Below are 71,563 nucleotides of genomic sequence, written 5' to 3' on the forward strand. Positions count from 1 at the left end.
TTCCCGGGACACGATAATGTCGTTTACACTTAATACAACAACAAACAACAACTGACCATGCAATACCCCAAAAAACGAGCATCAGCTTATAAAAGCACTATTGAAATATATAATCTAAATTTGTGATAGAACCAGAGACTTACGTTTATTCGTCCAGGCAACCAAAACTAAAAAATATCTAATCTTTCCTAACTTACAATATAAATAAAAAATAAAAATAAAAAATCTATGTAAAAAATAAGATAAAATCTTTCTCACCTGATTCTTGAAGTAAGGTATAATGGGGCCCATGGTTGCCTGGAGAACAATCAGCTCTGAGTTCGTCTTGGAATCTAAAAGGCCTTCAAACCATCAGTCCACGCCAAGGGTCACGTGCACCAAGTTGTTATGGGTTTTTGTGTTCCGAGGAACCGACCCCTCCCCAGCCTCGTACGTGGTGGTGGAATGAAGGACAGACACATTGATGAGTTTAAGAAAAATGCTCGTTTAGTGAATTATGCAAAAGTCAGAGACAAACTTACGTGCACACGGGCGCTAGCAAGCAGAGAGATCTATCGCAGACGTCTTCGGATGCCAGAACGCAACGATCAGACAAAATGGTGGATCTTTATAGTAGAATATTCAGGTTAACACCTCTAGTCAAATGTGAATGTAGGATTGGTCAGTGACTGTAAACACTTGATTCTAAGATGGCCGTCGCACGTGATCGTAGTGGAAACTTACTGAAGGTTGTTGTTTTCCGGAGAGAGTTTATTCCCAGCGACTTGTGTCCTTCAGAGTGAATTCTCAGACAGGTGTCCAGACTTCCTGGAATCTGGGATTGTTTAATCTTTCTGTGTGTGTGAGGGTTTGTGACCTCGGCCTTTGAGTTGTGAACCTGAGTTTAGTTTAAGTGAATGCACTGCAAGACAATGATTATTTAATATGAATTAAATATGTAAGATCATCAGTTAATCAAGTGACTATTTGAAATGTGTGTTAAATCTAGATGATTGATAACAGTAAAGTTGTCATTTCCTTACACCACTAACGACCCCACTTCAACTTATATTGAAGATATTTTGGGTTATTGAAGAAATGTAACATTGATGACACAAGAACTACTTAAAAACATATATATAAAGTTATTATAAAGTTATCTACTGAAGTGAATGACACACATAATATCATAACATTTCAAAGGTCCAGTTTACTGTGCTGACATTTTATTATACCCTTGTCAGGTTAACCATAAAAAGTATGGTTAACTCTGAGGTATTTTGCCCTGCTCCCTACTGTAAGGAAATGACAACTTTACTGTAATCAATCATCTAGATTTAACACACATTTCAAATAGTCACTTGATTAACTGATAATCTTTCATATTTAATTCATATTGAATAATCCTATTCTTGCATTGTATTCACTTAAACTAAACTCAGGTTCACAACTCAAAGGCCGAGGTCACAAAGCCTCACACACACAGAAAGATTAAACAATCCCAGATTCCAGGAATTCAGTGTGAACCTGTTTGAGAACTCACACTGAAAGACACAACAGTCCAGTAAGTTGTTGGGAACAAACTCTCTCGAGAAGAAAACAACTTTGGTAAATTTTAAACGATTAAAACTATAGTCCGTTTCTGTCGCTCCAACACGACATCATACTCTCGTCTCGTCTTAATACTTTGCTTTATGGAGAAAAAAGGTCGATGCAGAGTGTACGGGTCGTTTATTCGCGGTCCAGTCCTATAGAGCATCGCTATATTTAAGGGAAAGTTTCCTGTCCAGGGGGTCGTCTCTTCCGGGGCAGTGGTTCTTTCAAGTTCGGTCATGTCTCGGGTCACCTGGAGAGTAACTTCCTTGCTTCCCTGTTGCGTGGGCGGATGCCTTTGTCTTCCAGCCCCAGTGAAATGTTGGTAGATGAAGCTAGTAATTTATACTTTATATTTTGATTATCGTTTAGCATTAATTTAAGTATGGCGTATACGTATAGTGTATAATAATTTTGAATCCAACAGTTAAGATGTGTAATCCAGAACTGAATATTTGACTGATTTTATGAATCAACAGACTGAATGCAGGAACCAAATCAAGACACTGTTGAAACGACAGGACGGCCGGATGTTAGTGTGTGGAACCAATGCTTTAAAACCACAGAGTGATTACATGGTGAGAACTGTATAGACATGTTTTTGCAAAACAACTACAAATTTTCATTATCTTTTGTCAAATGGTAACTTAAAGTAGAACCTATGTGAACATTTTGTTAACACTAAGATTACCTTATTTTTTGTTTTGCAGTCATACATAGATGAAAACCTGACTATAGAGAGAAAGAATGAAGTATCAGTTTGTCCACTTGATCCTTCTTAGAGCTCTGCCTCCCTCATGATTGGTAAGAATTATGTTTTAATAATACATCTGTGTTTTGCACTGAACTATATATTTTATTTTTTTATTTGAAGGAGACAATGTGTATTCAGCTGTTGGAAAGTTCTTCTCAAAAGGATCTGCAATCAAAACGTCCCAGAAAAGCTTCGTTGGTAAATGAATGAGATCAAACATCAGTGTTTCAGATTTTCATCACATTCTTCTATCCATGACAGATCGCACATTTGTTTCCATGGAGATGATGCCTGAAAGTGAAAACAGTGACACTGGAGATGATGACAAGATCTACTTGTTCTTCAGTGAGAAAGCTGTGGAGTATGACTATAAAACTACGCATGTTAGCCGAGTAGCTCGAGTCTGCAAGGTGATAACAAAAAACATTTGATGAGAGAGAGAGTGCCATTTTGACTTCCTCATGTTTACATAAAAGTAATGCTTGTGATTTTTAGGGAGACCATGGAGGTCCTTTTGATTTTCGGAACAGTTGGACATCATTTGTTAAAGCCAGACTAGAATGTCCAGTTCCAGGTTGCAAAGGGACTTCCATGATCCAGGACACATTCCGCTGGTGTGACCCCCAACAAGACTGGAAGTCATGTTTGTTCTTTGCTGTCTTCACATCACAGACGTGTGTATCTTTCATCCAAGTTTGAATCTGTTTCTTCTCAAAGTTAATCCATCTTTTTACATTCTTTCTACGCAGTTGCTCAGCAGTGTGTGTCTACGGTGTGACCGACATCAGCAGAAGGTTTTCAGAAGGAACATTCATGAGAAGGTCTTCTGATAGATGGGGGCCCAACAAAGATCCATTACAAGTTCTTCAACCTGGCAGAGTAGGTTTTCTATGTTAAAGTTTGTTTAAAATATATTCCACACATCTTATGAAATCCTGCTTCTGCTCATCTTCTTGCAGTGCATAGATAATGCAGCACGGAAGGCTGGAATCAATGATAGTAGAGAACTCTCTGCAAACATAGTTGAAAGAAGAATCAATTTTCCCATAATGATGGAGGCCATTGAGCCACTGGGAGGAAAAGCGTTAATGATTAAAGGAGGAGAAGAATTCACAAACATCATCATTGACCAGGTTCAGACCACAGATGGAGACAAACACCATGTGATGTTCATCGGCACAAGTGTGTATTTGTCATTGTCTCTTGATTAGAAAAAATTATGTGCAAATATAAAACAAACGATTAAAATCTGTTAGAATATGGTAATAAGTATTAACTTGATGTCAAACATAAAAACAATTCTTTGTTTTCTGACATGAAAGAGAAAGGAACCATCGTAAAAGCTGTGAACTATGATGAGAAATGTTCATCATAGAGGAAGTTCAAGTCTTTAAGACCTCAGAGCCCATCAAGATTCTCAAGTTCTCCAATGTCACGGTAATGTCATGACAGAGTGTTGAGCTTCATGTTGTAAGACTTTTTCTCTGATGTGCAGCGTCAGATCTACGCAGGCTCAGACTCTGGAGTAGTACAGGTGTCCCTGTCCTCTTGTGGAAGATCTTTGTCTTGCATGGACTGTGTTCTTGCCAGAGATCCTTACTGTGGCTGGGACCACGCTGCTGGCAAATGTTCAACTCTTTCTGCTACACAGAGGTGAGTATCTGTTCTAAAATATGAGGTGCAGTGTTCAGTAAATTGCACTGCAGTAAATTATAATTATATTTTTCTTCAGAGAACTGCTCCAGAGTTTGAAAGAAGGCAAAGCTTCTCTATGTCCAAAGAATGGTGAGTGGATCAAACTCCCGAACAAAGGTCACCTCCAACATAATGAATATAAAAACGGCTTAGCGCTAAAATGTTGACTTGTGTCTTTCATAGAACCTCAAACTGAGAATAAATCTCTTCCAGCTCCTGGATATTTAAAACTTTTCTGCTCTCTGGAATCAAAGCTGGCAACGATGAGGTGGGAGAAAGATAACTCCCCACTGGTCTCTTCACCTCATCGTCTGGAGCAACAAGATGGACTGCTCATCCTGGAGGTCTCAAAGTCTGACACTGGTCACTACCGCTGTCTGTCTGTGATGAGCTCCAAAGATGCTGAATACAAAACCACAGTTGCCCAGTACAATGTCATCATTGAAGAAAAGACAGAAGAGATTCAACCTCAACAATACGATTACGCTCTCCTGTCTCAGCAGATTGGGTTGGCCCTGGTGGTTTTTTCTTTCTGTGGACTTTTTATTTGGAACTTTTGCAAAGGCCACATTGGTTTTCCATGCAAGAACAAACAGCCAAGAGCCATCGCAGACCAAAGTTGTCAAACATGCACCAACAGCAATCAGCAAGTAGATGACAACCAAGAAAATGAAGATAACATTTCCACTCATGTGTAAAATCCAGACCTCGACCATGCATTGTCAGTTTTGGGCATGGGTGAACCTGGTAGTGTTTGGGGTGACATTTAAATTAATAACCATTGTTCATTGTTTTAGTGTTTGTGGTGGAGCTGGTTGAAGGTTGGTTGGTGTTGTCAGAGGATGTCGTTGCTGATCAGTTATTTTATGCAGCACCACCAAGAGAGACACAGGTTGACTCATGTCAATGGTCTGCTCAGTAAGAGTACTTACATCATCTGAAAAAAAAATCATAATTTTATTACACTGTCGACCTTATGATAGCAACAAAAAAAATAATTAAGTTTTATTTCTTCTACTGATATGATTTTATGCCTTTTTAGATATTTAAGTGACTAAGATTGTTTTAAATACTGTTTTGAAGAATTCATTATCGATTTGATGTTATTTTTCAGATTTTTCTGTCTTTAAAGATTCAATAAAATGTAAAATAAAATATTTCTGAAAAATATGATAATTTCATTTATTGTCTATACTTTGGTTGGTTTCTTGAAAAAACAGTGTACGTGGTTAAAACTACTTTCAAACATCTTCCTTTCTTTTTTGTTCAATAAAAGTAACTTTAATCAAAAATAGTTTTAAACCACTTTCTTTGAAGTTATCTTTTTCATGGCAGGGCCATATGATGCGTAGGATGTTTTTGTCTTAATTATTCAATATAATTCAAAATAAGTTGCTTCTTTAAAGCAGAGGTGGAATTGTTTAGGTATATTGGATGGATGGATGGATGAATGGATGGATGGATTTTTTACCTGTGGACGATTAAGTTTGTGACACAGAGCAGCGGGTATGGTGTTGTCAAGAGTGCAAATGTCATACACGAGTTCTTGACCAGCCTGGTGCTTAAATCTGATAAAGTGATTATTGTTGGTGACTTTATCATCCATATGGATATGGTCCATGATAGCTTGCCTAACACGTTTAATTCTATCCTGGAGTCATTTGGTTTCTCTTGGTATGTACATGAACGACTCACTGCTTTAAGAACACATTTAGATCTTGTCCTAGCATACGGACTTGAAATTACAAATGTTATTGTCCCTCCTCAGAATTCAGCTCTTTTTTTTTACCATCAATTAATAATCTTTGATTTTATCTTGAATGACCCAAGTCTACAGAGCAGGAGCACTCTGTCAGGAAAGTGCCATAACCAAATTTAAGGAATCAATTCCCTCAGTGCTCAGTCAAATGTCTAGTCTAGTGTGTCAGGAAACTCTACCCATAAACACCATGAAATTGATGACTTTGTGGGCAGTTTCACAGACTCGCTACATAACACGCTTGACTTAATTGCACTACTAACTAAAAAGACGGTTAACAGAAGTAGTTGTGCTCCTTGGTGTAGTGTTTATATGCCTTATAAAAAGGTTTATTTTCAGAACATCTAAGTTCTGGTAGATTTAACTTTAAAATTGCCTCTAGGTAAGATTTACCTGAAGAAAGGGGACACCACCCTTGTTTTATAGTGCAAGGGAAACTATTACATTTACGTGAATAATAATTAATTAATTTGCCTAATTAATTAACTATGAAACACTAGTTTTAATCAATCTCATTTAACTGAAGTTTACTACTTTTGTCGTGATTATCTGTTCTTTCCTGAGTAAGAGGCTCTTAAATTGACCGTTATTACACCAGAATAGAGACGAGTACAACGACGTGACGTTTTATAGATTTATTTAAAAAGGAATGAATAATGAATGACAAAAATAAGTATGTTATGGTAAGTTTCTGAACCGAGAATAAAACAGAAACGGGAAAAGAATCGTGGACGAAATCTTACTAGACTACCCGCATATTAAACAACCCAGACACAAATCAATTTGTTCAAGATGAAGTGATCAGCTTCTACCTTGACGGTAGATGGTGAATGGAGGTTTAGGCAGCAGCTGGAGACCAGATGAAGGTGGCAAGCGGGTGGATGTCAACGGAGTTGGAGGATGAGGATGAAGGAGAGGATGATGAGGAAGACAGTCAGGAACGAGGGAATCAAAGTTCTTTCGACGAGGGGACCAAGCGATTGCGTTCTGTACACCGAACAGTCCGATGAGTCACAGTGTCGGCTTCCTGGTTGTAGACACCTCAGGTGAACGCGCTGGAATGTTCACTTCGCTGAGGGAAAGTCTTTTAGGTCAGGAACACTTTCTTCTTACGGGAGGTAAGGATGATTCACGGGCTGTTGCTTCTTGATGGAGATTCGCAATCTGGGAGATGTGCTGCGAATATTGGAATAATCGGACCGGTCTGGTCAAGATTATTAAGAAACTCACGAAACTTTGCGGAGTCTGGAAGGATGCTGGAAGCGGGTCCTTCAGTGTGGTCCTCAGTTTGGACTTGCAGGAGCTCGTCAGGAGGCTGGAGATCGTCTTGAAGGCAGTTGGTGATGAACCAGTTTATCACGCGGGAGGTGATAAGCTCTGATGTAACGAGGTACACTCTGATGTTAAGAGGTACGCTCTGATCATTTGGAGGAAACAACACGAATTCTCTAAGTTGAACACAGTTCTTATGTTGAAACTTAGTGATCGTAAAAAGGGGCAAACCCTTATGATTGGTTGACATTTCTTCGGCGGGAAAAGGGTCCTTCCAGACTGACACCCCCTCCTCCTCCTTCTTACCTCTCCAATTGTCTTTTCTTCTCATCACACAAGAAAAATCATATGTACATTAAAAATGCTAATGTTAAAACGATTTGTTCTTTCTAGATTATTTTCCCACGGAGCGCGGACATTCAAATAACACCAAACATGACCAATGTAGAACACGTATTACAAAATGAAGGTTTTGATAATGATTAATTAAATTCTTATATTCCATCTGTGATTACTTTCTTCATTTTGATAACTTCAAACACCTTGCACGTAGCTCCATTCACTTACAAGTATATTTCTTTAAGCAGGTAATACACATTTCAATTAATATTATCCAAGACCCACACACACACATTTTGCCTGTGAAGACATCTGTTAGCACTTTCAATGTTGGTTCGCATCTTCACAAACTCTGTGTCTGCAGGAAGCCATAAACGTTCTTATCTGATCTTGGTTGGTTGGAATCTCACATGGAGTGTTGAACTCCTCATTCATTGAAGGTTTAGCTTGACCGTTTGTCAAACTTCTAATCCTCCTTGCTTCATGAAGTCTGGCTAATGGACTTTATTGCCCTGAAATATCCCTCCTCTGCTGTGATTACTCACTCGAAGTTTGTGAAATGCCAATTCCACCCGGTGTGGGGTTTTCTTATCAACAGAAGAATGTTGACACAGATCCTGAGGAGTGGTTGAGCTTTCACAGATGATATCCAATGAAGATATGTTCATTACACCAGTGAGTCCAGCTTCATTCCAACCACAGAGCCAGCCCTCCTGATCAACCTGTCTGTGGCGTGGCTCTTCCCGTTCGAAAAAACGATCACAAATCTCACATATGGCAAGTCAACTGTGCATTTATTTTTCCAGTCCAATGGTGCTTGATATATATATAGTGAGAGGAAACCAAAGAAAATCCAAAAATATTTACAATAAGACAGAACAAAAAAAACATAACCTGATCCCAGTTCTTCCGTAGCTAGGGTTCACCAACAGGTTTGTAACGTTCTCCTCATTAAATGTGGGTTAGATCCTTGTTGCTCCACTGTGCAACTCAGGAGAAAGAGTGACCTCTTCTGCAGCCGACATGCTGCTTTTAGCTGTTGAGCCCCTCCCAGGGGTGTGGTTGAAATAATTCCCCAGTCATAAATGATTTAACAATAAATGGTAACATTGGGGTTTCATGATGATTAATTATCATTCATAAACTAAATAAAAACATGTTCCAAAACCAATTATGAAATAATTTACCCGTCAAAATAAAGCGATAAATAAACAATATGACGCCTGGCACATGACCTCAAACCCACGACCAGGTTTCCACTTAAGCCCCTGATTAGCTCCGCCCTGTCTTGCCAGTTGTGACTTCTGTGGCGTCATGCCACCAGGTAAGCTCTCTGTGTGTATGTGAATGTTTGCATGTGTATCATTGTCCATAGCTCTCCGCTTCCTGTAGACGGAGGCACTCCGTCACATTATCCCCCTCCTCTCGGAGGTTGACGATGTGCGGCAACCTAGACAAGTAGTCAGCCACCACATTGTTTTTTCCCGCTCGATGCCTGATCTGAAATCTGAAAGGCTGCAGGGAGAGGTACCACCGTGTGAGGCGACTATTATGGTCCTTCATGGTGTTCATCCAAGTCAGAGCTCGATGATCAGTCTCTAGGTCGAATTCCCGGCCAAGCAGATAGTATTTCAAACTCTCCAGTGCCCACTTAATCGCCAGGCCCTCCTTCTCCACGGCTGAGTATCTGGTCTCTCGAGGTTGGAGCTTGCGGCTTAGATACATGACTGGCCGTTCTTCTCTAGGGTCTCCTTGGGCCAATACTGCTCCCAGTCCAACCTCTGATGCATCCACCTGCACCACAAACTTCTTGCCAAAGTCTGGGCTCACGAGGACAGGGGATGAACAGAGAATGTCTTTAAGGGTCCTGAATGCTCCATCACACTCGTCCGTCCATGTGACCGGGTTCCTCTGGTCTTTACAGGTCAGTGCTGTTAGTGGTGTCGCGATGCTGGCAAAATGAGGTACAAACCTCGGGTACCAACCAGCCAAACCCAGGACGGAGCGAACCTCTTTCTTGGTGCGTGGTCGCGGGCAGTCCCGGATCGCTTCCACCTTGTCCATTTGGGGCCTCACCTCTCCCAGTCCCAGCTGGTAGCCCAAGTAACGTGCCTTCTGCCGGGCCCACTCACACTTTGACGGGTTGAGTGTCAATCCTGCCTCTCGTATTTTCCCCAGGACCAGCGTCAGGTGTTGCAGGTGCTCCTCCCATGTGCTGCTGAAAATCACCCAGCATCCAGGTAGGCCGCACTACAGTGGTCACAGCCCTGGAGAACTCTGTCCATAAGCCTCTGGAACGTCGCTGGGGCTCCGTGCAGGCCGAAGGGGATCTTAGTAAATTGGAACAATCCTGCTGTTGTCCGGAATGCCGTGTATTGCCGACTGGTTTTTGCCAGTGGTACGGACGGTCCTTCCACTCCTTCAGTAGGTTCACATGGTATGCCTGCTTCTGTCTCTTCCTCTCTGGGTGCAAAATCTCATAGGTTACTGGACCCATTTTCGGTACAACCACATCCGTTTCAGGGTTTGGTTGAACCGTTCTACCAGACCATCTGTCTGTGGATGGTAGGGTGTGGTCCTTATGGCGGAAATTCCCAACTGTTTGTGAAACAGCTGCATAAGCCTGGAGGTGAAGTTGGTACCTTGGTCGGTCAGGATCTCGTCAGGGATTCCAACCCTGGAAAACAGCTGCACCAGTGCTCTCAGAACAGCTGGGGCGGTGATTGTGCGCAGGGGAAAAGCCTCAGGGAACCGGGTCGCATAATCACAGACCACCAGGATGTACTGGTGACCTGCACTGCTTTTCACCAGTGGTCCAACAACGTCCATGGCAATCCTGCGGAATGGAGTGGAGATGACAGGGAGAGATTGCAGGTACGCTCGGTCGGACTTACGGGCAGAGCATGTTTTTTGGCATGTGGGGCATGTAGCACAATACTGTTGGGTGTCAGTGTATATGGATGGCCAATGAAACCGGGAACTGATGCGTAAGTATGTTTTGTGGCGACCCAAGTGTCCTGACCATGGAATGGTGTGTGCTAGGTGCATGATCAGTGCTCTACAGCACACAGGAACTACTAGACGTTTGTGTTTATCACCTACCACGTACAGAACATCATTGTCCAACACAACAATTTCTTTCCCCACACAGTTTTCTTTTGCCTCCCCAACCTTGGCAAACAAATGTTTTAATGTACCATCTTCCCTCTGCAGTAAAGAGATGTTCTCTGGCACATTACACAACCCATCCGGTTTTAAAGAATTAGGCTCTAACAGCTTCAACTGCTTCTCAAAGCGGCGTTGTCGACGTGACTTTTTGGGGCCCTTTGTCCCACCATTAAACAGACTACGGTCAAAGTCTGTAAACGGATGGACGGAAGGGTCAATGTCAGTGGTCTTTGGGGTGTCCTGCTCACACAGACGGCTGTTATTGTCTGTGAGTGGTGGGGCACCCACCTTAGTCATCGATCGAGTTAACACAGGACAGGATGTATCACCATTACCCTTAATATGTGTTTTCCCAAAAACATTTAGCTTATTTTCCCCCAGCAAGGGTAACAACACAGGAAAGTCTACTCCCAGGAGCGCTGCAACCGGTTGTTGTCTGGATGCTGTCCCGCTCGCCTAGGAAGCTGGTACTCTCCTGGCATTGAGGTATTGGAGAGCCAGTGTAGCAGCTGTGAGCCCATCCGGTGGTTCATGCTCCTTCACCCAGGTCCTTACATCCGGAGACAGAACACGAAGAAGCTGTTCCAGGATGATGATCTCCCCGACCTCCTCCTTGGTGTGCTGCTCAGGACGAATTCAGCATCGGTAGAGTCCCTTCAGGCGATGATAGGTCTCCGTGGGGTTTTCTCCTCCTGGCCTTGCCACCGTCCGGAACTGCTGCCGGTAAGTCTCTGGCGAGATGTCGAACTTCAACAGCAAAGCTGCCTTCAGGTCTCTGTAGCAGTGGGCCCTCTCCTCATCCATCGCGGTGTAGGCCTCCAACGCTTTCCCCGACAGAAGTGGAACAAGCCGGCGTGCCCACTCAATCTCTGGCCAATTCCAGGTTTTAGCGATGCGTTCAAAACGCAGGAGATATTTCTCAATGTCCTCCCCGGTGTTATAGGGTGGTATTTTGGGGTCACTGTATTACCTGTGGTTGGCTCTCTGCTCCTCAAGTCTGCTACTGGAATACATACTTGCCGGTGGTGCTTGGGCTGCTGACACTGGCATGTGAAAAAGGTTGGCTGGTCCCTGGAAGGCCTGCTTTGATGTTACACAGCTCTCTTAACAGTCTTTCTTCTCTCCTGGTTTGGCCTTCCAGGAAGCCTCTCATCGGAGTCACCAGCTCAGACTCTGGCTGACTCCCTGATGCGGTAGCAAACTTGGCTCTGCTGCCTCCCTCATCTTCAGACGACGAGGGTGGAGCGGTCTCCCATGCTGGACCACCACATGCTTCCTCCTCTTCTTCTTTCTCTCTCTGCTGAGACCAAAGTCCAGTGCGGCGTCTTGGCCGAGGCACACTTTTCTTTCGACTTGCCATATCCCACTTCTGACACCAACTGTGGCGTGGCTCGTCCCGTTCGAAAAAACGATCACAAATCTCACATATGGCAAGTCAACTGTGCATTTATTTTTCCAGTCCAATGGTGCTTGATATATATATAGTGAGAGGAAACCAAAGAAAATCCAAAATATTTACAATAAGACAGAACAAAAAAAACATAACCTGATCCCAGTTCTTCCGTAGCTAGGGTTCACCAACAGGTTTGTAACGTTCTCCTCATTAAATGTGGGTTAGATCCTTGTTGCTCCACTGTGCAACTCAGGAGAAAGAGTGACCTCTTCTGCAGCCGACATGCTGCTTTTAGCTGTTAAGCCCCTCCCAGGGGTGTGGTTGAAATAATTCCCCAATCATAAATTATTTAACAATAAATGGTAACATTGGGGTTTCATGATGATTAATTATAATTCATAAACTAAATAAGAACATGTTCCAAAACCAATTATGAAATCATTTACCCGTCAAAATAAAGCGATAAATAAACAATATGACGCCAGGTCACATGACCTCAAACCCACGACCAGATTTCCACTTAAGCCCCTGATTAGCTCCGCCCTGTCTTGCCAGTTGTGACTTCTGTGGCGTCATGCCACCAGGTAAGCTCTCTGTGTGTATGTGAATGTTTGCATGTGTATCATTGTCCATAGCTCTCCGCTTCCTGTAGACGGAGGCACTCCGTCACACTGTCAAACCTGTTGACAGTCCTCTTGGACACATTTCCACCCCAACACACCACAGCATAGAACAGGACATTGACCACCACAGACTGGTAGAACATGCAGAGGAGCTTCTTGCAGATGTTAAATGATCGAAGCCTCCTCAGAAAGTACAGTCTACTCTGAACTTTCTTATATACATGGTCTGTGTTGCAGGACCAGTCCAGTTTACTGTCCAGCCACACGCCGAGGTACCTATAGTTGTCAACTATCTCTACCTCGTCGCCTCTGATGGACACTGGACGTGGCTTTGTCCTCGACCTCCCGAAGTCCAAGACCAGCTCCTTAGTCTTTGAGGTGTTCAGCTGCAAGTGGTTCCTCTCACTCCAGTCCACAAATTCACGTATCAGACTCCCTACCAGTTCCTGCTTCTTCCTCTATCTTTAAACAAATGATCAAAACCCACACATTTCTATAACAATTTGTCTCCAATCTCCAATAGCCAACACAAACCCTGCCATTTTCCTGAGATAGACCCGTATCCATGCACTTGGTCATTTTTCTAACGGCGGAAGTTCTACCTTCCAATCCATCTGATCTCGTCTTTATTTTATTTTCCCCGTTTCCCTTACTTTTATCTCCATCTTTAGAGGATTTTAGTGGTGTGCTTTGGTCAACTTTATAGTTCAAATCTTTGTTTGATGGTTCATTCACTTCATCATCCAGCTGCTGTATAGTCCTTTTATCCTTATCTATTTTTACCATTTTAATCAGCATAGAAAATCTGTCTTCATCAGTTTTTTTTTTTTTTTTTGTCGTTTTTGTCTTTTCTAACAGAGCCAGTCTGCGTTTTTCACTAAACAACATGCTTGTTTTCCTCCTTCTAATGACTTCTAGCTCTGGAGTAATTTTTTTCACAGTTTCCCCAAGTATATCTTCTTCAGGCATCGGCATGCCCCAATCAGGCAGATTTCCAACCTTTCTCTGCTTCTTAGCCCATTCATACCAGTTTTTCACAACATTCTTCCGATCCAACAGACTCATTCTTTCCACATATGAACTTACAGAGCAAAACAATACAGCACCACAGTTCCACAAGGCTGCCATTTTACCCTTAGTTCAGATAAATCTTTCACGCTTGAATACTTATATTATAATACCCAAAATAATTTCTTAAAATATTTGTGGTATGAAAATCACAAGCAAAAACGCCCTTTTAATCCGATAGACGTTTAAAGAAAGTTGTTCATAAAACTACTTTCAGCTATAACTTTATTAAAATAATTAACCAAGAAAGCTGTTTTTACCCTTTTTTAAAAACTTGCAGAACTTACAAGAAAAACTTTTTTAACCCAGTAGAAATTTAAGATCGTTGTCTATACATTTCTTCACATGAAACTTGAAAAACACGCCGCATTAAGCATAAAAATGTTTGTTTTATTTAATCATAATATAGGCACTCACTGTGCAACCAACGTAAACGTGAGACGACGACAAGAGTATATTCCAACTTTGTTTTTCACTTTAAATATATCTTTTTCTAACAATTTTGCGGCACCCAACTCGCAAGAAAAGCTTTTTTAACCAAAATAGAAATTAACACGCTTCAATACTTATATTATAATATCCAAAATTCTTTAATAAAAAACTTGTGACATGAAATTTAAAACGGTTGGAACTGGAGTTCATTTCCGTCGCTCCAACACGATGTCACCTCCGGGTCTTAATACTTTGCTTTATGGAGAAAAGAGGTCAATGCAGAGTGTAACGGGTCGTTTATTCGCCGCTTCAAGTCAAACAAAGATACAAATAGCTCAGGGAAAGATGGTCCCGAACGATAGGAGTCAGTAAACTCCATCAAGCGCAGAGAGAGAGGACCCTTGAATAAAAGTTCAATGATCAGTCGATTGTTCACGTCATTGAACATTTTTCAGTCTTTCTGAAATATAAACTGCCATTTTTATTGTGTTAAGTTTTTGTACCTTCACAACACTCAGGATCCCCTGGTTGGTCTCAGCATCTGTTCTTATGCTGAAATACCCGTGAGGATCATCATAGACAGAGTACTTAGCCTCCCAGTTTCCTGTTCCAGGTTCATCTCCTTCGATCACGTTCACTTGGACGATATCACCAAGTGTGTTCTCCAGAGCAGTCATGTGGTACTGAAAGAAGAAAACAGACTTGGACTACAAAGTAAAAGTGTGTCTATGTGATTGTTCGTTCTGAAATACTTACAAATGTTGGGCTGAACCCTGGGACGTGGTTGTTGATGTCAGTTACATTAATGATGACCATAGCTTCCTTTGTGAAGCCTGTCCCACCCTTATCAGTAACTTTGATTCTCAGCTGGAACGCTTTCACCACATGAGACAAGAAATAATAATTTGGGGTAAAATTAGTCTGTTTAGGAATTTCCCCACTGTGGGACAAAAAAGGAATATTTTATCTTATTGCATCTTTAAAATATTTGGCAGTGAAGTTAAGAAGCAGGAGAGATCAATCTTAGGGTCAGTTTTTACCTCTCTGTCCAGGACACTGTCTTTCATAGTGATAATTCCTGACGCCTTGTCCATCTCAAACATGGTCTTATTCAGGTCATTAACAGGGATGCTCTCCTGGCCAATGATGGAGTACACCAAGTCAGTGTTGATGCTGTGGGGTTTGTCTGCATCATCGGCTGATACTTGCATCACAACAGTGCCTGTGAACAAAATGTATCAAGTCCAGTTTCTTCATCTATAAGAGGTCAGACTTTTGATTAATGATGCAATTTTTTAAGTGACCAATGATTACACCCAGCTTCTTTCTTTGATTCTGAATCAATTTATCGGTCTAATCAATAAGTGTGATTTATATAGACTTTATATGTATTTTTCCCAAGTTACCTGGGGGTGAGAATTCCAGGACAGAACCAGTGAACACTTGCTGAGTGAAGACTGGTTTGTTGTCATTCAAGTCTTGCACAAGAATTGTAATGGGCGCTGGCTTCTCAAGGTACTCTCCACTTAATGACACGGCAAAAACTATCAACTGCAAACACAAAGAAGGGATGTATGGCGAAACTGTGTAAAATGCTTTATTGTTCTACTACTATTAATAATAATATTTGTTTATTTTATATATACATCACGTATTATTTCATTTGCACCTTCAGTCAGAGACTTGAAGTACAGCTTACCTCAAAACTCTGGTGTGTCTCTCTATCTAGTGACTCTTTGAGCCAAATTCGTCCAGTACTTTCATCTATTTCAAACATCTCTGGTCCCTGCATCTTGTACAGCCCCTCACCTTTGGAAAACCTTTCTGACTGAACCTGAAATGACAAGAGAAACACATTTATGGTACATGTACATACCAGGTGCACATTTTGACTTTTACACAGAATCACCAGAAAAAGACAGAACTGTTTGAAACAGCTTTGAATCTAACAATAGCATTCAGTTAAACATCAAGTGTAAATTACATTTACATCTGCTACCATACATTTATTTGTATTATTATTTATTGATTTGTTTGTGAATGAACATGTGTGTGTATAAACCCAAATATAGCATTTTCCCAAACATTGAATGGAGCTTTGAGAGACTCTCTCCATGGATAAATAGTTCTCGAAACCATTTTTGGATCCTTCCCAACAATTCCCTCCACACCTGAACCAACTAAAACAAAAGCAAAAACATGTATAGGCAATTAAAACAAAGGTAAATATACATATAGACATACAGCAGCACCATTAAAACCATACCACAGTTTACATATTCATTACAACCACATGGAAGTTGATTTATTTTAGTGATTTCATATAATGCAGTCTTTGTATAAAAAAAGATAAATGCCACACTAGGGAATGACCAGTCCTTTAAAATGTTTTGAAATCCAAATGAGGACAATGTTTGATTGTAACTTTGAAGAAAATGATGTCACCTTACACATCAAACATCATGTAAAATACAGTAATATTAAAAATAAATGAGTTATAGAATATTGTTAAAAAAAAAGCCAGAGCAAAATAATATTATTATATTGCAAAGAAATAAAATGTACTCTAGAGCCAGGAGTTATTAAACACTTACGCCAAATAGTGGAGAAGTCAGCACCCAGAAGGTGAATGCAAGGGAATACATTTTTAGATCTATCACTCCATAAGGTGGAGTAGATCTAAAATGTAGCCTTCTTCTTCTTCCTGTGAGTGGAGGTGTGCGGAAGGAGCTGAGAGAGAACGGTCTGAGAAAGTGTGTTTTTTCGGGCTTTGTCTATATTTTTCTTTCGTTCATAGCTTAATAAATGTTATAGTTTCACTTGGTGAAGTGTGTTGTAAGTATCTTTTCGTTTAAAAGGTGTTTTTTGCGTGTGACGTCACTATGGTGGTAACGGGTGATTTCACCGGGTTGACTAGGAAGCACAGTGTCAATGTGGGCGCCGGCTCCGGGTTAGCCGTGGAGGAGGTAGCACTGGCGGTGGGTGAGAAGGTTGGTCACGGCAACATCAGATCGGTAGCTCGGATGAACGGTGCCGTGGTGTTGTTCGTGACCAGACTGGACCTGGCGAATCGTCTGGTGGAGGAGGGGATCGTGATCGGCGGGGTCCTGGAGCAGGTTCAACATCTGGTGCAGCCTGCGACACGGGTCCTGCTGTCAAACGTTCCACCCTTCATCAGCGACGAGCTGCTGGTCCGAGAGCTTTCCAGACACGGGTCCCCTCTGAAGAAGATCGTGTCTGGATGTAAGTCTCCTCTGTTGAAGCACGTCGTGTCGCACAGACGACAGGAGTTCATGATCCTGAACAAGAAGGACAAGGATCTGGACATCAAGTTCGTTGTCAAAGTGGACCACTTTGATTACCTGATGTTCGCCTCGTCCTTGACTATGAGGTGCTTCAGTTGTGGTGGGGAGGGTCACCTGGCCAGAGCGTGTCCGTGCCGACCAGACTCGGACCCGCCCGGTTCCGACGGACAGCGCGCCGCTGCCCCGGATCCCGGTCCATCCGGGTCCGGTGAGCGGTGAACTCCCGCGGGACGATCCGGTCCGGAGGAGTCGGGTGGGGCTGAGCGGGCTGGAGCCGCGGACGCAACTCTGACAGGTGAGAGCGGTGACGTCATCGTCGCGATGACTGAGGAGAGGGAGACAGGTGAGAGTGAGACGGGAGGAGTGGGTGAGAAACAGGTTGAGTGAGACATGTGAAGGGGGAGACAAGCAGGTGAGTGAGACAGGTAAGGTAAGGTAAGGTAAAACTTTATTGATCCCTCAGGAGGTCTCCTTCGGGAATTTTTTTTTTCCAACAGCCAGCAATTTTCCATAAACAATACAAAATAATACATAAAAATAAAATAAGAAGAAGAACATAAAGAGGAAGAACAAGATGACACAATCTAAGTCTAAAGATAAAGACAAAGAACATAGGTCAAAGAAAAACAACAAAGACAAAGGATACAAAGACTAACATAGAACAGAACATCCAGATACTCTCACTCCACTCCTGCCCCCGAACTCAGAATTGTACAATTTAATAGCCCGAGGAATGAATGAGTCCCTGAGTCTATTAGTGTTGCACCTGGGTAGGAGCATTCGTGCACTCATTCTGCTTCTCTGCTCACTGATGACAGTGTTCAGAGGATGACTGTCATCATCCATGATGGACAGTAGTTTGTTCAGTGATCTCCTCTCAGCAACTGTCACCAGTGAGTCCAGCTCCATGCCAACAACAGAGCCAGCCCTCCTGATCAACCTGTCCAACCTGTTGACACTCCTCTTGGATACATTTCCACCCCAACACACCACAGCATAGAACATGACACTGGCCACCACAGACTGGTAGAACATGCAGAGGAGCTTCTTGCAGATGTTAAATGATCGAAGCCTCCTCAGAAAGTACAGTCTACTCCTTCTTAACCTTCTTATATACATGGTCTGTGTTGCAGGACCAGTCCAGTTTACTGTCCATCCACACACCGAGGTACTTGTAGTTGTCAACTATCTCCACCTCGTCGCCTCTGATGGACACTGGACGTGGCTTTGTCCTGGACCTCCCGAAGTCCAAGACCAGCTCCTTGGTCTTTGAGGTGTTCAGCTGCAAGTGGTTCCTCTCACTCCAGTCCACAAAGTCACGTATCAGACTCCTGTACTCGTCTTCGCTGTTGTCCTTGATGCATCCAACAATGGCAGTGTCGTCAGCATACTTCTGGACGAGACTCAGCTCTGAGTTGTAGAAGAAGTCTGAAGTGTAGATGGTGAAGAGGAGAGGGGCCAGTACTGTCCCCTGAGGTGCTCCTGTACTGCACACCACAGTGTCAGACTTGATATCCTTCAGCCTGACATACTGTGGTCGATCAGTAAGATAGTCCGTAATCCAGGAGACCAAACCAGGGTCCACATGCATCTTAATCAGTTTGTCCTGGAGCAGAGTGGGTTGGATAGTGTTGAAGGCACTAGAAAAGTCTAGGAACAGGATTCTCACTGAACCGCTTCCTTTATCCAAGTGGGAGTAGGTCCGATGCAGGAGGTGAAGGATGGCATCTTCCACACCAACTGCTGGCTGGTAGGCAAACTGCAGGGGGTCTTGCGCGTGCTGGACTTGTGGCCTGAGATATTTGAGGACCAGCCGCTCCAGTGTCTTCATCAGCTGCGAAGTCAGTGCCACCGGTCTGTAATCATTCAGCTCCCTCGGTCGGATCTTTTTAGGGACTGGAACGATAAAGGAAGTCTTCCACAGAGTTGGTACTTTCCCCAGCCGTAGACTGAGGTTGAAGACATGCTGGAGCGGCTCAGCTAGTTCAGCAGCGCAGGTCTTTAGCAGTCGAGCAGACACCTTATCAGGACCAGCAGCCTTCCCTGGACGAATCCTCCGAAGTACATACCTGGAGTGAGCTGAAGCTGGGAAGTGGTTGTGTGGAGCTGGGGGGGGCACAAGAAGGTGGGGCAGGTCTTGAGGCAGGCAGCAGTGAGGGTGAGGTGACCTGCTCAAACCTGTTGAAAAAGTTGTTCAGTCCATTTGCCTCCTCCACCGTGTCAACTGCAGTCAGAGAGGCCTTGGTCTTGTGTCCAGTGATGGTTTTAACACCATCCCAGACCTTTCTTATTTCTTCTCGGCTCAGCTTCTCCTCCAACCTCCTCCTGTAGGTGTCCTTTGCCACCCTCAAGCGTCGCTTCACCTCCTGCTGAGCTGATCTCATGGCGTCCCTGTCCCTGCTCCTGAATGCCACTTTCTTCCTGTTAAGGACATCCTTGACCTCCTTTGTTACCCACGGTTTATTATTAGGGTAACAGCGGACAGTCTTAGTAGGGGCGACAACGTCCAAGCAGAAATTTAAATAATCTGTTAGACAGTGTGTCTGTCCCTCGATGTCCTCACCATGAGACTTCAGCAGCACATCCCAGTCTGTTGTTTCAAAGCAGTCTCTGATGGCGTCCTCCACAGCTGGTGTCCACTTTCTGATTGTCTTGGTAGTCACAGTCTGTCTCTGCACCAGAGGAGTGCACTGTGACTGAAGGTGGACCAGGTTATGATCGGACCTTCCAAGTGGAGGGAGAGGTTTGGCTCTGTAAGCGTCCTTCAAGTTGGAATAAAGAAGGTCAATTGTCCTGTTATTCCTGGTGGGACAATCCACAGCCTGATGGAAAGTAGGCAGAGTAGAGTCCAGGTTGGCATGATTAAAGTCTCCAGAGATGATGATAAACGCTTCAGGATGTTGATTCTGAAGTCGAGCTGTCATTGTGTGGATCTTCTCACAGGCAGATGCAGCCGCAGCGCTTGGAGGAATGTAAACGCACAGCGCGATCACGTGACTGAACTCACGCGGTAGATAATATGGACGCATGCTGACAGCCAACAGTTCTAAATCTTGACAACACAAGACTTTCTTTACAGTAACGTGTCCCGGACTACACCAGCGTTTATTCACGTACATGATCAGACCTCCTCCTCTGCGCTTCCCACACGCGCGCGCGTCTCTGTCCGCTCTGACGGTGCTGAAACCAGGCAGCTCCACGTGTGAGTCCGGAGTCAGCTGCGTGAGCCACGTCTCCGTGAAGATCAACAAGCTGCTCTCTCTGTAGATCCGCTGGTTGTTGAGGGCAGACAGCTCGTCGACCTTATTCGTCAGTGAATTGACGTTCCCCATCGTGATCGTTGGGATCGTTGGTCTGTGACGTCTCCGATTGTCCGTTAGCTTAGCGATTTGGCCGCTTCCCTGCATGACAGCCGCGATACTGGCGCTGAAGTTCTATCGGGAACTCGTGGCGATCTCCAGCCCGTGCCATTGACTTCAGCGATAGTAGATCCTCTCTTGAGTAAACAAGACGATTCTCCCCATGTTCAAAAGTATCCATTTAAAAAGTTATAGTAAAACAATTTTATAAAAACAGAAAAATTATAGAAATTGCTGCTGAGCTACTGGAGAGGCAGCCGTCCTCGTCGGCGCCTTTATGACGATCATGAGGTGCAGGCGAGTGAGACAGGTGAAGGGGGAGACAAGCAGGTGAGTGAGACAGGTGAAGGGGGAGACAAGCAAGCGAGTGAGACAGGTGAAGGGGGAGACAATCAGGCGAGTGAGACAGGTGAAGGGGGAGACAAGCAGGCAAGTGAGACAGGTGACGGGGGAGACAGGCAGGTGAGTGAGACAGGTGAAGGGGTAGAAATGAGTGAGGTGAATAAAACATTCGAAAAAGTAACGATCAAACAAACAGAGTTTGAAGCAGCAAGGACTCAAACAGCTGATAGTGAGGAAGAGATGGAGCAGGAATCCAAGAAAGTCAGGAAATTAAAAAGGAAAAAAAAACAAACACTGTAGTGAAGGAGAAAATAAACAAACCTTCAGACAGAGTGATGGACAGAATAAATAAAAAAGCAGAACAAAGGTCAGACGTGATTGACAGCAGTGATGAGGGAGACATTGTATCAGACAGTAGTGACGTGTCTGTCCCTCTCACTGTGAGTCAAGAAAAGAGAATATACAACACAACTATGTTCAAAACCTTTTTAATAGAAACGAAGAACATGAAGGGCCTAAAAATTGATAAGTATTTCCCAGACGCTAAACTGTTTTATTTATCAGCGAAAACACATGTTAGTTACAAGTACAAAGGAGCTTTTACAGACCCGGAGATATATCGGATAAAAAAAATAATGCAGAAAGTGAAAATGCAAAATGACTGGTGATTTTATTTGGCTTTTTACAAAATTAGTGTTCTTCAACTTCTTAATTTTTAATATGGGAAGTTTCAAAGTAGTTAGCTTAAACACCAACGGGGCTCGGGATTTTAAAAAGAGGGGTTATATTTTTGACACGATGAGATCCAAACATATCAACGTTTTATTCTTACAAGACACTCACAGCGACTGTAACAATGAGACTGACTGGACCAGGGAGTGGGAAGGGGAAGTGTTTCTAAGCCACGGCACAAACCTCAGTGCAGGAGTGGGCTTTTTATTCTCCAGAGCGTTCACCCCAAACTCTATTAGAGTCGAGCTGTTTTTAATTCCTTTTCTGTTGTTTTTATTAACGTCTATGCTCCGAACCGAGGTGCAGAGAGAAACGGGCTCTTCGAAAAAATTAATGAAAAATTGAATGATTGTGGCTCCACAGATTATTTATTCTTAGGTGGGGATTTTAACTGTACTGTTGATGTTTTAGATAGGAACCACATGGAGCCCCATCCAGCTTCTCAACAAGCTCTGAAACAGCTGCTCACATCCCATAGGTGGACGTTTGGAGGAGGATGCACGCTAGCTGCAGACAATACTCATGGTCCCACCTAACTGAACATTGGGTATCGTTGGCACGGCTTGACCATTTTTATTGATTTAAACACCATTTTAGCGTTTTTAAAACAAGTCATATTGTGCCTATTGCTTTTAGTGATCACTGTTTAGTTTTATGTAATGTTTTTATAAGAAATATTTTACCCAAAAGCGCCTATTGGCATTTTAACTGTGTTTTAACCAGCGACCAGAGCTTTTATGATGTTCTTAGTTATTTTTGGAATGATTTTAGACAAACAAAAAATGATTTACCTTCGCTTCAACAGTGGTGGGACCATGGTAAATTCCAGATTAAGCTTTTATGTCAGCAGCACACTCTAAATGTCCAACACATCCTCACACCCAATGCGTCATACCGTCCGACGCCGTGCAATTTCCCCCTGGCGTCACTAGGGTGACGTTACAGGGGGGACAAAAACCTCGGTTTTAGCCTACCCGGGTCACCCAGTAAAATACAGAGCACTCCATGACGTCGTATTCAAACGACCTGGGTTACATTTGACGCGTCGCCTAACTCGTCGTTGCCATGGTAACGTGACGTGACGTGTTTCTGTTGTCATTTGGCTACCGTAATTCTAAAACTATGAAGCGCACTTGAAATGTTTAGTGTCAACAGTGCGATTCTAACCCCGATTGTGATTACATTGTACAATACAACATTAATAATGCATTCTATACACTTTGTTGATTATAAGTGTTAATATATATTTAAGTTGCCCCAAGAATACAAATATGTCAACATTGCTAACTTTAGTATCATTTCCGCTTCATGAATTCCACTTAGCTTCTTGCTAAGTTAAATTAGCACATATGAACAAAGGCATTTTCACCATGCTCATAACATAGTTGTTATTGTGAGGCTTTATTTGTCATACTTAAAAGCCTTTAATGCCTTTTATTTCTACACACGTTGGGTTATAACTATAGCTACGTCCAGCATTATCTGGTACACAACCTAAAAGAAACCTGACAATTCTGAGAAGCAAGAATGAATCTACTGCTCTACTTTCTGCCCCTGCTGTCGGCCCTGGCCTCAGTACTGGACCCTGTCCCTCGCAGATTTGTGCCTTATGACAGTAAGTAACACTCAAGACTTTGATCTTGGGACATTAGTCCAGTAGTTTATTCATCATTAATGATACATTAGTCCAGCGCTTCATAATTCTAAAACTATGAAGCGCACTTGAAATGTTTAATGTCAACAATGCGATTCTACCCCCGATTGTGATTACATTGTACAATACAACATTAATAATGCATTCTATACACTTGTTGATTATAAGTGTTAATATATATTTAAGTTGCCCCAAGAATACAAATATATCAACATTCTAACTTTAGTATCATTTCCGCTTCATGAATTCCACTTAGCTTCTTGCTAAGTTAAATTAGCACATATGAACAAAGGCATTTTCACTCTGCTCATAACATAGTTGTTATTGTGAGGCTTTATTTGTCATACTTAAAAGCCTTTAATGCCTTTTATTTCTACACACGTTGGGTTATAACTATAGCTACGTCCAGCATTATCTGGTACACAACCTAAAAGAAACCTGACAATTCTGAGAAGCAAGAATGAATCTACTGCTCTACTTTCTGCCCCTGCTGTCGGCCCTGGCCTCAGTACTGGACCCTGTCCCTCGCAGATTTGTGCCTTATGACAGTAAGTAACACTCAAGACTTTGATCTTGGGACATTAGTCCAGTAGTTTATTCATCATTAATGATACATTAGTCCAGTGGTTTATTCATCATTAATGATACATTAGTCCAGTGGTTTATTCATCATTAATGATACATTAGTCCAGTGGTTTATTCATCATTCATTTTCTACAAAGGTGACAATAGTCAGACATTTCATGAGGAGGGAGTGTTGGACTACTCCACCATGTTGCTGAGGGACGACCTGGGCCTGCTGATGGTGGGTGCCAGTGGGATGGTGTACGCCCTCGACCTCAATGACATCTCCAAGAAAAATGACTCAGTAAGAAAACTTTTAATACTTTCTTCATGAAACATGGTGTGTGAAATATTAAAAAAATATACAATAAATATTACAATTATTTGATCGTTCTGCCTCTGTGCTCATCAACACTCTCACATGTGATTCAAATGTTTCAGGTGAAATGGGACGTGACACCAGAACAGGCCGCAACATGTGAACGTAAATCAACTGATGCAGCTGTAAGTTATAAAACGATTAAAACTGTAGTCCGTTTCTGTCGCTCCAACACGACGTCACGTCCGGGTCTTGATACTTTGCTTTATGGAGAAAAAAAGTCGATGCAGTGTATACGGGTCGTTTATTCGCCGCTTCAAGGCAAACAAAGATACAAACTCTTACAATCCATCGGACTCGCTCTTTTCCGGCAGCTCCGGGAAAGACGGTACTATACCATATCCAGTACTATAGAGCATCGCTATATTTAAGGGAAAGTTTCCTGTCCAGGGGGTCGTCTCTTCCGGGGCAGTGGTTCTTTCAAGTTCGGTCATGTCTCGGGTCACCTGGAGAGGTAACTTCCTTGCTTCCCTGTTGCGTGGGTGGATGCCTTTGTCTTCCAGCCCCAGTGAAATGTTGGTTGTGAATGTGTATTCAAACGTTTAAGCTCTTAGATAAAGCTAGTAATTTATATTTTATATTTTGATTATCGTTTAGCATTAATTTAAGTATGGCGTATACGTATAGTGTATAATCATTTTGAATCCAACAGTTAAGATGTGTGTTTTCATATGTGTAATCCAGAACTGAATATTTGACTGATTTAATGAATCAACAGACTGAATGCAGGAACCAAATCAAGACACTGTTGAAACGACAGGACGGCCGGATGTTAGTGTGTGGAACCAATGCTTTAAAACCACAGAGTGATTACATGGTGAGAACTGTATAGACATGTTTTTGCAAAACAACTACAAATTTTCTTTTGTCAAATGGTCACTTAAAGTAGAATCTATGTGAACATTTTGTAGACACTAAGATTACCTTTATTGTTGTTTTGCAGTCATACATGGATGAAAACCTGACTCTAGAGGGAAAGAATGAAGTATCAGTTTGTCCACTTGATCCTTCTGAGAGCTCTGCCTCCCTCATGATTGGTAAGAATTATGTTTTAATAATACATCTGTGTTTCGCACTGAACTATATATATATTTTTTTTATTTGAAGGAGACAATGTGTACTCAGCTGTTGGAAAGTTCTTCTCAAAAGGATCTGCAATCAAAACGTCCCAGAAAAGCTTTGTTGGTAAATGAATGAGATCAAACATCAGTGTTTCAGATTTTCATCACATTCTTCTATCCATGACAGATCCCACATTTGTTTCCATGGAGATGATGCCTGAAAGTGAAAACAGTGACACTGGAGATGATGACAAGATCTACTTGTTCTTCAGTGAGAAAGCTGTGGAGTATGACTATAAAACTACACATGTTAACCGAGTAGCTCGAGTCTGCAAGGTGATAACAAAAATATTTGTTGTCTTTATCAATAGATCTTTGTGTTGTTTCTTCGTCGTCTTTACTATAAAGTAATGCTGGTGACTTTTAGGGAGACCGTGGAGGTGATTTTGATTTTCGGAACAGTTGGACATCATTTGTTAAAGCCAGACTAGAATGTCCAGTTCCAGGTTGCAAAGGAACTTCCATGATCCAGGACACATTCCGCTGGTGTGACCCCCAACAAAACTGGAAGTCATGTTTGTTCTTTGCTGTCTTCACATCACAGACGTGTGTATCTTTCATCCAAGTTTGAATCTGTTTCTTCTCAAAGATAATCCATCGTTTTCAATTCTTTCTACCCAGTTGCTCAGCAGTGTGTGTCTACAGTGTGACAGACATCAGCAGAGTGTTTTCAAAAGGAACATTCATGATAAGGTATTCTCATGGATGGGTGCCCGAAAAAGATCTATTAATAGGTCTTCGACCTGGCTCAGTAGGTTTGCTATGTTGAAGTTTGTTTAAAATGTATTCCACACGTCTTATGAAATCCTGCTTCTGCTCATCTTCTTGCAGTGCATAGATAATGCAGCACGGATGGCTGGAATAAATGATAGTAAAAAACTTCCTGGAATCATAGTTAAAAGAACAATAGAATTTCCAATAATGATGGAGGTCATTGAGCCAATGGGAGGAAAAGCGTTGATGTTGAAAGGAGGAGGAGAATTCACAAACATCATCATTGACCAGGTTCAGACCACAGATGGAGACAAACATCATGTGATGTTCATCGGCACAAGTGTGTATTTGCCATTTTCTCTTTATTAGAAAAAATAATGTGCAAATATAAAACAAATGATGAAAATCTTTTCGAATATGGTAAGTATTTATTTAATGTCAAACATAAAAACAACCTTTGGTTTTCTGACATGAAAGAAAAAGGAACCATCGTAAAAGCTGTGAACTACGATGGAGAGATGTTCATCATAGAGGAAGTCCAAGTCTTTAAGACCTCAGAGCCCATCAAGATTCTCAAGTTCTCCAATGTCACGGTAATTTCATGACAGAGTGTTGAGGCTTCATGTTGAATTGAATCGCTGAAATAAGTATTTTTCTCTGATGTGCAGCGTCAGATCTACGCAGGCTCAGACTCTGGAGTAGCACAGATGTCCCTGTCCTCCTGTGGAAGATCTTTGTCTTGCATGGACTGTGTTCTTGCCAGAGACCCTTACTGTGGCTGGGACCATGCTGCTGGCAAATGTTCAGCTCTTTCTGATACACAGAGGTGAGTATTCTAAAATATGAGGTGCAGTGTTGAAGGCACACATCATGGTTATTGTGAGATAAAAACAAACTGAAACAAAATTATTTTTTTCTTTAGAGAACTGCTCCAGAGTGTGAAAGAAGGCAATGCTTCTCTGTGTCCAAAGAATGGTGAGTGAATCACACCCCTGACAAAAGTCGCCTCCAACATAATGAATATAAGAATGGCTTAGTGCTAAAATGTTGACTTGTGTCTTTCATAGAACCTCAAACTGAGAATAAATCTCTTACTGCTCCTGGAAATGTAAAGCTTCTCTGCTCTCTGGAATCAAAGCTGGCAACGATGAGGTGGGAGAAAGATAACTCCCCACTGGTCTCTTCACCTCATCGTCTGGAGCAACAAGATGGACTGCTCATCCTGAATGTCTCAAAGTCTGACACTGGTCACTACCGCTGTCTGTCTGTGATGAGCTCCAAAGAAGCTGAATACAAAGCCACAGTTGCCCAGTACAATGTCGTCATTAAAGAAAAGACAGAAGAGACTCAACCTCAGCAATACGACTTCATTCTCCTGTCTCTGCAGATTGGGTTGGTGCTGGGTGTTTGGTCTTTCTTTGCACTTCTTATTTGGAACATATACAAAGGCCACATTGGTTTTCCATGCAAGAAAAAACAGCCAAGAGCTGTCGCAGACCAAAGTTGTCAAGCATGCACAAACAGCAAGGCACAAGTGGATAACAACCAAGAAACTGGAGATAATGTTTCCACTCATGTGTAAAGATCCTGCGCAGACCTCGACCATGCATTATCAGTTTTAGGCACGGGTGAACCTGGTAGTGTGTGGGGTGACATTTAGATTTATAACATTATTCAATGCCTTAGTGTATGTGGTCGAGCTGGTTGAAGGTTGGTTGGTGTTGTGAAAGGGTGTCTTTGCTGGTCAGTAATTTAATGTAGCACCAGCAAGAGAGAGCCAGGCTCAGTGAGAGTTCTTAAACAACTATTTTCAAAAAATAAATAATTACATTAAACTCTACACTTGAATTACATTTAAAAAAGCAAAAATACTATTAACACTGTTGATCTTATGGCTGCAACAAGAAAAACAAAAAACATTCTGATGTTTTATTTCTTTTACTGATATGATTATGCATTTGTAGAAACTTAAGTGACTAAGATTGTTTTAATTACCGTTTCAATACATTCATGGTGTTTGATGTGATCTTATTTTTCTGATGTGTATAAAGATCCAATAAAATGTCAAAAAAAAATAATTGACTGTTTCATTTATTGTGTATACTTTGGTTGGCTTCCAGAAAACAACAGTCTACAGAGACAAATGTGATTATCTTCAAACATCTTTCATTCGTTATTGTTCAATCAAAACAAGAAACTTCAATCAAAAGATATAAACATATTTTGGAATCAGAATCAGAATCAGAATCAGAAAACCTTTATTAGTCCCGCGAGGGGAAATTCGGTTTAACAGCAGCAAGAGAAATAAAAACACCCAGAAATAAAAACGAGAAATAAAATCTAAATGGAATAAAAGATAAATCTGCGCTATATAATATTTACACAATCATATTTACATAAATAACAAGAGGTGCAGTTAAATAGTTATCTTGGTGTGTTTTTGTTGTGGAGTCTGATGGCAGCAGGAAGGAAAGACCTGCGGTACCTCTCCCTCACACACCGGGGATGGAGCATCCTATCACTGATGGAGCTCCTCAATGCCCTCAGTGTGTGCTGGAGAGGGTGAGACAAGTTCCTCCTCATGGAGCCCAGCTTGCTCCGCATCCTCCCTCCAGTCACTTCCTCCACAGGATCCAGGGGGCGCCCTAGGACGTAACTGGCCTTCTTAATAAGGCTGTCCAGTTTAGCCCTATCCTTTGCTGTCATGCTGCTCCCCCAGCAGACCACACCGTTGAAGATGGCAGAGGCCACTACTGAGTCATAGAATGACTTCAGGAGTGGCCCCCGGACACCAAACGACCTCAACCTCCGGAGCAGGTAGATTCTACTCCGCCCTTTTTTATAAAGAGCAGCAGTGTTATCCACCCAGTCCAAGCGGTTGTTGAGGTGAACACCCAGGAACTTGTAAGTCGTGACAATCTCAATGTCCTGTCCCTGGATGTTCAGTGGTGAGGGGGAGATGGAGGGACACCGCCGGAAATCCACGATCAACTCCTTAGTTTTGCTGGAGTTGATCTGAAGGTGGTTTTCCAGGCACCAGACAACAAAGTCCTGGACAAGTCCCCGGTACGACCCGTCATCCCCGTCCCTAATGAGGCCGACGATGGCGGAGTCGTCCGAGAACTTCTGCAGGTGACTGGTGGGAGACAGGTGTTGGAAGTCTGCAGTGTACAGTGAAAAGAGGAACGGTGCTAACACTGTTCCCTGGGGGACCCCTACACTGCACAGTACAGTCCTCGAAACACCATCCCGGGTCCTCACGAACTGTGGACGGTTGGTGAGGTAGTCCACAATCCAGTCCGTGAGGTGAGTGTCCGCTCCAGACAGCTCCAGCTTGTCCCTCAGGATGTTTGACCTGATGGTATTGAAAGCACTGCTTAGATCCAGGAAAAGGATCCTCACAGTGCTTCCAGGCAACTCCAGGTGAGAAAGTGCTCGGTGGAGAAGGAAGATGATGGCGTCCTCCACGCCGATGTCAGGTTGGTAGGCAAACTGCAACGGATCCATGGAGGAGCGCACCAGAGGACTCAGGTAACTAAGGACCAGCCGCTCCAGAGCCTTCATAAGGTGGGATGTCAAGGCCACAGGTCTGTAGCAGCTGGGATCCTTAGGGTGCTGAGTCTTCGGCACCGGTACCACACAGGACGTCTTCCACAGTAGTGGAACTCTTCCCAGGGTCAAGCTCATGTTGAACAGAAGTCCAACAATTTCACTTAACTGGTCAGAGCACGTCCTGAGTACTTTGCCACCGATGCCGTCTGGTCCAGGGGCCTTTGTTGTCTTGGTTCTCCTAAGCTGATTTCTCACCTGGAGAGGTGTGAGGGACAGGCTGGGGTGGGGGGGCATTGTCCCCCGTGGAGTCAGCGGGGGGGCTGAAACAATACAAGCTCGGGGGAGAGGAGAAGGTAAGTGTAGAGGTGTGAATGGTTGAGCAGGGGGGGGAGCCGACACCTCAAACCTTGAAAAATAACTGTTTAAGTCGTCGGCCCAATTTTTATCCCCCGCTGCTACAGAGAGCCTGGTCTGATGTCCGGATATGGATTTCAAACCTCTCCAGACATCTCTGGTGTTGTTGTTGGCCAGACTCTCTTCCATCCTCCTCCTGTACCTCCCCTTTCCGTCCCTGATCTTTCTTCTCAGCTCCTTCTGGACTGCCATCAGATCCTCTTTGTTTCCTGACCTAAAGACTCTCTTCTTCTCCTTTAGGAGAGCCTTTATATCAGGATTGATCCAGGGTTTGTTGTTGGAGAAGCATCGTACAGTTCTTGTTGGTACAATGCTCTCCACACAGAAGTTTATGTAGTCCGTGACACATGAAGTTAGTCCGTCAATATCCTCCTTGTGGGACTCACTGAAGATGCTCCAGTCCGTGGTCTCAAAGCAGACCTGCAGAGCTTCCTCAGCTTCTTCAGACCACTTCTTGACTGAGCGAGTCACTACTGGTTGCCTGCTCACAAGTGGCTTGTAAACAGGTAGCAGATGGACCAGACAGTGGTCAGCTCGTCCCAAAGGAGGAAGGGGGGATGATAAATAAGCGTCTTTAGTGTTCGCATAGAAAAGGTCCAGTGTGTTATTGTCTCTGGTGGCACAAGTGAATTTGGGCAGACAGGAAGAAAGAGATGCGTGATTAAAATCACCGGAGATGATAAAGAGGGCCTGAGGGCTCTGAGTCTGTAACCCGTTCACTACTCCAGTGATGACGTCACATGCTGCCTCCGCGCTCGCCGACGTTGGAATGTACACAAGCACCGCGACAACATGTGAAAACTCCCGTGGCAAGTAGAAAGGTCTCAGACTCAGCGCCAAAAGTTCAATGTCAGGACAGCAGTATTGAACCTTTAAAGTAACGTGCCTGGGAAGGCACCAATGTGTCTGTTGTTTAACATGTGTGATTTATTGGTATACGATAGTTTGTCAGTGTTGTTCTCTATGTTAATAAACAAATGTATGTTACATAAATCCTGATAAGGTGTCGACTGCTAAAGACCTGCGCTGCTGAACTAGCTGAGCCACTCCAGCATGTCTTCAACCTCAGTCTACGGCTAGGGAAAATACCAACTCTGTGGAAGACTTCCTGTATTGTTCCATTCCCAAAAAAGATCTGACCGAGCGTGCTGAACGATTACAGACTGGTGGCACTGACTTCGCAGCTGATGAAGACACTGGAGCGGCTGGTCCTCAAACATCTTAGGCTACAAGTCCAGCACAAGATCTAGTGCCTTCAACACTATCCAGCCAACTCTGCTGCAGGACAAATTGAAACAGATGCATGTGGACCCTGGTCTAGTCTCCTGGATTATGGATTATTTTACTGATCGACCACAGTATGTCAGGCTGAAGGATATCACGTCTGACACTGGTGTGTGCAGTACAGGAGCACCTGAGGGGACAGTACTAGCCCCTCTCCTCTTCACCATCTACACTTCCGACTTCTGCTACAACTCAGAGCTGAGTCTCATCCAGAAGTATGCTGACGACACTGCCATTCTTGGATGCATCAGGGACAACAGCGAAGATGAGCATAGGAGTCTAATAAGTGACTTTGTGGACTGGAGTGAGAGGAACCAATTGCAGCTGAACACCTCAAAGACCAAGGAGCTGGTCTTGGACTTCGGGAGGTCCAGGACAAAGCCACGTCCAGTGTCCATCAGAGGCGACGAGGTGGAGATAGTTGACAACTATAAGTACCTTGGCGTGTGGCTGGACAGTAAACTGGACTGGTCCTTCAACACAGACCATGTATATAAAAAAGTTCAGAGTAGACTGTACTTTCTGAGGAGGCTTCGATCATTTAATATCTGCAAGAAGCTCCTCTGCATGTTCTACCAGTCTGTGGTGGCCAGTGTCCTGTTCTACGCTGTGGCGTGTTGGGGTGGAAATGTGTCCAAGAGGAGTATCAACAGCTTGGACAGATTGATCAGGAGTACTGGCTCTGTGGTTGGAATGAAGCTGGACTCACTGGTGACAGTTGCTGAGAGGAGATCATTGAACAAACTACTGTCCATCATGGACGATGACAGTCATCCTCTCAACACTGTCATTAGTGAGCAGAGAAGCAGAATGAGTGCACAAATTCCCAGGTGCAAAACAAATAGACTCAAGGACTCATTCATTCCTCGGGCTAATAAATTGTACAATTCTGAGTTCGGGGGCAAGAGTGGAGTGAAAGTATCTGGATGTTCTGTTCTATGTTAGTCTTTGTATCCTTTGTCTTTGTTGTTTTTCTTTGATCTATGTTCTTTGTCTTTATCTTTAGACTTAGATTGTGTAATTGTGTTCTTTCTCTTTATTTCTCTAGTTCTTATTTTATTTTGATTGATTTATTTTTGATTTTTTATAAAAAATTGCTGTATGTATTGGCTATTGGAAAAAAACAATTTCCTGAAGGAGACCTCCTGAGGGATCAATAAAGTTTTACCTTACCTTAATATATATTGAAGTTCCCCTTATAAAATACAAATATGTCAACATTGTTAACTTTAGTTTAACTTCCGTTTCATCAATTCCAGTTAGCTTTTTGCTTTTTGTGTCAAACCCATCAGGAGAGCTGTCACTTTCCAAAAAAATGACATTTTACTTTTATATGAATTACAGTAATTTACATTTCACACCTCAACTTTTATTCATTCGTTTAAATGTAGTAATTTATTTATTCACCTCTTATATCATTTGTTTTTGTACCTTAGAATTGACAGGGCAATGTTTGGAAGTTCATTGATTAGCATAGACACATCAGTACATTTTAAACAAGTAAGGACATCTAAAATCATGACAAATGCACATAGGTTTCTAAAATCTACAATGAAAAGTATCAGTAGACACAATTTGCCACAGTTCATAGGACATAGGCTCCCTTTCATTGTCAATAGCTAATAGGACTTTCTTTTTTTTTTGCTATTTCCAAGGTCTGGGGTTGCTCCATGAAAACCCATCACCTGCTTCCACACATTCTCATTACAATTTCCAAGCTGCATCTGGTCCAAAAGTAACAACTCAAATGTGTATTACATCTATGTATATGAATGATAATAATTGGTGCCACACATCGAAGATACAGCCAATGCTGCTGCTCAAAATTACTGCACATAAATCAGCAGAGTAACTGTAAGAGATAGTCATTAAAGACTGAAAAGTAAATGCTCACAAAAAAATACTACTTCATTGTACAATACTGAAATTAAGAAAACAATTTACACATAAATCAACCTTATTTTAGTCATTTTGCAAGAGCTTACTTTTCAAAGCATTATTGCAAGAGATCAAAGTACATTTTCACCAAGTGACTATTCTAATATGAATTGAGTAGGAATTTCATCCAAAACTACAGTAACATACATGCAGTTTTCTATTTTCAGTACAAAACTAAACCAAAAGTGATTCAAATAAATATCTGGGATGTTGATAAATGTACTTACTTGAATCAAACTGTAGTGTGTTACTTGAGCATGACTTAAGGGCACTTTAAGAAGACACTCACCCTAATGATTAGGTCCGCAATGTTTACTTGATCTCCTGCTGGTCTGCATGGTTCGGAAGCTTTTTGGATCTTTTTCTCCAGTTGATGCTTCCGGGTTATTGCATACTGGGTGGATATTTTCAGACGCAGCACAACTTTGGTGGGTGAAGCCATGGTGTTGTCAGTGGCACATACTGCGTTGGTTGGGGCCAGCGCAGCATTGGCGGGAGAAACCACGTCATTGGTGGGGGCAGGTGAGGCGTTGTTGAGAGCAGGCACTGCGTTGTCAGGGATGCTCAGGGCGTTGAGATTTATCGCATTCTGGGGCATAACAAGACACCATTAGCACTGAAATCTACCTCGCACTGTAGTAGACACATACCCCTTGTCTTCTTGACCATTTTTAACGTTGCAATGTCCTCCTCTGCATAATTTCCAGGCCACTGTTAGGGGTTTTTGTGTTCCGAGGAACCGACCCCTCCCCACCCTCGTACGTGGTGGTGGAATGAAGGACAGACACATTGATGAGTTTAAGAAAAATGCTCGTTTAGTGAATTATGCAAAAGTCAGAGACAAACTTACGTGCACACGGGCGCTAGCAAGCAGAGAGATCTATCGCAGACGTCTTCGGATGCCAGAACGCAACGATCAGACAAAGTGGTGGATCTTTATAGTAGAATATTCAGTTTAACACCTCTAGTCAAATCTGAATGTAGGATTGGTCAGTGACTGTAAACACTTGATTCTAAGATGGCCGTCGCACGTGATCGTAGTGGAAACTTACTGAAGGTTGTTGTTTTCTGGAGAGAGTTTATTCCCAGCAACTTGTGTCCTTCAGAGTGAATTCTCAGACAGGTGTCCAGACTTCCTGGAATCTGGGATTGTTTAATCTTTCTGTGTGTGTGAGGGTTTGTGACCTCGGCCTTTGAGTTGTGAACCTGAGTTTAGTTTAAGTGAATGCACTGCAAGACAATGATTATTTAATATGAATTAAATATGTAAGATCTTCAATTTTTTTTTAAATAATAATAATAATTCCAAATTATGCTGTGAATTAAAACTGAAGTAATTGAATGCCTAATCATCAAAACAAACATATTCACACTAACTAACTCAAATCTAATAAGTCTATTTTGAAGTAGAGATTTTGTTAAAATATATATTGATATGGAGCCAGTATCCACTGCTTTGAAAAACCTCTTTAACGAGGTAAAAAGAAAGCAGCAGCCCCGTTGTCGGCGACTTGGATGTGGGCTCTTGGTGTGAGGTGTTGTTGACGTACTCCCCCCGTCAACAGTGCATCATTGAGCTCGTCCTGCAACATAGGAAAGAAATTAACAGCATCGCATTCTTTAGACAAATAAGAAACAATACATCTTTAAATCATGCTTTTTATTTAGAATTTACTCATACTAATTCATGCAGACAAAATTAACCCCTTCCTATTTACTACCTAAGTCAGAGAGATAGTAAAACACAGTTATACCTTATTCTCGAGCTGTTTTCTACATGAACAATTTAAACTAATTGAATGCAATCTGGACAGAGCTCCCTTCAGCAGTGTTGATCGACAGAACCGTGCAACAAGAATCACCATCAAGTAACAAACCTATTATCCAGCTAAGTATCTATCTAAGTCCTCCCCCTGAGGGACAAATAAACAACCTAATTTATTTGTATTTAAAAAATGTTTTCTTGAATAACTTTATATCCAAATCTATTGTCAAATCATTTAATTGATCATAATACTCTTTATATTAACTCTCTTAAATTTATTTATGAATAAATGTATTCAATTATATGACATTAATAGCTAAAAAAAATATTCTAAGCTTTGTTTAATCATTATTATTCCTCTTAGATTTGGTTTGAAAGTCTATTGCTAAAGTAAATGGATAATATCAAATAGAAAAAAGTGACTATGTGCAAACTATTTCTGCTTCTGTTTGTTTATTTTAATTATGTTTTCTATAATAGCATTTCTGTCGTTGGAATTCTTGACCTAAGTTTGATCAATTAATAAAAGGCTAACTAAGACTTACTTTATGATTAAAATTAAAAAAAAAAAAAAAAAAAAATCTACTCTATAAAATATTTTTTCCATTATAATTATAATGATTCATTCTTTTATTTTATTTTCTTGTACTTTGTTAGATATAGACACTTATTTGAGAACCTTATTTGCAATTATTAACCAATTTATTATCTTTATTTTAAAGTTCCCCAAAGAACTGTTAAGCTCTAATATTTCAATTTGGTATTTATTTTAGGTTTCCTTTGTTTAAGACATCAATCAAATCATTTTGTCATGTGGATGAAAACTAGTAATTTTCAATGCTTATATAATTTAATTCCTTCAATAAATTACACTTGCAAGTCCATATGTAATTTAGAACTCAACTTGTTTATTTTCCATCAATCTCTTGCTCTAGTTCTTATTTTTTGATCAACTTAGATTAAAGGTAGATTTATCTTTAACAAAGTTAATTTAAAGATTGATATGATTCTGTCATTTCTAAATATATTATTCACTATTTTCTTTCCTGAAGGCATCATTTATTTATTTATTTCCTGATGGGTCTTACATTTTTCCAGAGTCAATTTCTTTTCCCTGCTTTATATTTTTTGTTAATGTTTATAGTTGCCTTAGAATGTTAGAAGCAGCTTTAGAAACATATTTCCATTTCTTATTATTATCTTTTTCAATTAATCAATTTCAGTTTTTAATTCCAAGTTTCACTTTTCATATTGTCTATTGTATTATTGGCTGCTATTGATGTAGATAAAAGTATTCTATTTTAATTTATTTAAAAAATACATCTTCTTAAATTGATTAATGATTAATTCTGAGAAATATGTTTAATCATAACAATATGTTTTCTGTTCTTTGAAACTTCCTCAATGTTTAGATAATTTCCAGCCCATTTGATTGTCCTTTTTATTGTCCTGTTTGATTATTTGCACATCTTAACTATTTCACCACACGTCCAAAGAGTAGTTTCCTAAAACTACATTTGTTCATATATATATTTAAAAGTATGCTAGTCAAGTTTTTAGCTTTAAACATGTTGGCTCATGTTTCTTGTTCACCTGCTAACAAGGAGATCTTTTGATATATTTAAAAGTCTGCAGTGGACAGTGGCTTCTTATTTCTCCCTCACTGGAGGGCTTCTCAACACCACCTCTAGCAGGATAAGATCAGAAGTTACTAGAAGGTCAGTTATGCATCTATTCAGGTGGTGATGAGGATATTGTGTGTGTGTCATGAGTTGTGTATTCCAAACTTTGTAGATCTGTGGATGTCTGTTAAAGTTGGTCATGTGTTTTATTTGAATAAACCTTGAAGTTAGCAGAGAGTTCAAATTATCAGTATGTTTTGACTTCATGGTGAAGAGGGAAACAGAGGCGGGTGTTGGAGGGAATTCTTTCATTCTCACACACACAGGGAGCAGATTGAAGCAGTGACACTTTTTTATCTTATTCAATTTAAATTGAAAACATCATGTGTTTGTTTGTTTATCTCTGAGATCAGTGTGTTATTTGTAATATATATGTGAATGTCTGAGAGTGTTGTGTGAGTTCAAATGTGTTTTATGAATGTAATAGTTAATTTGATCAGGTGTCAGTCAGACCTCTTTAATTATTTACCCACAACAGAAATACAGTATCTATTCTAGATTACTATTTTGCTTATCTTAACTGGTTTCTTTAATCAATATTCACTTCAAAGAGATTTCCTCTTATTCAATAGGTGTTTGGTTTATTCAACTAGAGAGAAGAATGTCATATTTATTTTTCTCAGTGTTTCTTTTAATTTATCTCTTAATCTATTATTTTTTCTTTTACCTTTCCTCCTACAGTATTTTAGTCTCTATTTTTACCATTTTCACTATTTAAGTCTAATTCCCAAAGAACAATATATCATCAATTTCACTCGCATCAAGATGGAGTGGTTTAGTATAGTATAGTCTATTCTCTATAGTATATTCTTTATAGTCTAGTCTCTATAGTATAGTCTGGAGGTGACAAGTCAGCAGCTCTAGACAGAGTCACTTTTAATTTGTTAAAATATAAAATTCTGCATCAGTTGACCTCTCAAGTTTTTGTTTAGTTTTCTTATGGCTGCTTTCATCATAGCTTTGAGTGGAGCAATCAGAGTATGTTATTCTGGGATTAACTGTTTACTGTTACAACTTAAGATATCATGTCTCTAACAGGCTAGATTTGTCTGCTTTTTTCGTCAAATAACGAACAACTTTGCATTTCTTAATCATTTGTCTCAGGGCCCTAGCTTCTCCACCAGCAACCACAGCAAGAGCAACATGAGGGACAGAAGTGTCAGAGAGAGCATAGAGAACACCTTGTTTGTTTGTTAGTTCAGCAGCCACACCATCAGGACCACAAAAATTTCACTGCAGACAAGAGTCAAGTTCGTGCCATTTGTCGTCATCATCACGTTCATCATCATCCCAGATATAGTTGATAGTTCAGTGTGGGGGGTCCAAAGGTGGATCATAGGAATGAAGTCTCAAAAGTCTTTTCAAGATCAGGGAAATCAGATGTTCAATCACGTTGAACCAGTACAGCTGCCTCCCTCTCTGGAGCAGAAGTTCATTCTTGATGGAGAGTTGTTGAGGTTGAGTTCTTGTTTGTTCAGCTCAGTAAAATTGCTTCAATCGTAGGTGTCACCAATAGGGAACTGGACCAAAGTTCCTGGACTAGAAGCCAAAAATGTGCCATTGTTGATCAAAATTCTTTGTTTGTTTCCATCCCCTCATCCTCTTCTCCTGCCACACCCATGCACTCCAGCCAGTGGCCAATAGGGAGCTATGATAGGACCCAAGAACTATCATCATCTCTCATCTTTAAGTCTTTAAGTTGAATCTTAATTAGCTGTATCTGGAGCTCAATAAGAGCATTTTGTTCAACTATTCTATTTATTATGAATTCTCAGAAATCATTGATGTGAGTAACCTACTCATAAGATTAACCATTAAATTAAAAACAGAGTAACTTTTCTTATTTTTCTTCCCTGTCAGGAGCTTTAACTTGTCACCTGTAGTAATAGTTACTTTTCTCTTAAAAAAGATGAGGTCAATAAATGAATAGAACAAATTAATAATATTAATAATATTAATAATAATGCTAAAAATAATAATAGTAATAATAATAGGTAATGAAGCAATAACCAAAATTAATAATTAAATGAAAATATAAAAGAGGAAGAATCTAAAATCTAAATTAAGAACCAAAACTTGAATTAACTAATTAAAATATTATAAAATCCGAGATAATAATAAAAATAAAACAAATAGTAAATTAAGATATGAGTAATAAATACAAAAAAAATAAAATAAAATGGAATAATTTGAGAAAACAAATAAATAAATGCAATTGGATCTAATCACATATATACTAATTAATTAAAATGATTCAAGTCAAAACAATTGTCAATTAACAACTTATTATTTATTTATTATTATTTATTTAACTTCCTAATTAGTTGCACATATATATATATATATATATACATAGCACAATTGACAAAGAGGAATAAGAATGATTGTCTAAAGACCAAATACAACATGTAACTTAATATTCCTCCAATAATTAAAAGATAAAAATCCAATCCCTAATTTACTAAAAAATAATAATACAGTAGTAAATTTAACTTATTGTTAAAATAATAAAATGTATTTAGAGTAATAATTGAAAAATTAAAAAAACAAAATAAACTGCAATTGATTCAATTAATTAATAATTAAATAATTAAACCAATTGAGTCAGAACAAAAGTCAATTAAGGATCAAGCAAAGAGAAAACCAGCAGGGGGCAGCATAGCAAATACAACACCAAAGATCAGAAATTGAGAGTAGAAGAAGAGAAAACAGGAACTAGATATCAACAAACGTACACACGTGCAAGCAGTCAATGACACACTTGTTTTAGATAAGCAGTATTAGTTAGACAAAACACCGAAAGTTACACGCAATGTGACCAATTGTGAGTTGATCAATTGACAATGTGAAATGGGAAGAGAGGATGGTCAATATAATGGGGTCAAAAGGTCATTAATACATGCAGAAACAAAGGATGTCAACAATCAATGTTATTTGTGTTATTGTTATTGAACACTGCAGAAGAAGGAGGAAATTGAAACGTGAGTTGTTTTTGTTTTTCTTCTTAAACCAATTATACCACTAATTAACTGTATATATTCATATATACCTCAATTAAGAAACAGGATTAATAGTAAAAGTCAACAAAGAATGTTACTTTATAAAGAGAAAAGATAATTATATCAAACCAAATAGTGATAGAATTCAAGATGTCTAAGAATGTGGGTGCGTCTAGAGAAGACGTGAATACAATGGGAGGGTCGGTGAGGAAAAGAAGGAAGTCTCAAAAGTTCAACCTCCAAGCGAAACCACTCCCACAAACAAGGAAAAACTCTTTCGGAGCTCATTCGGACTTGTAGCAGCTGAAAAGACAACGTCTGCCAAGCAGCAGTGTTCTTATCAGCAAGAGATAGTGTCCAAAGACACACGAACCTGCACTCTCAGCTGAGTCACAGAAAGTCAGAGATCTCACACAAATAAATGCTAATTTTTACAAGTACCGTGGCGAGAAAAAAAATATTCAAAAGATAAAAATATACAGACACAGACAATTTAAACAAACAATATGTCATGACAATACGACAACAACAGTATTTTACCAAAACAGGCCAGAGAGACACACTATGCTACGTGGAACGAGACTCTTACCAGCCTGTCGTGTCTAAAGTGTTGAAGTCATAATGGCAGGAGCCTCTCAAACCGCTGAATTAGCTTCCAAACACCCTGGATAGGAGACCCCTCAACTCATCCATTCTATTTCAACCCCTGTCGAACTAACTCTAAACTAATCACCAATGAGACTTTGTCCATCACCGTGATGGTTTGGAAAAATTAACTAGCCCTAACTATACTGCCAAATTTTTGTGGAGCCCCTCAACACCGAACACAATGAGATCTAACTGGCCTACACACCGGCTGGCAGAGCCTTCAGACCAGGATATTGGGAGAGACCCCTCAAATCCCACATACCCCCAAATTTGTGATAGCTACTCGGCTTACCGAAAAGGTATGTCTACCATAATCAACCATAGGCCAAGCATCCTAACTATTATAGGAACCTGGAAATGCCCCGTAGAGGGAGCCGGTTATACTCCACCCCTACTCAGAATTCCCCAGGGTTACCAGGTCGTGTAACCGTCTCCTCTGCCTATCAATTCAACTTAAATTCTAATCAACGTTTTTTTCCTTTTTTCAACGATGCTTCTTCTTCCCGGGACACGATAATGTCGTTTACACTTAATACAACAACAAACAACAACTGACCATGCAATACCCCAAAAAACGAGCATCAGCTTATAAAAGCACTATTGAAATATATAATCTAAATTTGTGATAGAACCAGAGACTTACGTTTATTCGTCCAGGCAACCAAAACTAAAAAATATCTAATCTTTCCTAACTTACAATATAAATAAAAAATAAAAATAAAAAATCTATGTAAAAAATAAGATAAAATCTTTCTCACCTGATTCTTGAAGTAAGGTATAATGGGGCCCATGGTTGCCTGGAGAACAATCAGCTCTGAGTTCGTCTTGGAATCTAAAAGGCCTTCAAACCATCAGTCCACGCCAAGGGTCACGTGCACCAAGTTGTTATGGGTTTTTGTGTTCCGAGGAACCGACCCCTCCCCAGCCTCGTACGTGGTGGTGGAATGAAGGACAGACACATTGATGAGTTTAAGAAAAATGCTCGTTTAGTGAATTATGCAAAAGTCAGAGACAAACTTACGTGCACACGGGCGCTAGCAAGCAGAGAGATCTATCGCAGACGTCTTCGGATGCCAGAACGCAACGATCAGACAAAATGGTGGATCTTTATAGTAGAATATTCAGGTTAACACCTCTAGTCAAATGTGAATGTAGGATTGGTCAGTGACTGTAAACACTTGATTCTAAGATGGCCGTCGCACGTGATCGTAGTGGAAACTTACTGAAGGTTGTTGTTTTCCGGAGAGAGTTTATTCCCAGCGACTTGTGTCCTTCAGAGTGAATTCTCAGACAGGTGTCCAGACTTCCTGGAATCTGGGATTGTTTAATCTTTCTGTGTGTGTGAGGGTTTGTGACCTCGGCCTTTGAGTTGTGAACCTGAGTTTAGTTTAAGTGAATGCACTGCAAGACAATGATTATTTAATATGAATTAAATATGTAAGATCATCAGTTAATCAAGTGACTATTTGAAATGTGTGTTAAATCTAGATGATTGATAACAGTAAAGTTGTCATTTCCTTACACCACTAACGACCCCACTTCAACTTATATTGAAGATATTTTGGGTTATTGAAGAAATGTAACATTGATGACACAAGAACTACTTAAAAACATATATATAAAGTTATTATAAAGTTATCTACTGAAGTGAATGACACACATAATATCATAACATTTCAAAGGTCCAGTTTACTGTGCTGACATTTTATTATACCCTTGTCAGGTTAACCATAAAAAGTATGGTTAACTCTGAGGTATTTTGCCCTGCTCCCTACTGTAAGGAAATGACAACTTTACTGTAATCAATCATCTAGATTTAACACACATTTCAAATAGTCACTTGATTAACTGATAATCTTTCATATTTAATTCATATTGAATAATCCTATTCTTGCATTGTATTCACTTAAACTAAACTCAGGTTCACAACTCAAAGGCCGAGGTCACAAAGCCTCACACACACAGAAAGATTAAACAATCCCAGATTCCAGGAATTCAGTGTGAACCTGTTTGAGAACTCACACTGAAAGACACAACAGTCCAGTAAGTTGTTGGGAACAAACTCTCTCGAGAAGAAAACAACTTTGGTAAATTTTAAACGATTAAAACTATAGTCCGTTTCTGTCGCTCCAACACGACATCATACTCTCGTCTCGTCTTAATACTTTGCTTTATGGAGAAAAAAGGTCGATGCAGAGTGTACGGGTCGTTTATTCGCGGTCCAGTCCTATAGAGCATCGCTATATTTAAGGGAAAGTTTCCTGTCCAGGGGGTCGTCTCTTCCGGGGCAGTGGTTCTTTCAAGTTCGGTCATGTCTCGGGTCACCTGGAGAGTAACTTCCTTGCTTCCCTGTTGCGTGGGCGGATGCCTTTGTCTTCCAGCCCCAGTGAAATGTTGGTAGATGAAGCTAGTAATTTATACTTTATATTTTGATTATCGTTTAGCATTAATTTAAGTATGGCGTATACGTATAGTGTATAATAATTTTGAATCCAACAGTTAAGATGTGTAATCCAGAACTGAATATTTGACTGATTTTATGAATCAACAGACTGAATGCAGGAACCAAATCAAGACACTGTTGAAACGACAGGACGGCCGGATGTTAGTGTGTGGAACCAATGCTTTAAAACCACAGAGTGATTACATGGTGAGAACTGTATAGACATGTTTTTGCAAAACAACTACAAATTTTCATTATCTTTTGTCAAATGGTAACTTAAAGTAGAACCTATGTGAACATTTTGTTAACACTAAGATTACCTTATTTTTTGTTTTGCAGTCATACATAGATGAAAACCTGACTATAGAGAGAAAGAATGAAGTATCAGTTTGTCCACTTGATCCTTCTTAGAGCTCTGCCTCCCTCATGATTGGTAAGAATTATGTTTTAATAATACATCTGTGTTTTGCACTGAACTATATATTTTATTTTTTTATTTGAAGGAGACAATGTGTATTCAGCTGTTGGAAAGTTCTTCTCAAAAGGATCTGCAATCAAAACGTCCCAGAAAAGCTTCGTTGGTAAATGAATGAGATCAAACATCAGTGTTTCAGATTTTCATCACATTCTTCTATCCATGACAGATCGCACATTTGTTTCCATGGAGATGATGCCTGAAAGTGAAAACAGTGACACTGGAGATGATGACAAGATCTACTTGTTCTTCAGTGAGAAAGCTGTGGAGTATGACTATAAAACTACGCATGTTAGCCGAGTAGCTCGAGTCTGCAAGGTGATAACAAAAAACATTTGATGAGAGAGAGAGTGCCATTTTGACTTCCTCATGTTTACATAAAAGTAATGCTTGTGATTTTTAGGGAGACCATGGAGGTCCTTTTGATTTTCGGAACAGTTGGACATCATTTGTTAAAGCCAGACTAGAATGTCCAGTTCCAGGTTGCAAAGGGACTTCCATGATCCAGGACACATTCCGCTGGTGTGACCCCCAACAAGACTGGAAGTCATGTTTGTTCTTTGCTGTCTTCACATCACAGACGTGTGTATCTTTCATCCAAGTTTGAATCTGTTTCTTCTCAAAGTTAATCCATCTTTTTACATTCTTTCTACGCAGTTGCTCAGCAGTGTGTGTCTACGGTGTGACCGACATCAGCAGAAGGTTTTCAGAAGGAACATTCATGAGAAGGTCTTCTGATAGATGGGGGCCCAACAAAGATCCATTACAAGTTCTTCAACCTGGCAGAGTAGGTTTTCTATGTTAAAGTTTGTTTAAAATATATTCCACACATCTTATGAAATCCTGCTTCTGCTCATCTTCTTGCAGTGCATAGATAATGCAGCACGGAAGGCTGGAATCAATGATAGTAGAGAACTCTCTGCAAACATAGTTGAAAGAAGAATCAATTTTCCCATAATGATGGAGGCCATTGAGCCACTGGGAGGAAAAGCGTTAATGATTAAAGGAGGAGAAGAATTCACAAACATCATCATTGACCAGGTTCAGACCACAGATGGAGACAAACACCATGTGATGTTCATCGGCACAAGTGTGTATTTGTCATTGTCTCTTGATTAGAAAAAATTATGTGCAAATATAAAACAAACGATTAAAATCTGTTAGAATATGGTAATAAGTATTAACTTGATGTCAAACATAAAAACAATTCTTTGTTTTCTGACATGAAAGAGAAAGGAACCATCGTAAAAGCTGTGAACTATGATGAGAAATGTTCATCATAGAGGAAGTTCAAGTCTTTAAGACCTCAGAGCCCATCAAGATTCTCAAGTTCTCCAATGTCACGGTAATGTCATGACAGAGTGTTGAGCTTCATGTTGTAAGACTTTTTCTCTGATGTGCAGCGTCAGATCTACGCAGGCTCAGACTCTGGAGTAGTACAGGTGTCCCTGTCCTCTTGTGGAAGATCTTTGTCTTGCATGGACTGTGTTCTTGCCAGAGATCCTTACTGTGGCTGGGACCACGCTGCTGGCAAATGTTCAACTCTTTCTGCTACACAGAGGTGAGTATCTGTTCTAAAATATGAGGTGCAGTGTTCAGTAAATTGCACTGCAGTAAATTATAATTATATTTTTCTTCAGAGAACTGCTCCAGAGTTTGAAAGAAGGCAAAGCTTCTCTATGTCCAAAGAATGGTGAGTGGATCAAACTCCCGAACAAAGGTCACCTCCAACATAATGAATATAAAAACGGCTTAGCGCTAAAATGTTGACTTGTGTCTTTCATAGAACCTCAAACTGAGAATAAATCTCTTCCAGCTCCTGGATATTTAAAACTTTTCTGCTCTCTGGAATCAAAGCTGGCAACGATGAGGTGGGAGAAAGATAACTCCCCACTGGTCTCTTCACCTCATCGTCTGGAGCAACAAGATGGACTGCTCATCCTGGAGGTCTCAAAGTCTGACACTGGTCACTACCGCTGTCTGTCTGTGATGAGCTCCAAAGATGCTGAATACAAAACCACAGTTGCCCAGTACAATGTCATCATTGAAGAAAAGACAGAAGAGATTCAACCTCAACAATACGATTACGCTCTCCTGTCTCAGCAGATTGGGTTGGCCCTGGTGGTTTTTTCTTTCTGTGGACTTTTTATTTGGAACTTTTGCAAAGGCCACATTGGTTTTCCATGCAAGAACAAACAGCCAAGAGCCATCGCAGACCAAAGTTGTCAAACATGCACCAACAGCAATCAGCAAGTAGATGACAACCAAGAAAATGAAGATAACATTTCCACTCATGTGTAAAATCCAGACCTCGACCATGCATTGTCAGTTTTGGGCATGGGTGAACCTGGTAGTGTTTGGGGTGACATTTAAATTAATAACCATTGTTCATTGTTTTAGTGTTTGTGGTGGAGCTGGTTGAAGGTTGGTTGGTGTTGTCAGAGGATGTCGTTGCTGATCAGTTATTTTATGCAGCACCACCAAGAGAGACACAGGTTGACTCATGTCAATGGTCTGCTCAGTAAGAGTACTTACATCATCTGAAAAAAAAATCATAATTTTATTACACTGTCGACCTTATGATAGCAACAAAAAAAATAATTAAGTTTTATTTCTTCTACTGATATGATTTTATGCCTTTTTAGATATTTAAGTGACTAAGATTGTTTTAAATACTGTTTTGAAGAATTCATTATCGATTTGATGTTATTTTTCAGATTTTTCTGTCTTTAAAGATTCAATAAAATGTAAAATAAAATATTTCTGAAAAATATGATAATTTCATTTATTGTCTATACTTTGGTTGGTTTCTTGAAAAAACAGTGTACGTGGTTAAAACTACTTTCAAACATCTTCCTTTCTTTTTTGTTCAATAAAAGTAACTTTAATCAAAAATAGTTTTAAACCACTTTCTTTGAAGTTATCTTTTTCATGGCAGGGCCATATGATGCGTAGGATGTTTTTGTCTTAATTATTCAATATAATTCAAAATAAGTTGCTTCTTTAAAGCAGAGGTGGAATTGTTTAGGTATATTGGATGGATGGATGGATGAATGGATGGATGGATTTTTTACCTGTGGACGATTGAGTTTGTGACACAGAGCAGCGGGTATGGTGTTGTCAAGAGTGCAAATGTCATACACGAGTTCTTGACCAGCCTGGTGCTTAAATCTGATAAAGTGATTATTGTTGGTGACTTTATCATCCATATGGATATGGTCCATGATAGCTTGCCTAACACGTTTAATTCTATCCTGGAGTCATTTGGTTTCTCTTGGTATGTACATGAACGACTCACTGCTTTAAGAACACATTTAGATCTTGTCCTAGCATACGGACTTGAAATTACAAATGTTATTGTCCCTCCTCAGAATTCAGCTCTTTTTTTTTACCATCAATTAATAATCTTTGATTTTATCTTGAATGACCCAAGTCTACAGAGCAGGAGCACTCTGTCAGGAAAGTGCCATAACCAAATTTAAGGAATCAATTCCCTCAGTGCTCAGTCAAATGTCTAGTCTAGTGTGTCAGGAAACTCTACCCATAAACACCATGAAATTGATGACTTTGTGGGCAGTTTCACAGACTCGCTACATAACACGCTTGACTTAATTGCACTACTAACTAAAAAGACGGTTAACAGAAGTAGTTGTGCTCCTTGGTGTAGTGTTTATATGCCTTATAAAAAGGTTTATTTTCAGAACATCTAAGTTCTGGTAGATTTAACTTTAAAATTGCCTCTAGGTAAGATTTACCTGAAGAAAGGGGACACCACCCTTGTTTTATAGTGCAAGGGAAACTATTACATTTACGTGAATAATAATTAATTAATTTGCCTAATTAATTAACTATGAAACACTAGTTTTAATCAATCTCATTTAACTGAAGTTTACTACTTTTGTCGTGATTATCTGTTCTTTCCTGAGTAAGAGGCTCTTAAATTGACCGTTATTACACCAGAATAGAGACGAGTACAACGACGTGACGTTTTATAGATTTATTTAAAAAGGAATGAATAATGAATGACAAAAATAAGTATGTTATGGTAAGTTTCTGAACCGAGAATAAAACAGAAACGGGAAAAGAATCGTGGACGAAATCTTACTAGACTACCCGCATATTAAACAACCCAGACACAAATCAATTTGTTCAAGATGAAGTGATCAGCTTCTACCTTGACGGTAGATGGTGAATGGAGGTTTAGGCAGCAGCTGGAGACCAGATGAAGGTGGCAAGCGGGTGGATGTCAACGGAGTTGGAGGATGAGGATGAAGGAGAGGATGATGAGGAAGACAGTCAGGAACGAGGGAATCAAAGTTCTTTCGACGAGGGGACCAAGCGATTGCGTTCTGTACACCGAACAGTCCGATGAGTCACAGTGTCGGCTTCCTGGTTGTAGACACCTCAGGTGAACGCGCTGGAATGTTCACTTCGCTGAGGGAAAGTCTTTTAGGTCAGGAACACTTTCTTCTTACGGGAGGTAAGGATGATTCACGGGCTGTTGCTTCTTGATGGAGATTCGCAATCTGGGAGATGTGCTGCGAATATTGGAATAATCGGACCGGTCTGGTCAAGATTATTAAGAAACTCACGAAACTTTGCGGAGTCTGGAAGGATGCTGGAAGCGGGTCCTTCAGTGTGGTCCTCAGTTTGGACTTGCAGGAGCTCGTCAGGAGGCTGGAGATCGTCTTGAAGGCAGTTGGTGATGAACCAGTTTATCACGCGGGAGGTGATAAGCTCTGATGTAACGAGGTACACTCTGATGTTAAGAGGTACGCTCTGATCATTTGGAGGAAACAACACGAATTCTCTAAGTTGAACACAGTTCTTATGTTGAAACTTAGTGATCGTAAAAAGGGGCAAACCCTTATGATTGGTTGACATTTCTTCGGCGGGAAAAGGGTCCTTCCAGACTGACACCCCCTCCTCCTCCTTCTTACCTCTCCAATTGTCTTTTCTTCTCATCACACAAGAAAAATCATATGTACATTAAAAATGCTAATGTTAAAACGATTTGTTCTTTCTAGATTATTTTCCCACGGAGCGCGGACATTCAAATAACACCAAACATGACCAATGTAGAACACGTATTACAAAATGAAGGTTTTGATAATGATTAATTAAATTCTTATATTCCATCTGTGATTACTTTCTTCATTTTGATAACTTCAAACACCTTGCACGTAGCTCCATTCACTTACAAGTATATTTCTTTAAGCAGGTAATACACATTTCAATTAATATTATCCAAGACCCACACACACACATTTTGCCTGTGAAGACATCTGTTAGCACTTTCAATGTTGGTTCGCATCTTCACAAACTCTGTGTCTGCAGGAAGCCATAAACGTTCTTATCTGATCTTGGTTGGTTGGAATCTCACATGGAGTGTTGAACTCCTCATTCATTGAAGGTTTAGCTTGACCGTTTGTCAAACTTCTAATCCTCCTTGCTTCATGAAGTCTGGCTAATGGACTTTATTGCCCTGAAATATCCCTCCTCTGCTGTGATTACTCACTCGAAGTTTGTGAAATGCCAATTCCACCCGGTGTGGGGTTTTCTTATCAACAGAAGAATGTTGACACAGATCCTGAGGAGTGGTTGAGCTTTCACAGATGATATCCAATGAAGATATGTTCATTACACCAGTGAGTCCAGCTTCATTCCAACCACAGAGCCAGCCCTCCTGATCAACCTGTCTGTGGCGTGGCTCTTCCCGTTCGAAAAAACGATCACAAATCTCACATATGGCAAGTCAACTGTGCATTTATTTTTCCAGTCCAATGGTGCTTGATATATATATAGTGAGAGGAAACCAAAGAAAATCCAAAAATATTTACAATAAGACAGAACAAAAAAAACATAACCTGATCCCAGTTCTTCCGTAGCTAGGGTTCACCAACAGGTTTGTAACGTTCTCCTCATTAAATGTGGGTTAGATCCTTGTTGCTCCACTGTGCAACTCAGGAGAAAGAGTGACCTCTTCTGCAGCCGACATGCTGCTTTTAGCTGTTGAGCCCCTCCCAGGGGTGTGGTTGAAATAATTCCCCAGTCATAAATGATTTAACAATAAATGGTAACATTGGGGTTTCATGATGATTAATTATCATTCATAAACTAAATAAAAACATGTTCCAAAACCAATTATGAAATAATTTACCCGTCAAAATAAAGCGATAAATAAACAATATGACGCCTGGCACATGACCTCAAACCCACGACCAGGTTTCCACTTAAGCCCCTGATTAGCTCCGCCCTGTCTTGCCAGTTGTGACTTCTGTGGCGTCATGCCACCAGGTAAGCTCTCTGTGTGTATGTGAATGTTTGCATGTGTATCATTGTCCATAGCTCTCCGCTTCCTGTAGACGGAGGCACTCCGTCACATTATCCCCCTCCTCTCGGAGGTTGACGATGTGCGGCAACCTAGACAAGTAGTCAGCCACCACATTGTTTTTTCCCGCTCGATGCCTGATCTGAAATCTGAAAGGCTGCAGGGAGAGGTACCACCGTGTGAGGCGACTATTATGGTCCTTCATGGTGTTCATCCAAGTCAGAGCTCGATGATCAGTCTCTAGGTCGAATTCCCGGCCAAGCAGATAGTATTTCAAACTCTCCAGTGCCCACTTAATCGCCAGGCCCTCCTTCTCCACGGCTGAGTATCTGGTCTCTCGAGGTTGGAGCTTGCGGCTTAGATACATGACTGGCCGTTCTTCTCTAGGGTCTCCTTGGGCCAATACTGCTCCCAGTCCAACCTCTGATGCATCCACCTGCACCACAAACTTCTTGCCAAAGTCTGGGCTCACGAGGACAGGGGATGAACAGAGAATGTCTTTAAGGGTCCTGAATGCTCCATCACACTCGTCCGTCCATGTGACCGGGTTCCTCTGGTCTTTACAGGTCAGTGCTGTTAGTGGTGTCGCGATGCTGGCAAAATGAGGTACAAACCTCGGGTACCAACCAGCCAAACCCAGGACGGAGCGAACCTCTTTCTTGGTGCGTGGTCGCGGGCAGTCCCGGATCGCTTCCACCTTGTCCATTTGGGGCCTCACCTCTCCCAGTCCCAGCTGGTAGCCCAAGTAACGTGCCTTCTGCCGGGCCCACTCACACTTTGACGGGTTGAGTGTCAATCCTGCCTCTCGTATTTTCCCCAGGACCAGCGTCAGGTGTTGCAGGTGCTCCTCCCATGTGCTGCTGAAAATCACCCAGCATCCAGGTAGGCCGCACTACAGTGGTCACAGCCCTGGAGAACTCTGTCCATAAGCCTCTGGAACGTCGCTGGGGCTCCGTGCAGGCCGAAGGGGATCTTAGTAAATTGGAACAATCCTGCTGTTGTCCGGAATGCCGTGTATTGCCGACTGGTTTTTGCCAGTGGTACGGACGGTCCTTCCACTCCTTCAGTAGGTTCACATGGTATGCCTGCTTCTGTCTCTTCCTCTCTGGGTGCAAAATCTCATAGGTTACTGGACCCATTTTCGGTACAACCACATCCGTTTCAGGGTTTGGTTGAACCGTTCTACCAGACCATCTGTCTGTGGATGGTAGGGTGTGGTCCTTATGGCGGAAATTCCCAACTGTTTGTGAAACAGCTGCATAAGCCTGGAGGTGAAGTTGGTACCTTGGTCGGTCAGGATCTCGTCAGGGATTCCAACCCTGGAAAACAGCTGCACCAGTGCTCTCAGAACAGCTGGGGCGGTGATTGTGCGCAGGGGAAAAGCCTCAGGGAACCGGGTCGCATAATCACAGACCACCAGGATGTACTGGTGACCTGCACTGCTTTTCACCAGTGGTCCAACAACGTCCATGGCAATCCTGCGGAATGGAGTGGAGATGACAGGGAGAGATTGCAGGTACGCTCGGTCGGACTTACGGGCAGAGCATGTTTTTTGGCATGTGGGGCATGTAGCACAATACTGTTGGGTGTCAGTGTATATGGATGGCCAATGAAACCGGGAACTGATGCGTAAGTATGTTTTGTGGCGACCCAAGTGTCCTGACCATGGAATGGTGTGTGCTAGGTGCATGATCAGTGCTCTACAGCACACAGGAACTACTAGACGTTTGTGTTTATCACCTACCACGTACAGAACATCATTGTCCAACACAACAATTTCTTTCCCCACACAGTTTTCTTTTGCCTCCCCAACCTTGGCAAACAAATGTTTTAATGTACCATCTTCCCTCTGCAGTAAAGAGATGTTCTCTGGCACATTACACAACCCATCCGGTTTTAAAGAATTAGGCTCTAACAGCTTCAACTGCTTCTCAAAGCGGCGTTGTCGACGTGACTTTTTGGGGCCCTTTGTCCCACCATTAAACAGACTACGGTCAAAGTCTGTAAACGGATGGACGGAAGGGTCAATGTCAGTGGTCTTTGGGGTGTCCTGCTCACACAGACGGCTGTTATTGTCTGTGAGTGGTGGGGCACCCACCTTAGTCATCGATCGAGTTAACACAGGACAGGATGTATCACCATTACCCTTAATATGTGTTTTCCCAAAAACATTTAGCTTATTTTCCCCCAGCAAGGGTAACAACACAGGAAAGTCTACTCCCAGGAGCGCTGCAACCGGTTGTTGTCTGGATGCTGTCCCGCTCGCCTAGGAAGCTGGTACTCTCCTGGCATTGAGGTATTGGAGAGCCAGTGTAGCAGCTGTGAGCCCATCCGGTGGTTCATGCTCCTTCACCCAGGTCCTTACATCCGGAGACAGAACACGAAGAAGCTGTTCCAGGATGATGATCTCCCCGACCTCCTCCTTGGTGTGCTGCTCAGGACGAATTCAGCATCGGTAGAGTCCCTTCAGGCGATGATAGGTCTCCGTGGGGTTTTCTCCTCCTGGCCTTGCCACCGTCCGGAACTGCTGCCGGTAAGTCTCTGGCGAGATGTCGAACTTCAACAGCAAAGCTGCCTTCAGGTCTCTGTAGCAGTGGGCCCTCTCCTCATCCATCGCGGTGTAGGCCTCCAACGCTTTCCCCGACAGAAGTGGAACAAGCCGGCGTGCCCACTCAATCTCTGGCCAATTCCAGGTTTTAGCGATGCGTTCAAAACGCAGGAGATATTTCTCAATGTCCTCCCCGGTGTTATAGGGTGGTATTTTGGGGTCACTGTATTACCTGTGGTTGGCTCTCTGCTCCTCAAGTCTGCTACTGGAATACATACTTGCCGGTGGTGCTTGGGCTGCTGACACTGGCATGTGAAAAAGGTTGGCTGGTCCCTGGAAGGCCTGCTTTGATGTTACACAGCTCTCTTAACAGTCTTTCTTCTCTCCTGGTTTGGCCTTCCAGGAAGCCTCTCATCGGAGTCACCAGCTCAGACTCTGGCTGACTCCCTGATGCGGTAGCAAACTTGGCTCTGCTGCCTCCCTCATCTTCAGACGACGAGGGTGGAGCGGTCTCCCATGCTGGACCACCACATGCTTCCTCCTCTTCTTCTTTCTCTCTCTGCTGAGACCAAAGTCCAGTGCGGCGTCTTGGCCGAGGCACACTTTTCTTTCGACTTGCCATATCCCACTTCTGACACCAACTGTGGCGTGGCTCGTCCCGTTCGAAAAAACGATCACAAATCTCACATATGGCAAGTCAACTGTGCATTTATTTTTCCAGTCCAATGGTGCTTGATATATATATAGTGAGAGGAAACCAAAGAAAATCCAAAATATTTACAATAAGACAGAACAAAAAAAACATAACCTGATCCCAGTTCTTCCGTAGCTAGGGTTCACCAACAGGTTTGTAACGTTCTCCTCATTAAATGTGGGTTAGATCCTTGTTGCTCCACTGTGCAACTCAGGAGAAAGAGTGACCTCTTCTGCAGCCGACATGCTGCTTTTAGCTGTTAAGCCCCTCCCAGGGGTGTGGTTGAAATAATTCCCCAATCATAAATTATTTAACAATAAATGGTAACATTGGGGTTTCATGATGATTAATTATAATTCATAAACTAAATAAGAACATGTTCCAAAACCAATTATGAAATCATTTACCCGTCAAAATAAAGCGATAAATAAACAATATGACGCCAGGTCACATGACCTCAAACCCACGACCAGATTTCCACTTAAGCCCCTGATTAGCTCCGCCCTGTCTTGCCAGTTGTGACTTCTGTGGCGTCATGCCACCAGGTAAGCTCTCTGTGTGTATGTGAATGTTTGCATGTGTATCATTGTCCATAGCTCTCCGCTTCCTGTAGACGGAGGCACTCCGTCACACTGTCAAACCTGTTGACAGTCCTCTTGGACACATTTCCACCCCAACACACCACAGCATAGAACAGGACATTGACCACCACAGACTGGTAGAACATGCAGAGGAGCTTCTTGCAGATGTTAAATGATCGAAGCCTCCTCAGAAAGTACAGTCTACTCTGAACTTTCTTATATACATGGTCTGTGTTGCAGGACCAGTCCAGTTTACTGTCCAGCCACACGCCGAGGTACCTATAGTTGTCAACTATCTCTACCTCGTCGCCTCTGATGGACACTGGACGTGGCTTTGTCCTCGACCTCCCGAAGTCCAAGACCAGCTCCTTAGTCTTTGAGGTGTTCAGCTGCAAGTGGTTCCTCTCACTCCAGTCCACAAATTCACGTATCAGACTCCCTACCAGTTCCTGCTTCTTCCTCTATCTTTAAACAAATGATCAAAACCCACACATTTCTATAACAATTTGTCTCCAATCTCCAATAGCCAACACAAACCCTGCCATTTTCCTGAGATAGACCCGTATCCATGCACTTGGTCATTTTTCTAACGGCGGAAGTTCTACCTTCCAATCCATCTGATCTCGTCTTTATTTTATTTTCCCCGTTTCCCTTACTTTTATCTCCATCTTTAGAGGATTTTAGTGGTGTGCTTTGGTCAACTTTATAGTTCAAATCTTTGTTTGATGGTTCATTCACTTCATCATCCAGCTGCTGTATAGTCCTTTTATCCTTATCTATTTTTACCATTTTAATCAGCATAGAAAATCTGTCTTCATCAGTTTTTTTTTTTTTTTTTGTCGTTTTTGTCTTTTCTAACAGAGCCAGTCTGCGTTTTTCACTAAACAACATGCTTGTTTTCCTCCTTCTAATGACTTCTAGCTCTGGAGTAATTTTTTTCACAGTTTCCCCAAGTATATCTTCTTCAGGCATCGGCATGCCCCAATCAGGCAGATTTCCAACCTTTCTCTGCTTCTTAGCCCATTCATACCAGTTTTTCACAACATTCTTCCGATCCAACAGACTCATTCTTTCCACATATGAACTTACAGAGCAAAACAATACAGCACCACAGTTCCACAAGGCTGCCATTTTACCCTTAGTTCAGATAAATCTTTCACGCTTGAATACTTATATTATAATACCCAAAATAATTTCTTAAAATATTTGTGGTATGAAAATCACAAGCAAAAACGCCCTTTTAATCCGATAGACGTTTAAAGAAAGTTGTTCATAAAACTACTTTCAGCTATAACTTTATTAAAATAATTAACCAAGAAAGCTGTTTTTACCCTTTTTTAAAAACTTGCAGAACTTACAAGAAAAACTTTTTTAACCCAGTAGAAATTTAAGATCGTTGTCTATACATTTCTTCACATGAAACTTGAAAAACACGCCGCATTAAGCATAAAAATGTTTGTTTTATTTAATCATAATATAGGCACTCACTGTGCAACCAACGTAAACGTGAGACGACGACAAGAGTATATTCCAACTTTGTTTTTCACTTTAAATATATCTTTTTCTAACAATTTTGCGGCACCCAACTCGCAAGAAAAGCTTTTTTAACCAAAATAGAAATTAACACGCTTCAATACTTATATTATAATATCCAAAATTCTTTAATAAAAAACTTGTGACATGAAATTTAAAACGGTTGGAACTGGAGTTCATTTCCGTCGCTCCAACACGATGTCACCTCCGGGTCTTAATACTTTGCTTTATGGAGAAAAGAGGTCAATGCAGAGTGTAACGGGTCGTTTATTCGCCGCTTCAAGTCAAACAAAGATACAAATAGCTCAGGGAAAGATGGTCCCGAACGATAGGAGTCAGTAAACTCCATCAAGCGCAGAGAGAGAGGACCCTTGAATAAAAGTTCAATGATCAGTCGATTGTTCACGTCATTGAACATTTTTCAGTCTTTCTGAAATATAAACTGCCATTTTTATTGTGTTAAGTTTTTGTACCTTCACAACACTCAGGATCCCCTGGTTGGTCTCAGCATCTGTTCTTATGCTGAAATACCCGTGAGGATCATCATAGACAGAGTACTTAGCCTCCCAGTTTCCTGTTCCAGGTTCATCTCCTTCGATCACGTTCACTTGGACGATATCACCAAGTGTGTTCTCCAGAGCAGTCATGTGGTACTGAAAGAAGAAAACAGACTTGGACTACAAAGTAAAAGTGTGTCTATGTGATTGTTCGTTCTGAAATACTTACAAATGTTGGGCTGAACCCTGGGACGTGGTTGTTGATGTCAGTTACATTAATGATGACCATAGCTTCCTTTGTGAAGCCTGTCCCACCCTTATCAGTAACTTTGATTCTCAGCTGGAACGCTTTCACCACATGAGACAAGAAATAATAATTTGGGGTAAAATTAGTCTGTTTAGGAATTTCCCCACTGTGGGACAAAAAAGGAATATTTTATCTTATTGCATCTTTAAAATATTTGGCAGTGAAGTTAAGAAGCAGGAGAGATCAATCTTAGGGTCAGTTTTTACCTCTCTGTCCAGGACACTGTCTTTCATAGTGATAATTCCTGACGCCTTGTCCATCTCAAACATGGTCTTATTCAGGTCATTAACAGGGATGCTCTCCTGGCCAATGATGGAGTACACCAAGTCAGTGTTGATGCTGTGGGGTTTGTCTGCATCATCGGCTGATACTTGCATCACAACAGTGCCTGTGAACAAAATGTATCAAGTCCAGTTTCTTCATCTATAAGAGGTCAGACTTTTGATTAATGATGCAATTTTTTAAGTGACCAATGATTACACCCAGCTTCTTTCTTTGATTCTGAATCAATTTATCGGTCTAATCAATAAGTGTGATTTATATAGACTTTATATGTATTTTTCCCAAGTTACCTGGGGGTGAGAATTCCAGGACAGAACCAGTGAACACTTGCTGAGTGAAGACTGGTTTGTTGTCATTCAAGTCTTGCACAAGAATTGTAATGGGCGCTGGCTTCTCAAGGTACTCTCCACTTAATGACACGGCAAAAACTATCAACTGCAAACACAAAGAAGGGATGTATGGCGAAACTGTGTAAAATGCTTTATTGTTCTACTACTATTAATAATAATATTTGTTTATTTTATATATACATCACGTATTATTTCATTTGCACCTTCAGTCAGAGACTTGAAGTACAGCTTACCTCAAAACTCTGGTGTGTCTCTCTATCTAGTGACTCTTTGAGCCAAATTCGTCCAGTACTTTCATCTATTTCAAACATCTCTGGTCCCTGCATCTTGTACAGCCCCTCACCTTTGGAAAACCTTTCTGACTGAACCTGAAATGACAAGAGAAACACATTTATGGTACATGTACATACCAGGTGCACATTTTGACTTTTACACAGAATCACCAGAAAAAGACAGAACTGTTTGAAACAGCTTTGAATCTAACAATAGCATTCAGTTAAACATCAAGTGTAAATTACATTTACATCTGCTACCATACATTTATTTGTATTATTATTTATTGATTTGTTTGTGAATGAACATGTGTGTGTATAAACCCAAATATAGCATTTTCCCAAACATTGAATGGAGCTTTGAGAGACTCTCTCCATGGATAAATAGTTCTCGAAACCATTTTTGGATCCTTCCCAACAATTCCCTCCACACCTGAACCAACTAAAACAAAAGCAAAAACATGTATAGGCAATTAAAACAAAGGTAAATATACATATAGACATACAGCAGCACCATTAAAACCATACCACAGTTTACATATTCATTACAACCACATGGAAGTTGATTTATTTTAGTGATTTCATATAATGCAGTCTTTGTATAAAAAAAGATAAATGCCACACTAGGGAATGACCAGTCCTTTAAAATGTTTTGAAATCCAAATGAGGACAATGTTTGATTGTAACTTTGAAGAAAATGATGTCACCTTACACATCAAACATCATGTAAAATACAGTAATATTAAAAATAAATGAGTTATAGAATATTGTTAAAAAAAAAGCCAGAGCAAAATAATATTATTATATTGCAAAGAAATAAAATGTACTCTAGAGCCAGGAGTTATTAAACACTTACGCCAAATAGTGGAGAAGTCAGCACCCAGAAGGTGAATGCAAGGGAATACATTTTTAGATCTATCACTCCATAAGGTGGAGTAGATCTAAAATGTAGCCTTCTTCTTCTTCCTGTGAGTGGAGGTGTGCGGAAGGAGCTGAGAGAGAACGGTCTGAGAAAGTGTGTTTTTTCGGGCTTTGTCTATATTTTTCTTTCGTTCATAGCTTAATAAATGTTATAGTTTCACTTGGTGAAGTGTGTTGTAAGTATCTTTTCGTTTAAAAGGTGTTTTTTGCGTGTGACGTCACTATGGTGGTAACGGGTGATTTCACCGGGTTGACTAGGAAGCACAGTGTCAATGTGGGCGCCGGCTCCGGGTTAGCCGTGGAGGAGGTAGCACTGGCGGTGGGTGAGAAGGTTGGTCACGGCAACATCAGATCGGTAGCTCGGATGAACGGTGCCGTGGTGTTGTTCGTGACCAGACTGGACCTGGCGAATCGTCTGGTGGAGGAGGGGATCGTGATCGGCGGGGTCCTGGAGCAGGTTCAACATCTGGTGCAGCCTGCGACACGGGTCCTGCTGTCAAACGTTCCACCCTTCATCAGCGACGAGCTGCTGGTCCGAGAGCTTTCCAGACACGGGTCCCCTCTGAAGAAGATCGTGTCTGGATGTAAGTCTCCTCTGTTGAAGCACGTCGTGTCGCACAGACGACAGGAGTTCATGATCCTGAACAAGAAGGACAAGGATCTGGACATCAAGTTCGTTGTCAAAGTGGACCACTTTGATTACCTGATGTTCGCCTCGTCCTTGACTATGAGGTGCTTCAGTTGTGGTGGGGAGGGTCACCTGGCCAGAGCGTGTCCGCGCCGACCAGACTCGGACCCGCCCGGTTCCGACGGACAGCGCGCCGCTGCCCCGGATCCCGGTCCATCCGGGTCCGGTGAGCGGTGAACTCCCGCGGGACGATCCGGTCCGGAGGAGTCGGGTGGGGCTGAGCGGGCTGGAGCCGCGGACGCAACTCTGACAGGTGAGAGCGGTGACGTCATCGTCGCGATGACTGAGGAGAGGGAGACAGGTGAGAGTGAGACGGGAGGAGTGGGTGAGAAACAGGTTGAGTGAGACATGTGAAGGGGGAGACAAGCAGGTGAGTGAGACAGGTAAGGTAAGGTAAGGTAAAACTTTATTGATCCCTCAGGAGGTCTCCTTCGGGAATTTTTTTTTTCCAACAGCCAGCAATTTTCCATAAACAATACAAAATAATACATAAAAATAAAATAAGAAGAAGAACATAAAGAGGAAGAACAAGATGACACAATCTAAGTCTAAAGATAAAGACAAAGAACATAGGTCAAAGAAAAACAACAAAGACAAAGGATACAAAGACTAACATAGAACAGAACATCCAGATACTCTCACTCCACTCCTGCCCCCGAACTCAGAATTGTACAATTTAATAGCCCGAGGAATGAATGAGTCCCTGAGTCTATTAGTGTTGCACCTGGGTAGGAGCATTCGTGCACTCATTCTGCTTCTCTGCTCACTGATGACAGTGTTCAGAGGATGACTGTCATCATCCATGATGGACAGTAGTTTGTTCAGTGATCTCCTCTCAGCAACTGTCACCAGTGAGTCCAGCTCCATGCCAACAACAGAGCCAGCCCTCCTGATCAACCTGTCCAACCTGTTGACACTCCTCTTGGATACATTTCCACCCCAACACACCACAGCATAGAACATGACACTGGCCACCACAGACTGGTAGAACATGCAGAGGAGCTTCTTGCAGATGTTAAATGATCGAAGCCTCCTCAGAAAGTACAGTCTACTCCTTCTTAACCTTCTTATATACATGGTCTGTGTTGCAGGACCAGTCCAGTTTACTGTCCATCCACACACCGAGGTACTTGTAGTTGTCAACTATCTCCACCTCGTCGCCTCTGATGGACACTGGACGTGGCTTTGTCCTGGACCTCCCGAAGTCCAAGACCAGCTCCTTGGTCTTTGAGGTGTTCAGCTGCAAGTGGTTCCTCTCACTCCAGTCCACAAAGTCACGTATCAGACTCCTGTACTCGTCTTCGCTGTTGTCCTTGATGCATCCAACAATGGCAGTGTCGTCAGCATACTTCTGGACGAGACTCAGCTCTGAGTTGTAGAAGAAGTCTGAAGTGTAGATGGTGAAGAGGAGAGGGGCCAGTACTGTCCCCTGAGGTGCTCCTGTACTGCACACCACAGTGTCAGACTTGATATCCTTCAGCCTGACATACTGTGGTCGATCAGTAAGATAGTCCGTAATCCAGGAGACCAAACCAGGGTCCACATGCATCTTAATCAGTTTGTCCTGGAGCAGAGTGGGTTGGATAGTGTTGAAGGCACTAGAAAAGTCTAGGAACAGGATTCTCACTGAACCGCTTCCTTTATCCAAGTGGGAGTAGGTCCGATGCAGGAGGTGAAGGATGGCATCTTCCACACCAACTGCTGGCTGGTAGGCAAACTGCAGGGGGTCTTGCGCGTGCTGGACTTGTGGCCTGAGATATTTGAGGACCAGCCGCTCCAGTGTCTTCATCAGCTGCGAAGTCAGTGCCACCGGTCTGTAATCATTCAGCTCCCTCGGTCGGATCTTTTTAGGGACTGGAACGATAAAGGAAGTCTTCCACAGAGTTGGTACTTTCCCCAGCCGTAGACTGAGGTTGAAGACATGCTGGAGCGGCTCAGCTAGTTCAGCAGCGCAGGTCTTTAGCAGTCGAGCAGACACCTTATCAGGACCAGCAGCCTTCCCTGGACGAATCCTCCGAAGTACATACCTGGAGTGAGCTGAAGCTGGGAAGTGGTTGTGTGGAGCTGGGGGGGGCACAAGAAGGTGGGGCAGGTCTTGAGGCAGGCAGCAGTGAGGGTGAGGTGACCTGCTCAAACCTGTTGAAAAAGTTGTTCAGTCCATTTGCCTCCTCCACCGTGTCAACTGCAGTCAGAGAGGCCTTGGTCTTGTGTCCAGTGATGGTTTTAACACCATCCCAGACCTTTCTTATTTCTTCTCGGCTCAGCTTCTCCTCCAACCTCCTCCTGTAGGTGTCCTTTGCCACCCTCAAGCGTCGCTTCACCTCCTGCTGAGCTGATCTCATGGCGTCCCTGTCCCTGCTCCTGAATGCCACTTTCTTCCTGTTAAGGACATCCTTGACCTCCTTTGTTACCCACGGTTTATTATTAGGGTAACAGCGGACAGTCTTAGTAGGGGCGACAACGTCCAAGCAGAAATTTAAATAATCTGTTAGACAGTGTGTCTGTCCCTCGATGTCCTCACCATGAGACTTCAGCAGCACATCCCAGTCTGTTGTTTCAAAGCAGTCTCTGATGGCGTCCTCCACAGCTGGTGTCCACTTTCTGATTGTCTTGGTAGTCACAGTCTGTCTCTGCACCAGAGGAGTGCACTGTGACTGAAGGTGGACCAGGTTATGATCGGACCTTCCAAGTGGAGGGAGAGGTTTGGCTCTGTAAGCGTCCTTCAAGTTGGAATAAAGAAGGTCAATTGTCCTGTTATTCCTGGTGGGACAATCCACAGCCTGATGGAAAGTAGGCAGAGTAGAGTCCAGGTTGGCATGATTAAAGTCTCCAGAGATGATGATAAACGCTTCAGGATGTTGATTCTGAAGTCGAGCTGTCATTGTGTGGATCTTCTCACAGGCAGATGCAGCCGCAGCGCTTGGAGGAATGTAAACGCACAGCGCGATCACGTGACTGAACTCACGCGGTAGATAATATGGACGCATGCTGACAGCCAACAGTTCTAAATCTTGACAACACAAGACTTTCTTTACAGTAACGTGTCCCGGACTACACCAGCGTTTATTCACGTACATGATCAGACCTCCTCCTCTGCGCTTCCCACACGCGCGCGCGTCTCTGTCCGCTCTGACGGTGCTGAAACCAGGCAGCTCCACGTGTGAGTCCGGAGTCAGCTGCGTGAGCCACGTCTCCGTGAAGATCAACAAGCTGCTCTCTCTGTAGATCCGCTGGTTGTTGAGGGCAGACAGCTCGTCGACCTTATTCGTCAGTGAATTGACGTTCCCCATCGTGATCGTTGGGATCGTTGGTCTGTGACGTCTCCGATTGTCCGTTAGCTTAGCGATTTGGCCGCTTCCCTGCATGACAGCCGCGATACTGGCGCTGAAGTTCTATCGGGAACTCGTGGCGATCTCCAGCCCGTGCCATTGACTTCAGCGATAGTAGATCCTCTCTTGAGTAAACAAGACGATTCTCCCCATGTTCAAAAGTATCCATTTAAAAAGTTATAGTAAAACAATTTTATAAAAACAGAAAAATTATAGAAATTGCTGCTGAGCTACTGGAGAGGCAGCCGTCCTCGTCGGCGCCTTTATGACGATCATGAGGTGCAGGCGAGTGAGACAGGTGAAGGGGGAGACAAGCAGGTGAGTGAGACAGGTGAAGGGGGAGACAAGCAAGCGAGTGAGACAGGTGAAGGGGGAGACAATCAGGCGAGTGAGACAGGTGAAGGGGGAGACAAGCAGGCAAGTGAGACAGGTGACGGGGGAGACAGGCAGGTGAGTGAGACAGGTGAAGGGGTAGAAATGAGTGAGGTGAATAAAACATTCGAAAAAGTAACGATCAAACAAACAGAGTTTGAAGCAGCAAGGACTCAAACAGCTGATAGTGAGGAAGAGATGGAGCAGGAATCCAAGAAAGTCAGGAAATTAAAAAGGAAAAAAAAACAAACACTGTAGTGAAGGAGAAAATAAACAAACCTTCAGACAGAGTGATGGACAGAATAAATAAAAAAGCAGAACAAAGGTCAGACGTGATTGACAGCAGTGATGAGGGAGACATTGTATCAGACAGTAGTGACGTGTCTGTCCCTCTCACTGTGAGTCAAGAAAAGAGAATATACAACACAACTATGTTCAAAACCTTTTTAATAGAAACGAAGAACATGAAGGGCCTAAAAATTGATAAGTATTTCCCAGACGCTAAACTGTTTTATTTATCAGCGAAAACACATGTTAGTTACAAGTACAAAGGAGCTTTTACAGACCCGGAGATATATCGGATAAAAAAAATAATGCAGAAAGTGAAAATGCAAAATGACTGGTGATTTTATTTGGCTTTTTACAAAATTAGTGTTCTTCAACTTCTTAATTTTTAATATGGGAAGTTTCAAAGTAGTTAGCTTAAACACCAACGGGGCTCGGGATTTTAAAAAGAGGGGTTATATTTTTGACACGATGAGATCCAAACATATCAACGTTTTATTCTTACAAGACACTCACAGCGACTGTAACAATGAGACTGACTGGACCAGGGAGTGGGAAGGGGAAGTGTTTCTAAGCCACGGCACAAACCTCAGTGCAGGAGTGGGCTTTTTATTCTCCAGAGCGTTCACCCCAAACTCTATTAGAGTCGAGCTGTTTTTAATTCCTTTTCTGTTGTTTTTATTAACGTCTATGCTCCGAACCGAGGTGCAGAGAGAAACGGGCTCTTCGAAAAAATTAATGAAAAATTGAATGATTGTGGCTCCACAGATTATTTATTCTTAGGTGGGGATTTTAACTGTACTGTTGATGTTTTAGATAGGAACCACATGGAGCCCCATCCAGCTTCTCAACAAGCTCTGAAACAGCTGCTCACATCCCATAGGTGGACGTTTGGAGGAGGATGCACGCTAGCTGCAGACAATACTCATGGTCCCACCTAACTGAACATTGGGTATCGTTGGCACGGCTTGACCATTTTTATTGATTTAAACACCATTTTAGCGTTTTTAAAACAAGTCATATTGTGCCTATTGCTTTTAGTGATCACTGTTTAGTTTTATGTAATGTTTTTATAAGAAATATTTTACCCAAAAGCGCCTATTGGCATTTTAACTGTGTTTTAACCAGCGACCAGAGCTTTTATGATGTTCTTAGTTATTTTTGGAATGATTTTAGACAAACAAAAAATGATTTACCTTCGCTTCAACAGTGGTGGGACCATGGTAAATTCCAGATTAAGCTTTTATGTCAGCAGCACACTCTAAATGTCCAACACATCCTCACACCCAATGCGTCATACCGTCCGACGCCGTGCAATTTCCCCCTGGCGTCACTAGGGTGACGTTACAGGGGGGACAAAAACCTCGGTTTTAGCCTACCCGGGTCACCCAGTAAAATACAGAGCACTCCATGACGTCGTATTCAAACGACCTGGGTTACATTTGACGCGTCGCCTAACTCGTCGTTGCCATGGTAACGTGACGTGACGTGTTTCTGTTGTCATTTGGCTACCGTAATTCTAAAACTATGAAGCGCACTTGAAATGTTTAGTGTCAACAGTGCGATTCTAACCCCGATTGTGATTACATTGTACAATACAACATTAATAATGCATTCTATACACTTTGTTGATTATAAGTGTTAATATATATTTAAGTTGCCCCAAGAATACAAATATGTCAACATTGCTAACTTTAGTATCATTTCCGCTTCATGAATTCCACTTAGCTTCTTGCTAAGTTAAATTAGCACATATGAACAAAGGCATTTTCACCATGCTCATAACATAGTTGTTATTGTGAGGCTTTATTTGTCATACTTAAAAGCCTTTAATGCCTTTTATTTCTACACACGTTGGGTTATAACTATAGCTACGTCCAGCATTATCTGGTACACAACCTAAAAGAAACCTGACAATTCTGAGAAGCAAGAATGAATCTACTGCTCTACTTTCTGCCCCTGCTGTCGGCCCTGGCCTCAGTACTGGACCCTGTCCCTCGCAGATTTGTGCCTTATGACAGTAAGTAACACTCAAGACTTTGATCTTGGGACATTAGTCCAGTAGTTTATTCATCATTAATGATACATTAGTCCAGCGCTTCATAATTCTAAAACTATGAAGCGCACTTGAAATGTTTAATGTCAACAATGCGATTCTACCCCCGATTGTGATTACATTGTACAATACAACATTAATAATGCATTCTATACACTTGTTGATTATAAGTGTTAATATATATTTAAGTTGCCCCAAGAATACAAATATATCAACATTCTAACTTTAGTATCATTTCCGCTTCATGAATTCCACTTAGCTTCTTGCTAAGTTAAATTAGCACATATGAACAAAGGCATTTTCACTCTGCTCATAACATAGTTGTTATTGTGAGGCTTTATTTGTCATACTTAAAAGCCTTTAATGCCTTTTATTTCTACACACGTTGGGTTATAACTATAGCTACGTCCAGCATTATCTGGTACACAACCTAAAAGAAACCTGACAATTCTGAGAAGCAAGAATGAATCTACTGCTCTACTTTCTGCCCCTGCTGTCGGCCCTGGCCTCAGTACTGGACCCTGTCCCTCGCAGATTTGTGCCTTATGACAGTAAGTAACACTCAAGACTTTGATCTTGGGACATTAGTCCAGTAGTTTATTCATCATTAATGATACATTAGTCCAGTGGTTTATTCATCATTAATGATACATTAGTCCAGTGGTTTATTCATCATTAATGATACATTAGTCCAGTGGTTTATTCATCATTCATTTTCTACAAAGGTGACAATAGTCAGACATTTCATGAGGAGGGAGTGTTGGACTACTCCACCATGTTGCTGAGGGACGACCTGGGCCTGCTGATGGTGGGTGCCAGTGGGATGGTGTACGCCCTCGACCTCAATGACATCTCCAAGAAAAATGACTCAGTAAGAAAACTTTTAATACTTTCTTCATGAAACATGGTGTGTGAAATATTAAAAAAATATACAATAAATATTACAATTATTTGATCGTTCTGCCTCTGTGCTCATCAACACTCTCACATGTGATTCAAATGTTTCAGGTGAAATGGGACGTGACACCAGAACAGGCCGCAACATGTGAACGTAAATCAACTGATGCAGCTGTAAGTTATAAAACGATTAAAACTGTAGTCCGTTTCTGTCGCTCCAACACGACGTCACGTCCGGGTCTTGATACTTTGCTTTATGGAGAAAAAAAGTCGATGCAGTGTATACGGGTCGTTTATTCGCCGCTTCAAGGCAAACAAAGATACAAACTCTTACAATCCATCGGACTCGCTCTTTTCCGGCAGCTCCGGGAAAGACGGTACTATACCATATCCAGTACTATAGAGCATCGCTATATTTAAGGGAAAGTTTCCTGTCCAGGGGGTCGTCTCTTCCGGGGCAGTGGTTCTTTCAAGTTCGGTCATGTCTCGGGTCACCTGGAGAGGTAACTTCCTTGCTTCCCTGTTGCGTGGGTGGATGCCTTTGTCTTCCAGCCCCAGTGAAATGTTGGTTGTGAATGTGTATTCAAACGTTTAAGCTCTTAGATAAAGCTAGTAATTTATATTTTATATTTTGATTATCGTTTAGCATTAATTTAAGTATGGCGTATACGTATAGTGTATAATCATTTTGAATCCAACAGTTAAGATGTGTGTTTTCATATGTGTAATCCAGAACTGAATATTTGACTGATTTAATGAATCAACAGACTGAATGCAGGAACCAAATCAAGACACTGTTGAAACGACAGGACGGCCGGATGTTAGTGTGTGGAACCAATGCTTTAAAACCACAGAGTGATTACATGGTGAGAACTGTATAGACATGTTTTTGCAAAACAACTACAAATTTTCTTTTGTCAAATGGTCACTTAAAGTAGAATCTATGTGAACATTTTGTAGACACTAAGATTACCTTTATTGTTGTTTTGCAGTCATACATGGATGAAAACCTGACTCTAGAGGGAAAGAATGAAGTATCAGTTTGTCCACTTGATCCTTCTGAGAGCTCTGCCTCCCTCATGATTGGTAAGAATTATGTTTTAATAATACATCTGTGTTTCGCACTGAACTATATATATATTTTTTTTATTTGAAGGAGACAATGTGTACTCAGCTGTTGGAAAGTTCTTCTCAAAAGGATCTGCAATCAAAACGTCCCAGAAAAGCTTTGTTGGTAAATGAATGAGATCAAACATCAGTGTTTCAGATTTTCATCACATTCTTCTATCCATGACAGATCCCACATTTGTTTCCATGGAGATGATGCCTGAAAGTGAAAACAGTGACACTGGAGATGATGACAAGATCTACTTGTTCTTCAGTGAGAAAGCTGTGGAGTATGACTATAAAACTACACATGTTAACCGAGTAGCTCGAGTCTGCAAGGTGATAACAAAAATATTTGTTGTCTTTATCAATAGATCTTTGTGTTGTTTCTTCGTCGTCTTTACTATAAAGTAATGCTGGTGACTTTTAGGGAGACCGTGGAGGTGATTTTGATTTTCGGAACAGTTGGACATCATTTGTTAAAGCCAGACTAGAATGTCCAGTTCCAGGTTGCAAAGGAACTTCCATGATCCAGGACACATTCCGCTGGTGTGACCCCCAACAAAACTGGAAGTCATGTTTGTTCTTTGCTGTCTTCACATCACAGACGTGTGTATCTTTCATCCAAGTTTGAATCTGTTTCTTCTCAAAGATAATCCATCGTTTTCAATTCTTTCTACCCAGTTGCTCAGCAGTGTGTGTCTACAGTGTGACAGACATCAGCAGAGTGTTTTCAAAAGGAACATTCATGATAAGGTATTCTCATGGATGGGTGCCCGAAAAAGATCTATTAATAGGTCTTCGACCTGGCTCAGTAGGTTTGCTATGTTGAAGTTTGTTTAAAATGTATTCCACACGTCTTATGAAATCCTGCTTCTGCTCATCTTCTTGCAGTGCATAGATAATGCAGCACGGATGGCTGGAATAAATGATAGTAAAAAACTTCCTGGAATCATAGTTAAAAGAACAATAGAATTTCCAATAATGATGGAGGTCATTGAGCCAATGGGAGGAAAAGCGTTGATGTTGAAAGGAGGAGGAGAATTCACAAACATCATCATTGACCAGGTTCAGACCACAGATGGAGACAAACATCATGTGATGTTCATCGGCACAAGTGTGTATTTGCCATTTTCTCTTTATTAGAAAAAATAATGTGCAAATATAAAACAAATGATGAAAATCTTTTCGAATATGGTAAGTATTTATTTAATGTCAAACATAAAAACAACCTTTGGTTTTCTGACATGAAAGAAAAAGGAACCATCGTAAAAGCTGTGAACTACGATGGAGAGATGTTCATCATAGAGGAAGTCCAAGTCTTTAAGACCTCAGAGCCCATCAAGATTCTCAAGTTCTCCAATGTCACGGTAATTTCATGACAGAGTGTTGAGGCTTCATGTTGAATTGAATCGCTGAAATAAGTATTTTTCTCTGATGTGCAGCGTCAGATCTACGCAGGCTCAGACTCTGGAGTAGCACAGATGTCCCTGTCCTCCTGTGGAAGATCTTTGTCTTGCATGGACTGTGTTCTTGCCAGAGACCCTTACTGTGGCTGGGACCATGCTGCTGGCAAATGTTCAGCTCTTTCTGATACACAGAGGTGAGTATTCTAAAATATGAGGTGCAGTGTTGAAGGCACACATCATGGTTATTGTGAGATAAAAACAAACTGAAACAAAATTATTTTTTTCTTTAGAGAACTGCTCCAGAGTGTGAAAGAAGGCAATGCTTCTCTGTGTCCAAAGAATGGTGAGTGAATCACACCCCTGACAAAAGTCGCCTCCAACATAATGAATATAAGAATGGCTTAGTGCTAAAATGTTGACTTGTGTCTTTCATAGAACCTCAAACTGAGAATAAATCTCTTACTGCTCCTGGAAATGTAAAGCTTCTCTGCTCTCTGGAATCAAAGCTGGCAACGATGAGGTGGGAGAAAGATAACTCCCCACTGGTCTCTTCACCTCATCGTCTGGAGCAACAAGATGGACTGCTCATCCTGAATGTCTCAAAGTCTGACACTGGTCACTACCGCTGTCTGTCTGTGATGAGCTCCAAAGAAGCTGAATACAAAGCCACAGTTGCCCAGTACAATGTCGTCATTAAAGAAAAGACAGAAGAGACTCAACCTCAGCAATACGACTTCATTCTCCTGTCTCTGCAGATTGGGTTGGTGCTGGGTGTTTGGTCTTTCTTTGCACTTCTTATTTGGAACATATACAAAGGCCACATTGGTTTTCCATGCAAGAAAAAACAGCCAAGAGCTGTCGCAGACCAAAGTTGTCAAGCATGCACAAACAGCAAGGCACAAGTGGATAACAACCAAGAAACTGGAGATAATGTTTCCACTCATGTGTAAAGATCCTGCGCAGACCTCGACCATGCATTATCAGTTTTAGGCACGGGTGAACCTGGTAGTGTGTGGGGTGACATTTAGATTTATAACATTATTCAATGCCTTAGTGTATGTGGTCGAGCTGGTTGAAGGTTGGTTGGTGTTGTGAAAGGGTGTCTTTGCTGGTCAGTAATTTAATGTAGCACCAGCAAGAGAGAGCCAGGCTCAGTGAGAGTTCTTAAACAACTATTTTCAAAAAATAAATAATTACATTAAACTCTACACTTGAATTACATTTAAAAAAGCAAAAATACTATTAACACTGTTGATCTTATGGCTGCAACAAGAAAAACAAAAAACATTCTGATGTTTTATTTCTTTTACTGATATGATTATGCATTTGTAGAAACTTAAGTGACTAAGATTGTTTTAATTACCGTTTCAATACATTCATGGTGTTTGATGTGATCTTATTTTTCTGATGTGTATAAAGATCCAATAAAATGTCAAAAAAAAATAATTGACTGTTTCATTTATTGTGTATACTTTGGTTGGCTTCCAGAAAACAACAGTCTACAGAGACAAATGTGATTATCTTCAAACATCTTTCATTCGTTATTGTTCAATCAAAACAAGAAACTTCAATCAAAAGATATAAACATATTTTGGAATCAGAATCAGAATCAGAATCAGAAAACCTTTATTAGTCCCGCGAGGGGAAATTCGGTTTAACAGCAGCAAGAGAAATAAAAACACCCAGAAATAAAAACGAGAAATAAAATCTAAATGGAATAAAAGATAAATCTGCGCTATATAATATTTACACAATCATATTTACATAAATAACAAGAGGTGCAGTTAAATAGTTATCTTGGTGTGTTTTTGTTGTGGAGTCTGATGGCAGCAGGAAGGAAAGACCTGCGGTACCTCTCCCTCACACACCGGGGATGGAGCATCCTATCACTGATGGAGCTCCTCAATGCCCTCAGTGTGTGCTGGAGAGGGTGAGACAAGTTCCTCCTCATGGAGCCCAGCTTGCTCCGCATCCTCCCTCCAGTCACTTCCTCCACAGGATCCAGGGGGCGCCCTAGGACGTAACTGGCCTTCTTAATAAGGCTGTCCAGTTTAGCCCTATCCTTTGCTGTCATGCTGCTCCCCCAGCAGACCACACCGTTGAAGATGGCAGAGGCCACTACTGAGTCATAGAATGACTTCAGGAGTGGCCCCCGGACACCAAACGACCTCAACCTCCGGAGCAGGTAGATTCTACTCCGCCCTTTTTTATAAAGAGCAGCAGTGTTATCCACCCAGTCCAAGCGGTTGTTGAGGTGAACACCCAGGAACTTGTAAGTCGTGACAATCTCAATGTCCTGTCCCTGGATGTTCAGTGGTGAGGGGGAGATGGAGGGACACCGCCGGAAATCCACGATCAACTCCTTAGTTTTGCTGGAGTTGATCTGAAGGTGGTTTTCCAGGCACCAGACAACAAAGTCCTGGACAAGTCCCCGGTACGACCCGTCATCCCCGTCCCTAATGAGGCCGACGATGGCGGAGTCGTCCGAGAACTTCTGCAGGTGACTGGTGGGAGACAGGTGTTGGAAGTCTGCAGTGTACAGTGAAAAGAGGAACGGTGCTAACACTGTTCCCTGGGGGACCCCTACACTGCACAGTACAGTCCTCGAAACACCATCCCGGGTCCTCACGAACTGTGGACGGTTGGTGAGGTAGTCCACAATCCAGTCCGTGAGGTGAGTGTCCGCTCCAGACAGCTCCAGCTTGTCCCTCAGGATGTTTGACCTGATGGTATTGAAAGCACTGCTTAGATCCAGGAAAAGGATCCTCACAGTGCTTCCAGGCAACTCCAGGTGAGAAAGTGCTCGGTGGAGAAGGAAGATGATGGCGTCCTCCACGCCGATGTCAGGTTGGTAGGCAAACTGCAACGGATCCATGGAGGAGCGCACCAGAGGACTCAGGTAACTAAGGACCAGCCGCTCCAGAGCCTTCATAAGGTGGGATGTCAAGGCCACAGGTCTGTAGCAGCTGGGATCCTTAGGGTGCTGAGTCTTCGGCACCGGTACCACACAGGACGTCTTCCACAGTAGTGGAACTCTTCCCAGGGTCAAGCTCATGTTGAACAGAAGTCCAACAATTTCACTTAACTGGTCAGAGCACGTCCTGAGTACTTTGCCACCGATGCCGTCTGGTCCAGGGGCCTTTGTTGTCTTGGTTCTCCTAAGCTGATTTCTCACCTGGAGAGGTGTGAGGGACAGGCTGGGGTGGGGGGGCATTGTCCCCCGTGGAGTCAGCGGGGGGGCTGAAACAATACAAGCTCGGGGGAGAGGAGAAGGTAAGTGTAGAGGTGTGAATGGTTGAGCAGGGGGGGGAGCCGACACCTCAAACCTTGAAAAATAACTGTTTAAGTCGTCGGCCCAATTTTTATCCCCCGCTGCTACAGAGAGCCTGGTCTGATGTCCGGATATGGATTTCAAACCTCTCCAGACATCTCTGGTGTTGTTGTTGGCCAGACTCTCTTCCATCCTCCTCCTGTACCTCCCCTTTCCGTCCCTGATCTTTCTTCTCAGCTCCTTCTGGACTGCCATCAGATCCTCTTTGTTTCCTGACCTAAAGACTCTCTTCTTCTCCTTTAGGAGAGCCTTTATATCAGGATTGATCCAGGGTTTGTTGTTGGAGAAGCATCGTACAGTTCTTGTTGGTACAATGCTCTCCACACAG

General features: G+C 41.8%; 2 protein-coding genes and 4 long non-coding RNA genes across 6 annotated transcripts; 4 read left to right on the forward strand and 2 right to left on the reverse strand.

Annotated features, from left to right (window-relative positions):
• The first annotated feature begins 2,323 nt into the window (after nt 1–2,323).
• Nucleotides 2,324–3,536, forward strand: LOC148063636 (uncharacterized). The gene is made up of 4 exons (XR_015713494.1): nt 2,324–2,524; nt 2,588–2,736; nt 2,822–3,205; nt 3,286–3,536. It is a non-coding gene; the product is annotated as an uncharacterized LOC148063636 (long non-coding RNA).
• An 11,596-nt stretch (nt 3,537–15,132) lies between these two features.
• Nucleotides 15,133–15,864, reverse strand: LOC148063637 (uncharacterized). Its single transcript, XR_015713491.1, has 3 exons — nt 15,775–15,864; nt 15,482–15,626; nt 15,133–15,297 (listed from the first exon to the last, which is right to left on the reverse strand). It is a non-coding gene; the product is annotated as an uncharacterized LOC148063637 (long non-coding RNA).
• A 7,346-nt stretch (nt 15,865–23,210) lies between these two features.
• LOC148063638 (semaphorin-4E-like) lies at nt 23,211–28,082 on the forward strand. The gene is made up of 14 exons (XM_087810325.1): nt 23,211–24,015; nt 24,190–24,335; nt 24,473–24,535; nt 25,129–25,227; nt 25,354–25,447; nt 25,518–25,595; nt 25,659–25,807; nt 25,899–26,077; nt 26,153–26,282; nt 26,363–26,585; nt 26,723–26,838; nt 26,914–27,071; nt 27,168–27,220; nt 27,313–28,082. Exons 1-14 carry the CDS (start codon nt 23,928–23,930, stop codon nt 27,825–27,827), a joined length of 2,091 nt encoding a protein of 696 aa, XP_087666451.1. The 5' UTR covers nt 23,211–23,927; the 3' UTR covers nt 27,828–28,082.
• A 15,268-nt stretch (nt 28,083–43,350) lies between these two features.
• Nucleotides 43,351–44,563, forward strand: LOC148063639 (uncharacterized). Its single transcript, XR_015713492.1, has 4 exons — nt 43,351–43,551; nt 43,615–43,763; nt 43,849–44,232; nt 44,313–44,563. It is a non-coding gene; the product is annotated as an uncharacterized LOC148063639 (long non-coding RNA).
• Nucleotides 44,564–56,146: 11,583 nt separating this feature from the next.
• Nucleotides 56,147–56,892, reverse strand: LOC148063640 (uncharacterized). The gene is made up of 3 exons (XR_015713490.1): nt 56,802–56,892; nt 56,509–56,653; nt 56,147–56,324 (listed from the first exon to the last, which is right to left on the reverse strand). It is a non-coding gene; the product is annotated as an uncharacterized LOC148063640 (long non-coding RNA).
• A 7,345-nt stretch (nt 56,893–64,237) lies between these two features.
• On the forward strand, nt 64,238–69,109 carry LOC148063641 (semaphorin-4E-like). Its single transcript, XM_087810326.1, has 14 exons — nt 64,238–65,042; nt 65,217–65,362; nt 65,500–65,562; nt 66,156–66,254; nt 66,381–66,474; nt 66,545–66,622; nt 66,686–66,834; nt 66,926–67,104; nt 67,180–67,309; nt 67,390–67,612; nt 67,750–67,865; nt 67,941–68,098; nt 68,195–68,247; nt 68,340–69,109. The coding sequence occupies exons 1-14, from the start codon at nt 64,955–64,957 to the stop codon at nt 68,852–68,854; spliced, it is 2,091 nt and encodes a 696-aa protein (XP_087666452.1). The 5' UTR covers nt 64,238–64,954; the 3' UTR covers nt 68,855–69,109.
• The last annotated feature ends 2,454 nt before the right edge of the window (nt 69,110–71,563 follow it).

The sequence above is a fragment of the Callionymus lyra genome, chromosome 16 (genome assembly GCF_982586985.1).
Source record: "Callionymus lyra chromosome 16, fCalLyr1.hap1.1, whole genome shotgun sequence".
NCBI classification, from domain to species: Eukaryota; Metazoa; Chordata; class Actinopteri; order Syngnathiformes; family Callionymidae; genus Callionymus; species Callionymus lyra.

What these genes read in the sequence shown, in the direction of transcription:
- LOC148063641 (XM_087810326.1), top strand. Translation starts at nt 64,955, where the DNA reads ATGAATCTACTGCTCTACTTTCTGCCCCTGCTGTCGGCCCTGGCCTCA. An exon ending in TCTCCAAGAAAAATGACTCA is followed by an intron (nt 65,363 to 65,499) that starts GTAAGAAAACTT and finishes CAAATGTTTCAG; the next exon opens with GTGAAATGGGACGTGACACC. An exon ending in TTCTCTGTGTCCAAAGAATG is followed by an intron (nt 68,248 to 68,339) that starts GTGAGTGAATCA and finishes TGTCTTTCATAG; the next exon opens with AACCTCAAACTGAGAATAAA.
- LOC148063638 (XM_087810325.1), top strand. Translation starts at nt 23,928, where the DNA reads ATGAATCTACTGCTCTACTTTCTGCCCCTGCTGTCGGCCCTGGCCTCA. An exon ending in GTCCCAGAAAAGCTTTGTTG is followed by an intron (nt 25,596 to 25,658) that starts GTAAATGAATGA and finishes TATCCATGACAG; the next exon opens with ATCCCACATTTGTTTCCATG. An exon ending in TAGGTCTTCGACCTGGCTCA is followed by an intron (nt 26,283 to 26,362) that starts GTAGGTTTGCTA and finishes ATCTTCTTGCAG; the next exon opens with TGCATAGATAATGCAGCACG.